This window comes from Aplidium turbinatum, chromosome 4 (assembly GCF_918807975.1).
Source record: "Aplidium turbinatum chromosome 4, kaAplTurb1.1, whole genome shotgun sequence".
Taxonomy (NCBI): Eukaryota; Metazoa; Chordata; class Ascidiacea; order Aplousobranchia; family Polyclinidae; genus Aplidium; species Aplidium turbinatum.
The window spans coordinates 33,039,587-33,093,041 of NC_137475.1; the positions used below are offsets into that span (position 1 = coordinate 33,039,587).

Consider the following 53,455-nt stretch of genomic DNA (forward strand, 5'->3'; position numbering starts at 1 on the left):
ATGGTGTTGAAAACTTTATCCCTTCCACAAACCTAAAAAATCGTTCACGTACAAGCACGAGTTGTTTTCAGTGAGCTTTAAACTAATCCTTCACACCCAACCAGGTAGCAAGAATGACACAAAACTAAATGTTCAAACCGCTCTATATATAAAAAGAAGCCGTCCACTCGCCTTTTTTCTGTACACAGCGCGACGAAGAAGGTCATGCTGAATTAGTGGTCAGACATTATGTCACTCACCGATTCATTTGAAGTTTAAGATTGCTCTATTCGTTGGTGTTTTATTTATAGATTTATTTGCATTTTTACTACAGCAATACTTGATAGGCTACAGTTTAGGTTTGTGTCTTTCTATGAAGAACTTTTTTATTCTTTTTTTTTACTACAAAATCGACATTTATATGCATGTGAGAACGGGTAGTTCCAAATTTGTTTTAACATTGCTTACTGTGTCTTTCTGAGAGTAAAACAAAACTAGCATGATGAAATTTTTTTCAATCCAGTCTTTCACAATGCCGATAATGCAAGTAGCAATAGAAAGAAGATTTTTCCACTTTTAAGAAGTGGTCTACCTGGTCTACCGTATAAAAAAACTTTCAATTACGAATGGTTGTACACATAATGGCGTAACGGCAGTTTATGAAACGATAGTTCATCAAAAAACAAGGATGTTGATCGAAACATCATTTCATGCAAGTTTTATAATGCTGGCACTAGATGTAGGAAGAAAATTCTAAACTTCGATAGCCTTTATAACGATTACACTCCTTTCCGGTGTAACGGTCCAGGAGTTACTGCGGTCTGAAAGTTACCGTAACTTCTGGACCGCGTATACGCGGTCTGGAAGTTACTGCCGGTCCAGAAGTTACTAAAACATGGTTGCCAGATTTGACGCTTGCAGCAGATTTGTATAAATGATTTTAACACTGGATACATGTTGAAGACTTATCCAGCATGGTTTACCGCAGAAACGTAATTGGGAATGAAGCAAAAATAAGATGAAAGTTAAAAGATTAGTTTTGTACCACAAATTGTTGCTGTATTGGAATAAAATTTTAATTTGTAACAAGCCATTTATGTATCATTTTAACCTGATTCATTTGTATTATAGGCTATCATTTGAAGTTGTGTCTGTGCCTTACGCGCGGTGGTAAATAAATTTGCATGGGGTGGTGGTTGACTAGAATCTAGATGACCGATTATGGCCTTTTGCTGTCATCCATTCCTGATTGTGCTAGGATGCAACCTAGCAATCTTCGATTCACAATGTAGCCTAGTGTTATGAGTGTTTTATTGACTCGTTGTATTGTATGGCGCTAATGAAACAAATAATTTGATTGATCATCGCTCCAAACGTTTCAAAGTTTGAATCGTGGCGGCATTTAATAGGCTACAGGCCTTAATACATCGTGCAAAGTTTGCACTTGAAGGCTGACTTGTTAGCCGCTTGTCTTGTAGTTGACGAACATAGTCTTTGACTATATGTTATGTATTTCATGAAAGTTAAAACCAAAGTTTTCTAGTGAATGGAGCACTGAGCATATTTTTGGTATGGTTATTCATAACTACCGTTTTGAAAAAATATAAAGTAAATTAGGCTACATGTAGGCCAACCGGTAGTCAAAACTCCATCAACCTTCAGTGAGTATCACAGTCTCGCACACGGGGAAGGCTTTAAGTTTTACGAAAGTGTTGAGCACTTTGAGATTGCAATGAATTTCCGTTGGACACCTATCGAAAATACGTGGCAGGAAACTTAAAGTCAAGAATAGTGGTTTCGTGGTGAGAATATTTATCCTTGGGCTTCATCCTTCGCATACTTGCAGAGGGTTTGATCCACTGACGAAGTGAAGTATCCGCTTGTCATTGAAGTACTTTACCTGTGTACTATTCCATCCACTGGGTTCATCTGAACACAATGATAGCCTTTCTTGCATTTCCGTTCTCTTAAACCAAATCTTTGTCACCTGGCATAGCCTAAACCAGAGGTCATTTAATCATAATCTTGGTGTATATTGAAGTGCCGCACGTTGCTTCGATTTCAAATTATACGTGAATTTCAAAGTGAAATGATTTGTTTATTGTAAAGAAAGGTGTAAGAAAACAACACAGTAAAATAAAACCAGCACGCAAAATCAAAGGATACAAAACAGAATCCAACAATAACTAAAAGAACAGGCAGAGACCATCATGAAACACATTTCGAATAGGTTTGCGACAATATTGCATCAAGCATAAAAAATAACCCTACATTACATCAATTTTCTTTGTAGCCTACAGAAGTCTGGATCTGAAACATGCAAAAACAGTTAACTGCAGAATTTTCAGTCCATTCCCAAGTTTTCCCAAACGAATTTCGAAAAAGCACACCCACTCACAACCGCAGTAACTTCTGGACTGCTTCTGCGGCGTGGCAGTCTCGAAGTTCCTGTCAGTCCAGAAGTGACAAGGGGTGCCCGGCGTTTTTGCAAACGATACAAAAGCGAAAATTGTTTTAACTAAGTTTAATGAATTCATTGCTCTCAAACTAATGCAAGATTTTCAGTTAACAGTACAAAATGCTTATAATTGTAATTCTGACCTTTTGAGAGGTTAAAAATTTAATTATTTTTCAAAACAAAATTAAATGAAATTTAAATGAAATGTTTGGCAACCCTGGTCACCTCTGGCACGCAGCAACTTTTGGACTGCTACACCGGTGATTGTTGGTTTTCGTAGAAAACAAATAAGCAAAGATTTGGCACAAATAAGTGTCTCGTGAAAGTGATTTTCAGTTTGGGGAGAAAATGGAGTATTCACTTAAAGATAATTTTAAAGTTTTGTTGAATGTGAATGATTTAAAAAATTATTGAGAGCGGATTGTGTATTTGTTGGAACAAGGTGATTGACGTCAGTCCTGATGACTGAAGATTCACTTTTGGTAATGATACTCTTGTCCAGTATCATTTGTAAGTAGGGGTTGTTGCGTCTTGTGTAGAACAAAGCGGTCTTAGCGTTTACGGTTCAAAATGTCGCTCTCGTCTCCAAATCACAAACATGATGCTTCATGACCTAATGGTAAAAAAATGCAAACTTAACAACAAACATGAATTTTATGTAACAAAAATACCAGTGATTATCAAACCTTACTATTTTCCGCACTCGGGCAAATGCATGGTTTGCTGGTTCTAAACGTCGTTATACTACACCGTATTCGTACCGTATTAGACCGTATTCTACTCAGTTTAAAAAAATAAAAGCTGCTTCTCATAGATTCGTTGTAGTATTTTAATTTTGACCGAAGGTTATGCTGCTAGTTTGCAGCATTTGGGCTATTATCAAGTGGTTTAACATTAAACCACTAAAATGGATCAGAAAGTTCTCAGCTGTTGGGTTGTGCTTTGAAACACTTAATTGACAATTGAGTGTCGGAATTGACGAAATATGAAGTGGCACAAAGTGACAGCTCAATTGAGTCTCCTTTTATTTGGTCGATATAAGTAAAACAAAGAATCAATTCTGAAGTGCTAATCCGAGAGTTTGTTGTGCTTGTTGAATAGCTCTACACCAGACAACGGCTATTGAGATATATTAAAAGGTATTACATGTGTTATGAGCTGTTAAAATATTGTCAAAGTGGAATTAGAACATATTAATACGCTGATTGAGCTCCCGAAATTGAACCAACACAAAGAAACGCATCAGATTTGCGGTGGCAATCAAAAAATCCTTAAGAACATTAACTCATAATGAAAAATCGCTTTAACATCAAAGCGATTTTTTGTTATTAAATCAATACTGATCGCTGATTAACAGTGTTTTTTTTTTAAATTGAAGGGGTCTGTTTGTGCAGCGTCAAAATGGAAAGCTAGAGCAATCTTTTAGCATTTGAAAACTATACGTTTTTCCGAAAAAATCTTTTTCATTTTTTGTAATTAAGCTGCATGTTAGGCTCTTATTAAACACATTTAGCTGCAAAAAAACAAAAAAATGGAGTGTTTTTTTGCAGTTGCATAATTTGTTTCATTTTCGAAGTAAATTAAATTAGTCCAACAGCAAGATCAGTGCAAACAACACATCGTCGCAGATAAAAAATAATCTGGGTTTTGAGGAGTCAAGTGTGGTAGCCTAGAAGATGGTCGAAATCAAATTATTAAAAGACGATAACACCAACTTACTATTTTGCTATCAATACATTACAAAATATTTGTCGGATCAACTTGAAGCGATGCGATCAACGCCACATCTATATCGTTCACTACATTGGCGAAATATTAGAAGTCTGGAAAGAAAAGCATGCTTATAAGAATGATAATTTTCATCTTAGCTTGCATAAAATGACTGCTTCAGACTACATGCACTTTTTATAAGTTTTAGAGGTCTGTAATCTAAGTAGACTAAATCTTATCAGTTTCAAAACGAGAAATGCCTTGCATAGAGCTTTAATGTAATTTAGCAAAAAATACCAGAATATTTTCTAAATTTATTATAGCATTTGAAGAAAAAAATAGAGCGTACTTAATTTTGCTTTTTTGACCTGCAAAAAGTATTTTTGCTATGTCACTGTGTGGTCGCTAATACATAGGCAGTACTGTGAAAAGCAAGAAGACACTTTGCGTTTTCGTGTTCAAAAATTTTATCTCTGTTGAACAATTATTTTACTTGAGAATTCCGGTAACTTCAGTGAGCTCTACACCAATCTGGTAGACATTAGGCCAGCAATTTTCTTATTTAAATCATCTTAAGTCAACATAGTGAGCAAATTAGCTGAAACAAAGTACACTTGAAGATGCGATTGCTTTCCAAACATGCACAGAATTTGGTAATATTAATGACTTCATTCAATTTTAAGCATACATTTCTATCATTGTTGTTCCTTTGTGAGTTGAAAAACCTTCCTCAAATGAATGGATTAAAACTTTCTCAGAGTCTCTGATTTGAAGTTGGGAGAATGTGGAATTCATTCATGAATTCCACAAACAAATCAATCAAAAGCCTTTCTGTAAATTTGAAATAATTATTTATTAATGGTTTAATATCTCCAACATTTTCTCATGACAGCGCCTTTGCGTATCACTGATTTATTGCATTTTGATGCTCAGAAGAAGTTTTTTAATATGAAAGTCCAGGAGTATGCAAAATTAGAACACTTCGATGTTGTAATATTCTGTTTCCATGCATGACAGCATTCTGAAAAATGGATACACATAAACTCAAGCTCATGCTACTTGAAAGCTGCAACATCGTAAACTACCCATTTCATTTGCTGAATGCAGGGTTGTACATCATAATATAGAACAATAGACTTTTGTTAGAACTATCTAGGTTTAGATCAAATGTATAGTGACATAATAAAAACTGTTTTACAGGGATTATTTGAAAAATTTATTTCTAAACGTTTTATTTCGTTAAAGTTAGTGCCTTTGCTTTTGTTTTGTTAAATCACGGCCGTTATATGACACGTTCAAAACGAAAGCAAAACTCACGATACTCGAAACTTAGAAAGCGCCGTAATATTTACATTGTTCGTTCTTCTTCATCCTCACACGCATTCAAACTAAAAATAATAAAATTTCGTTTGTCAAAAAAAATTTCTTTCGCAAGAGTTTGCTCTGCTGCATTTGGAATCAACTTTTTTTGAGAAGAATCTTGCGTTTCTACGAGCCGTCTTCCACTTAATATAACTATTTTGCTTAGTTTCGGTTACAAAACACTTCGTTTCGAATATGGGTAGTTTTTAAGTGCATTGCCTATTTCAGACAAATTTCTATTTTTGGTTGGTTTTCAAGTTTTTAAGTTGATTGCATTGTCACTCCTGAGACAGCAAATCATTTGTTTTTTTACACTGAAACAACGTCGGCAGACGTTGATTCAATTTAAAAAACGGCTGATTTGCTATCTGGGATCTTGCAAACATGTTCGCTGTCGTCTTTTGGATAGTTCATGCATGAATTTTCATCTGTGAAGAAAGGTTTAAACGAAGAAAAAAACCATGGAGTTACCTGTGTGTGTGCGGAAGAAACAGAATAGCCTATTTCTGGGAACACACCCACTACAGCTGAAATTTTAACTACATATTGTAACAAAAGAAATGTATAACTGAAACATGGCGGATTTTAAAAGTAGCGGTAGCCATTTTTTATGCACTTTTTGAACGCAGAAAAGCTGATAAAAAAATAAAAGAATCAAAAAACGATTTTAACTCATGTCAGTTAACTGATGTAATCAATGTTTACGCCAAAGTACAAATAGGCTACATTTTGTTGTGACAAAATGGGCAAAGTAATTGGTTTGTAAGATCTTTTATCTACGCAAAACATCTTACAATAATAAAAGTGGAATTATTTTTAAACAGTACAAGTTTTTTCACTAAATTAAACTTTCTCAAAACAGAAAATTATTTCTCCGAACTACAATGTAGTCTAACCTAATAAGAAAAATAAAAGGCATCGAATATGCAAAATCCACGAGGCAAAAACTACAGTTTCTATCAAACGTCTTCACGGGAGCTTGGCCAGAAGGAGGGTTGTGAAACCAAACACCCCACCCCTTTGTAACGCCACGTAAGTTAAATGCCTTATTATAATATGTGGGTGTCTCCTAGATTACTTGACGTTACACAAAGAAGAATTGCAAGATCATACGATTAAGCATATTTGTTGAGACTGTGTTTGGCAAGTCGCATGTTCACTGTAGATGTGTTTTAATAGCGCCAGGGTATGGACGCCATTTTCAGGTCTCAGTCAGCTTTGCCGTGACTTACCAGTAATTAAGGTGAAGTTTTTTTACTGATATATTTATGATCAGTTATATCGATTGCTTGTTTGTAAGCAGGCAAAGCAGCTTGCAGCAACACCGAAGTGTACGGCATCGTAGACAGTTAAATCTATGAAGACAGCCCGGCATTCACCTTAGCCTCAATCACAATTCGATCTCTGTTATATCAAGAATATAACTTGATCGACAGTGAATTTCCCTATGCCTAAATCTAACTTGTTCATCCAGGAGAAACTGTTGGTCGGTCGGAACCAGCGTAGGTAAGCTGATTGAGGATTTTGAAGGAGCGGCGGATGACGAATATCAAACGATAGCTTTTTGGTGGCTCATAAGACGGAGACAGTAACCACTGAAACTCTTTATGTATTTAAGTCTTTAAAGTGACGCAAGCATGAAGAAATAGATCTGTGCAACCAATTAAACAGGTTAGAGGCAGAATAGAGTCCAAGCTCTTGGCAGACATCCGATTATGATAACTTGTGCGGTTTCACTTGGTCAAGGTGGTAAGCTTCTTTGCAGTGAAGTCTTTAGAAATTACTTGGCATTGCGATGTTTTTACTTGCCACAAGTCAAACATTTGTTTGGTTACACCATGGACACTTACACGATGAGATCTTTTGCGATACTTTGTCTCATAGACCACGTTCTCCACAAGCTGATCAGCGGTGGTATTCGTTCAAACAGGAGCTGACGAGAAACGTGTGCTAAACGACAAGTGAGGTTTTGGTGATAGCTTACTTGTCCATGATTTGCGGCTTGAGTGTGAAACGTAAATTTGAACAATATTTTTCCGAAACGCAAACTTCTTCGCATCCAGCTGCTTAAAAGCTATTGGAAACGATAGAGAGTCACACTCGGAATGTGCAGCAGGCTCTACAGTCTACAACCGCTTGATACTGTAGCTGCACATGATATTGCACACAAAAATTGTGATATTACCTTTTCCATCATGCTCTGATAAGCGTGGAAGTCGCAATTGAAATGGCCAGCGCAAAGGCTAGCTCAGGTGTAGGTTACTGCAATGCACTCTAACTGTAGTTAAAAGATTTTATTCACTATTCATTTGGGAATTTGTATCTAAAACAGTGTCAATGCGTTATTTTTCACACTGTAGCGCTACCGCAAAGCTGGCTTACAAGTCTCTACTTAAATTACTCACAAATCGAAAGCATCACTTAGGCTACTAACCAGTTACATCAGGGGTGACGAACCTTTTTGCTGTCGCGGGCCACTTTGTCAATTACACATGAGTTATCGGGCCACACAACTTTTTAATCGTCAAAATTCCATGACTTCATAGATTGGAATCGACCAAAATAGGTGAATAGTGTTTTCACACCTTTACCTTATAGCTTTCCTATTTTCTAACTTTAAACCCTGAAAGTTAGTGTTTAGGGCAGTGGTTGCCAACCTTTTTTATCCGGTGGACCCTTTTAGTCGATATTCAAATCTAAACTCCCCCCCCCCCTATAAATTTAGTTTGTTAAAAACTCGATTACATTAATATTTTAATCTAAATTTTGGAAGATAAACTAAACTTGCACTAGTAATAAGCTTTTTAGCTGGTAATATTCCTTTTCAAACTAAAATAATGTAATTAAAGAAGAGCGTAGCTGAAAAGTATTTTATTCAAAGAATAGGCATTCAAAATTCTAAGAGTTAATGCATTTAACAGTCTGTTTGAATCTTGTGATTTTTTTGTTTCGACAACTCATGAATGTCGTGAAAGAGTATTGGAATAAGCACAACGAATATCAGTCTCCACGTCTAATCTGTTTCTCTGTTTTGTTTTCATTTGCAAGAGTTGAAAAACCTGATTCACATAAATAAGTGGAAGCAAACGGAAGGATACTTCGAGTAGCTTTCTCTGCCACTTTGGGATAGGAATTACACATCAATGGCCAAAATCCAGTGATTGATATCTTTCTGATTAAGTCTCTTGCGCAAGAATCCGTTTTGAGTTCTAAAATGTCATCCTGCAATTTATCGAGAAGTTTTTTCATCAACAATGTGAATGAATTTTGTATTAAATCAAGCTCATCGTCATAAAGTTTAGGAAAATATCGAATGAATTCCAGTTCTAATTCTAATGCTGTGAGATATTGCAAAATCAATTCTTTTTTCAACTCTGGAAGAACTTGTTCTTTGCCATCAACAACCAGCACCAATGATAATTCTTTAAACATGGGAACATGTTCAATTGTTCATTGTAACATTTCTCTTTCAATTATTATCAAGCTTGCTAGTGAAAGCTTCCAAAGCATCTTCAAGTGCTGAACGGTACTGGTATCTACTCCTGGAAGGGCCACCCAAACCAGGCTGGTCGAAATGTAGAGGCCAGACAAAACGTAATCCCCTCGCGACCAAGACAGCAGAGCCTTCTAGTACCGTACCTTAAGACAATCTCCTAATGACGATGACATAAATCAATCACTCTCTTCCAACCTTCCTTGAGCCATCATGGAAGCAGTAGCCTACAGTTTGTAAATTCCCATGGTATCAATATGTCAATGGCTCATGGATACAGATAACCCATGTTGATGAGCAATCTGCTTTAAACAGAGATGGCAATTGAATATATACCGTATAGGCTATTGGTGTTTTTCCCTTGCATTTTCAGATTTATTTTATTCAATGGACCAAACATATCAACCAAATAAGCAAAGAATCTAATCCATCTGTCATCATTTAGCAATGAAACAAATTCCAATTGTATTTAAAAGTTAAAAAATAATTTAAGCTCGTCTATGAGCTCAAACACTCGTTTGGTTACGTTTCCTCTTAAAAGCCTCTAGTATTTGCATGAAACAGAAGTAGGCCTAAACTTGATGGATTGCATCCCTGTCAGATTGTCAGTGCACAGTTGCTTAAATAATCGGGGGTTAATCTAATAATAATTTCCTCTTTAACGCTCTAATCTAGGCCAACTTACTAGGCTTAAAAGGTTTACAATCCTAAAACCAAATTCCCCCTAAAAATTGAAAAATTCCCCCCTAGTGGGGAATTCTCCCCCGGTTGGCAACCACTAGACTTTAGGGCAAGAAAATAGCAAAGAAAAGGTGTACCAGTGAAGGCATAAAACAGCTTTGAGATGTCTTTTGTCTTTAATGCATGAGCGATTGTCAAATTGTTTTGCGGGCCGCACAAAATTCTTTGACGGGCCGCATGCGGCCCGCGGGCCGCAGGTTCGTCACCTCTGAGTTAGATGAATGAGTCTGAACAGTGAACACTATATTGTCAAATCATGGCCTAACATAGTGATAAGGCGGCAAATAGGACTTTAATTGGATGTGCACGGATTAAGTAGACACAAGTTCCTCAGGTCGGTTGGCAAATCAGCAGTGCAGTGATTGAAATGAAGTGTTGAATAGTAAGCTACATGTAAATCAGACAGTAGCTTATGTTTCTTTATGATAACCTAGCTCCTCTGGTAAAGTCCTTTGCTAGTGACCCTCCTGCAATAGATTTGCTTCTCCTGAATGAGAAACCAGTGATAATGCCACAAGTTGTTCTTGTGTATTACCTTATTTTGATCTGTTTGAACAGCAGAACCTTGGGGATAGTTTCGTTTCGATGACTTAGCCAGAAAATAAATCCTTTTCTATATTGATTCAGTGTCTGAACAGACTAGACGTTAAACCACTGTGAAAGAGGACTGATTTACAACTAGAAAGGCAAGATGGGGTTAATTGGAAGAGCAGGAGTCGCTATCTCAGATAATAAATATGCTACTGTGCAACGTAGAGTCAGAGTCAAGTGTAACAAAATTGTTTGTGAAATATGGTAATAAATCCTAGATTTAATCAAATTGTCCAAATCAAAAAGATCAAAGTCCTTAGGGGAGTTTTCTTTTAAGTTTATTAACAGAATACAAGTTTGTTTTAATCAACACGAACAAAATACTGAGCGATTGTGTAAATTCGTTAATTGAGGCTGGTGAAAACGTTCATATAGTCGCCACGACAATGATAATGAGTTTATGAATTTCTGTCCACTTTCAGAAGCTGGTACAAACACCTTGCTGGTGATCTTTTGACTTTTCACAGAAAGAACACTGAGCCGCCACAAAGCTTGCATCAAGCTTATTCATACAAGACACAAATTCAAATTGTTAGCATTGTACAACATTGTCATGGACAATAGTAAAAAAAACAAGAAACAGAGAGATTTTAGTAGTTATAAAAATATCATTACCCGCAACAACCGTGAACACAGTTTTAGCGACGACAAAAGTAGCTATTGCACTGTGATATACGGTAGTTGCATGCAAAGGTGAACTTAGACAACTGGTCATGCAACCTGCTTTTAGAAAAATCTAACTTTTTACCTTGATTGAATGTCTGCAGACATAGAATCAACGTAAAAAGGGCAGAACTTAGTTGCTGTAACAATCAGGATATAATGAATGAACATCACTGCATACTGTAGTTTTGAACAAAATCAATGAAATTTCACTAAAACCAACACCAAGAAAAACGGGACACCCCCTCTGAAGCGCCTTGACTTGGTTGAGCGAAAACAACTGAAATAAAAATAAACGGAAGGATAAGAATTAAATAAACTAGCGTTCGTAAAGGAAAGTAAAGAAAAAGTGTAAAAAGCGTCATTCTCTACAACAAAAATCAAACATTCGAACATGGAATACAGACGCGTAATTGCCTATGGGTGCGATTATATGATGAATTTTACTTTTATTAGTCTTCAGAAAACGCATCTTTTTTTGCATTACCACTCGCAGGTAGGCCTTGCCACATAGCTCAAATCATTTGCTGAAGTATAGCATCGTAATAAAGTCGATATTGAGTCTATTGAAATAGGAACAGGCCTTGGAAACAAAACAAAGCTGAAAATATGTTCAGCTGGAACACAGCAACGTATATTTCATTTTGACCGACAATTTTCACAGACAAAAAGTTTTCCAGTAGTAACACTACTCATGACTTTACGTTGCTTTTAAAGCTTGCTGATGTTGAAATAACGCAATAACAATTGTTCGTCACTGATACACTGGGTTTATACTTTTGATTGATTCTGTTATATATCGTAAAAATGATGTTGTATAAACGTCAAATAGATCAAAAAAATTTGCCCAAATAAAAAATCCATTCTTTTTACAATATTCAACGTCTCAGGAAACTGCAAAAAGAACGGATATTTTGTTAGCTGGACAATACACGGCGATGAACGCCATTCGATAACAAAAGTGAACTGTGAGACGTTGCTTTCAAGCTATGAGCAGAAAACGTCTGCGCAAACCAAGCCGTATTTTTGCATCCGGAAAATAGTGACTTTTCATCGTAGATCTTTTTTTCTCAGTTTTTTAACCGGTAGGTTGAGAAAGCCGATGATAGTTATCAATAGCATCAGAACACACAGTGCGGGCAAACCAAACCGTAAGAATAAAGAAAGACAAACATGCGTGCGGAACAGAAGACTGAGATAGGACAAGAACCCAGTCCGAAACATTGCAGCTTCAGCATGTTTGAAATGATGTGAAAACAGCATCTTTGCTGACTGGGAACGAATTAAACAAAAAAAAAAATAAGCGAGAAACAAAACTATTTAAAGATAAATACAAAAAAAGAGCAAACTAAATCATAGCGATATTTATGAACAAAATGTTGTTTGTCCCTTCAGCGACAATTCAACGGCTTGCAATGTTGAATTCATATAACAACAAGATTCGATCTCACTCTCCTCCATACGATCACTTACCCTGGCTGTGTGATAAAAAAAAAAACGTTTTTTTACGTCTTTTTCATGTACAAGTGATCAATACGAGGTTGAATAATGCACGACATAAGATTTTCAGAACAAAACCAACGAAGAGAGAATGAAAGCATAACATATTTGTTTTCAAAAAGCAAGTGTTCAACATTTAACATTATTGCATTTCTAAGTGAAAGTGACGCAATTTCAAAGAACGAAAAACAAAATTTTAAATTTAAATCGTGATTGGTCAAAGTACGCTCGGAACGTAAAGAGAGAAATTTTTGTTTAGTTGCATCGTTCCATCCCTTACTAAGATAAAGAAGCCATTCTCGATTCCTACTTCGACCGTAATTGACAAAACGTGTTTTTTAGTGTCGACTGGGTGAGTTTGCGTTAAAAGCATAAATCATACTGAGTCACTGATCATGAAAATTTTTATTGCCCAAAAGATTAAATCGGTGTCTCCGTCACGTTTTTGATAGAAGTGGTTTCTTTAAATTTCGCGATCCATTTTTTTGTCGAGAAGGTGCAGGTTAAGTATCCGCTGAGGAGCCAACGTGCAAATTTGACTAGACAGGTTTTGCGTCGAAGAAGAGCTAAAACTATGGCTTTCACTACCGGGTTTACAAAATCTGTTTTGACAAACCGTCGTCCTGTCTACAGCATCGCGTTTATGTTTATGTTGCACTTGAGTTTTAGATTTGATGTTTTTACGTCGATACAATTTTAAAAAAGAGCAGTTTTTTCGTTGAAGTTTTTTTTACAATCCGCATGAGGTGCAAAACAGAACTTTAAAGAAGACTTTTCTAAATTTAATGATGCATTCTTTATTGAAATCTCTCTTCACTCTTCCCTTGCATCTTCTGATCCGTCTTTTTCCAGATGCGCATTTCCATTTTGCAGTCTTGTTTCAGGAGGAGTCAAATCAGATGTCTCAGAAGAGCTCATCAGCTTTCGGAAGATATTGCTGGAGACTTGTGGGATGCGGGTCATGCAAAAACGATCGGAAACAAGAGCACAGTGGTTTCCAAGACGACGATGGATGCGAGCAATCACTTTAAGAGCATGTCCTAGCTTCAAACCCATCTTGTCCACTAGGTGGTGTTCCATAAGAAGAGGAAGAGCATCTCCATCAATGCAGTTATCTCGAAAGATCTTTAACATAAAAAATAACAGTGTTGTGTTAAAAAACTCAATAATTGAAGCTCGGGATTATAAATGAACTGTCAACGGATAACAACGTATCTTTAGTGCAAAATATTACAATGCTAATTGCTGTTCATAAAAAGGCTGTTACTGATAAAATGCAGGCGTGAATGTTAGAGTCTCACCTCTTTATATTGTCCACAGCCAATTGTGATCAAAAACTCGCTCACGTCATCAATCGACCATTCTCCCATCTCGTCGATGGCCGACGTCACTTCCTGCCACTTGAGCATGTCGTATTGCTGCTGAGCGGTCCCCAACGTGTCGAAAAGGGAATCTTGAATGTAAGATGGGCTGGAGTCGGGACGGAGTGCGTCCACGGAAGATGAAGACCTTTGTGTGCTTGCTCTATTGAAGTAAGGACGAGCACGAGTAGCGTTCGGAGATGCGGATTTAGCTCGAGGCCGATTGGATTGGAAAACGTCGTCTCTGCTGTCTTTGGTTTTCTGCCTGTTCGTTGCATGGTTTTCTTGGTCCAAACCATGAAATCCACTAAAAATACGAAAAATTTCACAGCTGCTTTAATGCTATTGGAGAACACAAATAAGTTTATAAAGCATGGCGCTAGAGTTGGTAAATTCTCAATATCGAAGGCACATGGTTGCAAGTGGCAAAACTTAAACGAAAGTATGTTTGTTTGTTTGTTTGTTTGTTTATCTTTATCCTGCATTGCTGGAAAGCGGACTTGAGCGCTATGCATCAGTGTACGCCTTCCGACGTACACCTGACCCACGCTGCAGCTGACGGCAATGACTGTTTCCGGTTGTCTACTCTACTTATGACTTAGATTTGGTAAAAGAATTAAAATTAAGATTGATTTGCTTATTTTAAGTTTAGAGTAGAATTTTTTAAATTAAACTCCAATGAGTTAAAAACGGAAGCTTCTGTCTATCTTCAAAGCTTCTGAAAGGGTCACAACTGCTAGGTTAGTCTAAAAGTAAAGCCCAGATATAACGGCGTCCAATGTACCCCAATTCCCCAACGCGAAACAGGTAGATGAAGCCTTAAAGCTCTACAGCTCTGAAGGTGGCCGCTAAGCTTAAAATATCATAAAAATGATTGAATATCTCAGTTGATAAGGTTTCTATAACTTACTTCTCAATGCTTTCATTTGAAAATGGAGGAGGTGGTGCACTTGAACTTAATTGGCGCATGGTGTCTCCTTTGCGACTTATTTCGTCATCCGAGGCAGCCATGCGTGAAGTCTTCAACTTGCTTGACTCGTTGTTAGACAAAAGCGAACGTGAGTCTAAAGTTCCGGTTCCGCTACTGTAATGGCAAAAAAGTTTGATGAACGGAAGTGAGAGCTTCTTCAGTAAAAGTTGCATATTTGAATTTACCAACATAGCTTTCACTTATATTTTAAAACAGGTCTTTGATACAGTTGAGACAGGAGCGGATTCCACAAGCAGCCTTAGGAGGGACGATGTCAACAAAACACAGTAATGTTTTAGATCTACATTAATCCGATTTTGCAAATACTATACACAGTGAATAATGTTACTTTTCTGTGTTTTAGGGAGGGGGGAGGAGAGATGGCCTCAATCGCCCCCTCCTGCATCTGCTATTGATTTGGGAAACCATTGCAAGAGCTTTCCGCAAGGCACCGACGTATTTAACAATCTGATGATAAAACATTAACATTTATTTGAATTTGTAATTTTTTTTTATGCTGAACAAAAATACTAAGTTACTGGTTAGTCAGGACATACTCTTTGGTGTGACTCACTGTTGAAGGTCACTGCTTTTGCTTGAGGGTTTTTCGTCAGATTTCATCGCATCTTTCTTGTTGCGATAGGTCAGCGAAACCATTGGGATTGCGTGATTGTGCAAATCCAACATCGGTTGATTGCGACCGTGGCCCCCGTCGCTGAGAAACTGTCGCTGGCTTTCATTGGGGGTTGACCTCCGGGTCGTGGTCTTCATTGGGCGGCTCCGTCTATCAAACCGAGGCGGAACAACGCAAGATGGACCACGTCTTGAGCCTTTTGAAAGGGTTCGCCTGTCGTTGTTGTAGCCGTGCGACAAAGGTGGAGGCATCGGATAGTAATGGTGAGTGTGGGAAGAGTTGGAAGATGCTTGACGTGAATTCGGAAGCAATGGATTTTCATACCGGTTTGAATGATGATGCAGAACGGTTATGGGTGCTTTTGGTGGGCCACTGAAAGTAAAAAAACACACATAGGTAAGACTTTGCATCGTTCAGTGATCACAACTTTCGATCAACCACTTTTTTATATACAAGTATATCAAATGTAGAAGACTATTCGGTTTCGATAACCTGTTGTTGGGGCAACAGCAGAATGGTAATATCGACAAAAGTATACATCAAAATGAATACGTTCCTTGCCATTTTGGTAATTTGATCATTAACTGCATCAAAAAATTGTATTTATTTGCATAGCCTATCGCAACTAGTCAACATTCAGGGAAAGAAATTACTACGATATTTTAGCTACGATATATTACATCAGGTTACTAAGCTCGTGACACTCATAGGGAACAATTACTTTGGGTGACCGCTTTTAAAGTTTTGTGACATGTTCTAATTGTTCTAAAGCCTTAACTTAGCCTTTCAAAGTCAAGCACACCACATTACTTACACATTATGCGAGCTGTAGGAAAACCTGTGTTGGTTACAGTCGTATTGGTCGTAGCATTGGTTGTTGCTCGTTTTCCTGTAAGAAGAGGTAAGCTCTACCATCGGTTGTTCTTTATGGAATTGTGGAGAACTTCTGTCGTAGCGTCGTGGTGTTGAATCTAGATTGGTGAGTCCTCCACGGTTGGGATGGGGTGATGAAGATGAAGCTGGTCTCTGGGGATATGGAGGAGAAGTTTGACTTCCCCTAGGATACACGTTAGAAAAAGCTCTCTTCATAGCATCTATGAGCTCGTAGTCATTGTATGGGATGTTGGGGCGATAACCACGTGGATATTCTGAATATTGATTATTGGAGGACGGAGGTGGGATGCTGGAGTGATCTTTACGTCCGGAGGAAATCTGGTTACTATAACTGCGGCCGTTCCGACTTAAATCACACACTCCGTTGTAATCTTCAGAAGTGCTTTTTTTGTTTCTGAAATAAAAAATGGAAAAGTCTTCAAGCAAACTTTTCATTTTAAATTCAAGCTTGCGATTCTGAATTACCGAAAAGCTGCAAAAGTAAAACTTGCACACTATATTTTTTAAAGCCTACAGCTTACCCTTTAGAAGAAGAACTCGAGTATTGCCTTTCTTTGTCTTGGTTGTCTGCAAGATTTCGTTATCAATTTACAGGTGTATGATGTGATATCAGCATTAAACGTTTTAAACTTCCTCAATCTACATGAGGTTTATAGTGTACAGCAAGAAACACTCAAGAAAAGATAATTTAGAAAAAGAAAAAGAAGTTTAAACATCACACTTTTTAAAAAGAATAAATTTCAAGTTATTTTAACGACTTTCACAATAGAAAACAAGTTTGTTTCAAACTGAGAGCACACCAATGCCTTTAAGTGGCGAACTTGTAAAATCGTGCAAGAAATAAATCGCCTATTTGGCACAAACCCACCTTTACCTGGTGACAAAGGCTCAGGACTGTTTTTGGCGTCTCTGTGTTGACGCGAACTCGGTCTTCCGCCTGGTACCGGAAACGGTTCTTGGGTTTCTGTGGAGCATTGTCGTCAAACAAGGTAAGATCAGAAGCTAAAGCTTGGAAGTTTCATTATAAAAAAGAGAAAAGAAAAAAGAGAAAAAGGAAGAAAACAACGATTTCCTACTCTCGAACAATTGAACTTAAAGGTACGGTACAATGAGTCGTTGATCAGTTCATTGGAGAGACTATAAACAATGGGCCGTTTGTATGCATTAATGCAGGCACACATTTTTATAAGTAGTTTCAAGTTTCAACCACCTGTACAACCACAACTTTTAGATTCACAAAAATTATGCAGACCCGATATTGCCCAATGCTTTTTTCAATTACCGGTAGGCTAAATCTTTCCAACAGACATGCACATAATTTTCTGGACACATTTTTTTTTTATCACCAACAGCTGAAGCTAAAGAAACACTACAAACGATTTACCTTCGTTCGAATGTCTACGTTTCAACGGTAGATGAGAGCCTTCTTCCCGGATACTCTGCAATAAGTTCATTTTGATCAAAAAATTTTCAACTATCTGCGAAAGAACGTAGAATAGAAGGCGAACCGTTTCAACATTTCCTTAGAAAACTGCTGTAAAGCTTTCAACAATAATTTTCAAGAACAACCTATTCTAAACGCATCCTTACATTGCATTAGCTGACTGCAAGTTTCCTAGACCAAAAATGTATCTGCATCTGAATTTTGTTCAAATATTACTCGACTTAATAAACTTGCAGCAGTTCTTTTTCAGAAGCAACTTAACAAAAGACAAAATTTTTTATCCTGCCTTGTCACTGCTGTGCCCATATCCGATTGGATAAGCAAGTGGGCCGCACGCCCACAATGGTCTTACTGGTACAACTGACCATCTATAAACACCTATGTGTCAAAACTGCTTGGCCATTTCCTGATGAGTGAGATATGACTCTGCCAAACGACACATGCCGCTTTGCCGATAAACACCAATAACAATAGTTGTATCAACGTCTCCAAGCGATGCTTTGAAGCAAATGGAATGGCTATTTTTTTGTAAAGCGCTTCAGATTATTTAAATAACGTTCAGGCATTCATAGAGGTGGCGAAACAGGATGGACGTATTGCTTGCACAATGCACAGTATATCCTCTTTCGAGCATGACGCGGCTGACACATAAATATAATCTTCAAACGCCCAAAAAAAGCTTCTTTGAATTTACCGACATTGCGTATGGCTATCGTACAATTTACAAACAAAATAGCTCCACCTTAACAATAGAACAGCTCATCATGCAATAAACAGTCACAACAAAGCAATAAACAATACCGACAAAACAATTTGTCTTATTCACTTACTCCAAAGTGCTTCAGTCCGGTTTCTCTGGGTCTCTTTCTTCCATTCATGGCTCCAGTTGACGCACCGGAAGGCGCACGCACACTTAAGTTCAGAGATTCCTCCCCACTTCCGACCGTGATATCACTTCCGGAGATCGCTTTCTTGCTATGTAGCTGAGAGATGATGGAGCTGAGTCCACCTTCTCTTCTGTTTTAAAGCATAGTTTAACTTTTAGCAAAAGTTTTTTGCAAGCCAGCGTTACAGCAGTAAGAGTGCAGCATTTAGATTACTTACAAATATAAGCCAATAAATTTCATAGTAATTTGAACCTGACGTTACACTGCTTTGAGTTGGTGTATTTGCGCTTTCACAAAAGCGCAAATACAAAATGAACCCAGAATAAAAAAGAGCACAAAAGTAATTCTGTGTGCAGTTACAAAAAAAAAAGATTCTGTATAAGTACATTCGTTGTGAGTTGTAATGTGACAATTAAACACACCCTGGCTTGTGTAGAGCTATGCTTGGTGAGTCTCCCGGTCCAGCCGAGAGAGGAGGAATCGAGAACTCGGTGGATGAAGAAGTAGTTGATCCAACCGATCTTGCAGCATCCGGATAAGAGCTGGGACGGTCGTTAGCGGATCCCACGCTTCGTTTCTTTGATATCTTTTCCTGTTGAAAGCAACAATGCAGAGTCATTTTAAACTGCAACAACACTCTTTGCTAATCTGGCATCGTTTTTCGATTAAATTAAAGCATGAAACATTAAGGCGCAGAGACCAGGCTACTTAAGTCTCAATATTTTTAAATGACTTTAAGGATGGTAGCTACATCACGGGGTGCATTGATACTTTTAGCTAGATGTAACTCGGTTTTTAACAAAACTGACAGGTCAAGGCATGTTTACATTTTTTGCTATCTTTTAGGCGTGTTCTTTGAAAGTACCTTAACTTTTTTGCTCAAACTGTGTAGAAATAATTTAAACTGTGTTTTGTTTTGGGTTTCAAATGTTAAGTATTTAATTTTTAAAGCTTTTCCAGGAAACAAGCCATTTTAGACAATACCCTCCCACAAAAAGCCTGATTTAAACATCAGGGAGAGGCTGGGTATTTAAGTTTCAAGTCAAATGAGAAAGTACATTCTCCAATTTTTTGGGTTTGTTGTTGTTGTTGTTGCCAAGCAACAAATAAAAATCCTTAACTTTGATATTGCAAAGAAAAAAAAGAACTTTTTATAACTAGGTTTGGGTAAAAGGATCTTACAAATTTCGACCAACGGTAGTTTAAATATGATACATGCAGAAATTGACACAATTCAAACACGCACCCAGATGAAGAAAAGCAGCACGATTTCTGACAAAAAACACCGCAAAAATTAACAAGAATTGCCACCATTGCTGTTTTCAGATGTATTTCGTGCTGGAAAAAAAATTTTTTTCACGTTAACAGAGCCACGGCACGAATAGTGATTTCCCCCGCAAGAATACATTCGTGCCCAACCTGCTTACGAAGAAGCGAAAATACCATGCGCAGAGTAATTCGATTTTTGCAACTGACAAAACGTAAAGTTTTTGCTAAATCGCGTAAATAGAATGCTTCCTTTCCCCAACAGCGAGTTCAATGCAAAAATGAAATGGTTGGTTTTGAATTTTTATCCTCGGACTAACAAAGCCTTGATAGGTTATTCCTGGTAGTTTTGCACACTTGTAGAGACTCTTGACATAGGGCCGGTTACCGAGGTTGGCAGAGTGCAGTTTTCCGATGGCAGAGTGAAGTTTACCGAATATCTTTTCAAGTTTTCCAAATATTTGTTTCCTGAATAGCGGCAGTTGCGTGTTTCAAGGTTTTAGCGCTACACAGGGTTGGACCCAGCAAGCCGCATTAGGAGACGGTGAGCGATATAACGAAACACAATGAAAAGTAGGTCTACATTAACCAGACCTTGCAAATATACCGTGAAAAAAGTTACTTTCTCGTGTTATAAGGAGGCGATTGCTCTAATCCTCCCCTGGATCCGCCACTGGCATTACAAGCTAAAGTCAACATACTATGCGCTGTTTTAATGCCTAGACAGACGTTATACTGATGTTAAAACGGCCCTTTTTCCAGTTGGGTAAATGAATAGCAAATATTTATCAGTTTGAGTTTACATCAAAGATGCTATTTGCTGTTTTACTGTTGAAATTAGCCTTCCATAATTTTTCTTCGGTAGAGGGAAAATTTGTCAACTGTTGTAACAGAAAAGTTACATAAGCCTGCAATGCATCAAACCATTATAGCAAGTTGCAACCCAACGTGCCCGTTACGTAACTCAACAACAGCATAATGCTTCATTTTGTATATTACCTTCATTTTCATTTTGATGACCAAAACTTGAAAATGTTTTTTTTCTAAACGTTACGTAGCCTACCAAATCAAAACACAATTTTTTTTCTGAAAATCAGATACATTAAAATACATTAATGCATTAAAAGTACCAAGCAAATAAAGTGTCGATGTATCTCTATTCCAGAGATGCAATAACATCTTATTTAATACCTAACAACAATACCTTCTTCCTCGTTAATATTATACTGTCTTGTATTTAATCACCGCTAAACAGTGATTTCAATTATTGATTTAAGGGGAGTGTAATTGACTCCACAAATTTACAAGACGCTCTTTGTTGTGCAACAAATAAAGCACAAGTTTAACGGCTAATCTACACAACTATATTTTTGGTTTATATTTTTGAAGACTTTCCTAAAAAGAACTGCATGCGAACATTGCAACAACCGCGTTTGAATTTTTTTCATAAGTGACACTTCCTCATTTATCTCTTCCGCAAGCACAGGCAATGCTTGCCTTTCCACACAAGAGCGTCGTTCACTGTAAGGTTATAATTCACTACAGTAAGTCCTGTGCCTCGCATCAGCCCACCTCAATCGCGCAAAGCAATACAAACAGTACATTAAAGCTACCACTGCTTCATCGCTTCCTTCCTGTGGTTGGGCCGACGCTGTTCCTTCCTTCCACGGCTCTACTTGGCTGCAGCGTATTTTGCCATTTGTAATGGCAACTGTTGTGATTACGAGTTCTTGCCAGTGCTTCGAGCAGAAATTATATTTGAAATGCTTAATAAATCTTCAGAGCGCTTGACGTGTTTCTTAGAAGCTTTTCCTGCGCTTGTGAATAAGCATAAAAATGCATCAAACAGCTTGAAAATAAAAGGGGGGGGCCCATCCGAAACATTTTCTGATGTTCAAATATTTTTTAGATATCAAAATGCATTGAATTATTTTCTAAGTAGCTTTTTCGCTACTGTGTAGATACATGCATATGGTTACTCATGGTACCTAGTAAAATTGAGCTAATCTCGGAGTCCGGTGACTTCACACCAGCAACGTATTTCACCAAGTCCCAGTTCGACTTTACTACATTTGTTTTAATAACATAACAATATTTTCACACTATATGCAAATTAGCAGAGTTCCTTGGGCTCAAAGATATAACTAAAACCACTCATATTAGGAATGCTGGCCTGTTGTCGCATTGAGTCCCCTCATTTAGTGCTCTGTCACATGACAGGTTGATCGCTATGTTTTTTTGAAAGATTTTGTTTTAATGTCTGTGTAGCCACAGCTAGTAGGCCACACTAGTGCGCTGTCAAAAATGTGAAACGCAATGTAGGCCTAAAGGTTTATTTATTTGAAAACTGCTTCATCAAATCTCTCAGTAAATTCACGTAAGATCATAACTAATCTTGTCCTGGTTGTTAACCTTCCATGCACAGGACTTACCAAAAAGTTTGAACGGATGCTCAGCAGCAAGTACAATTGAAACTGTAAGGTAAGGCAACCTAACGCTATCGCTTTGTTTATGTTTAATACTAAACCGGCAAAAGATAAATAGACACAAGAGTAATCAAGAGCCCACTATAATAGCTTTTTAAAACGATTTTTTAATTGAAACCCGGATTGAAATAACAAAAAGGAATATTTTTTAGTTATTTCAAAACAAAATAAACCAAACAGCATAATCTGGATGCCTACTATGAAAAGTAATGTGATGGATATGATTTTGTACATGTTCTGTTCAAAAAGTTTGAAACAAGCGTCCTTTATACCTTATCGCTGTCAATCGAAACTCTGTGTTTAGGCCACCTTATAGTAGCTGTTTGCTTGTAAGCTTGAAACCAATGAGACACCCGGGCCTCCAAGAAACGTCTGAAAACCGAACCTCTCAACTTTTACGTAAATAAGAAGCAGTTTCAAACAAGGAGAAAAGGCAAAAACAAGTAAAATCATATTGTAGAATGAAAAAAAGAGATTTTCCCAAAATGCAGGAGTTGTCTCCAAAAAAAAATAGGATGCACAGTGCAGCACACACATTATAGAAAAAAAATACGCGGTGTTTTCTGTTAGTTCCAGAGCCACTAAGATTGTCCACTGGCCTGAGTCCAAAAGTACCCATCAAATTGTTCTATCAAAGCCGTTATAGGCTACTGTAAGTGTGGTTCAAAACTGGACATCTACATACCAGTCAAAAGAATAGGTCGGTTGTAGACTAGATTAGAAGTTAAAAGATGAGAGAATTAAAGATTTACATTGAGATGTGGCTTCCAGAATTCTATTAAAATTCGTTACTCATCATGAGAAGAGCTTGGTGGCTAAAACGATCACAGAGATGCGATTTTTAGTTCTCCAGTTTTACCAAAAATTTTCAATAATTTGAAACAGTAAATTGAGTTTTTCGCTGGATTGACTTTAGTAAATGCCTCCCATAAATACATTATAAGTTAATAGTATAGTGCTGTAGTGATATCCATACACAAAATCCCATGCAAAGATGTATCTTCAAATCTAAATTACTCTTTACAAAGTCAAGTAAAAGCTTGCCAAACCAAGTCATTAGGTGCGTCACTATTCTTGAGCCAAGGGCCTGTTTTTTTATTTACTTTTAATAGTTAAAAGCACTCTAAATTAATTTACCTTCAAACCAAGGATTTTTAATCTTACCACGATTTTTAAAGTGACGGTATCTACAGCTAGTAGGTGAACAGTAAGGACAAGCAAAACGCATTCTTCTGCTGGTAAGTTACAACATGCAAAACATACTAAAAATAAGCAACAGATATTATGTCAAAAATGTCATAACGATTTACTTTTTCAAAGTTACAAACATTTCCTGACCAATTTTTCATCAAAATTACGTTTAAAGATTTTATATTAATTTTTCATTTTGAAATTTACAAATGGAAATAAATGTTAACTTCAAGCTCAAAGGAGTTGATTCTCTCGAACGCCATACAGACAACAACAGAATGAAGGAATACTGTCAAGAAGAATAACTTATTTTGTCCCATGCATTCGAAATAGCTCTCATTCAAGGAGAAACGCAAGTTGAAAGAGTAAATTTTTAGAAAATTAGTCCTCACTGTTTAAACTTTTAAAGTACAAAATGTGTAAACGTTTTTCAATGCGGACTAATTAAACAATCAAAACGGGAACGCTTTTCATTCAATTTCTGTCGGCTGCACAGCTGAGTGGTGACAGCACTTCAATGTTTGGATCATAATCTTTAAAAACATCGCACAGTGTTACTCCCGAAACATTCTCTTCTGACAGTTGAAAAAACAGTACTTCGGAATTTCAATTTATTGAAGAAAAATTCATGCTTTGGTTTCAGCAACACGTTAAAATTTAAAAACAAAAAACATAAATTTTGTTCATTCAAGCGTAGATCCTTTCTACAAAGGGCTTCAAGCCAGTGGCGTAGCCAAGGGGGGGGGGGGGGGTTTTGGGGGTTACAACCCCCCCTTTGGCACGTGTGTGACGTCACGAAATTGAGAATGATGCATTCAGTCTACAAAAGATTTGCCTAATTTTAAACAAATCTGCATTAAAAGAGCGAGTTTTGCCAATACCAAACATCTCAGCCAGGAATTAGAAACAAGAAAACATAAAGACTTATCTTTATTTCCGAAAAATGCCGAAGAAAACATGATTTTATCCTTTTGCTATGCCACTGGACAGTACCATTTTTCAGGAATATTCATACCCACATTTTTGTTGAAAATGCTCTCAGAATGCACCAAATTCAATGTAATTTTCAAAATTTTCTGGGGGAAGCCCCCAGCCCCCCCGCCGCTGGCTGTCGTCTTAGGCGAAAACCCCCCCCTTTCAAAATTCCTGGCTACGCTACTGATTCAAGCGTAGACCTTTCCTTTGAGTCGACTTTACAATTATCTTTCAGTAACGAGTTTGCATAATATTTTTTATGATGAAACCTACAATTTTTAATGGAGCGCAAACACGAATTTGAGATGTTGACTCTACACATGACTCGGCGACTGGTGGAAAAAACTGCCAGCACCACCGGCGGCTATACACCAACACCGTCACTTGACAGAAAGCTGAAGGATTGCTCAGCAGCTCCATCGTACGGAAACTTTTTCTTGTATTTAGTTGTCTTTTAAAGCACCATGCAAAAAATACAATCATGACCATGAGATATCGGTTTGGGTGGTGAATAGACTTCGCACTTGGTTGATGTTCAATAGGTCACTGGTTCGACTATCAGCGGTAACATTTCTTATGTAATACACAATCTCGTATTTTTAGCGATTACAACATAAAGGAACAATAAAAAAGTGGCTAATTGAAAATTAGTAGAAAAAATCATGCACCGTTCTTCTCAATTAAAAAAAAGAGTTCACTATTAAAAGGGTGCTATAAAATGCCAAGCTTTTACAAACAAAATTTTTATGACGCTGCAAATCAGGCTTTACAAAGAAATATGTGCAGTTACGTTTTGTCGCAAACTCAAAAAGTCTTTGTGTAGGAGAATGCTTCATATTGTTGAAACTTTTATCTTGTTATTTGCTATTTTAAAAAATAAATAAATTATCATCTCACCACGATTGCCGGGCCGTGTCCTTTACAATATTCGCATTCACATGCCGGAGGATGAACTTGCAAGATGCCTTTTGTCATCAATGTCTTCAAGCTCTTCCCACAGTGCCGGATGCTGCGCTTCCAGTCTTTCGCTGTCTCCCTGCCACTGATGAACTGGAACTCATTTGGAGTAAGCCACTCATCGTTGAATAGAATTGATTGGCCTGTTGCATGAGAAAACAGAATCTAGTTGATATACTTGTTGAATCTGGAGAACTAGTCAGGAAGCAAACTTCACTTGGCTGGAGAGTGACTTCTGTTTGCAGTCGTGTAGTGCTCTTACTGTACAACACGCATAGTAAGCGATGCGGATGCCGTCTGGGAGTAAATGATGTGGAATGCGAAATTCGCTTAATTGAACCAAGACTAAACTCATGCTCAGAAATGTTGTAAAACTACTCTCTTCTTTTAAAGTGCTACTATTAAACAGATTATAGCTGTTATTGTAGTGCAGTTGTCATAGCAGTAGTCGCATAATTGACGCCGTTAATAAAACCACTTTTAGGACTAAAATAAAAACAGTTGAGCTTCCAAAACAAATATTTGATGTGAGGTCTAACTCCAAATTTAAAGCCTCACACTTTATATAGCATATCGATAGTGCTAGTTTATTTCAATGCGCAAAAGAATTATCCCAATCACGATTTACTATTAAAATGTCATTCAGAAATAAAGAATGTTGTAGTATTTCCGTTTTTACAGTATAAACTGATCTAAAAAAAAACAACAAGAAACGCATCGAAAGTGAAAATTTAACCACAGACAGAGATGGCAATGATTGAATGATGCATTGCCAGAGAAGTTATTTGAACCCGAGAAATATCCCGTCTCCTACGACCATGCAAATGCTTTAATTGGTAAAATCCAAAAATGGAGAAAATTGTTCCATAAAAGCACAATGTAAACTTCCAGCATTAGAAGCTAGGGACAAGACGGGGACTCAAGACTTTTTTTTAGTGATGTTGTGAATCAAATTCAAATACAGTAACAGACAGCAATCTAAATTGCAAACATTGTCAAACAAGGATTTTTCAGCCATTTTGTTTTTTGCGTTTGACGACACGACAAGCGGCACTTAATTCTAAACAAATCTTCAAACAGATTTTTGAAAAGCCCTGATGTTTCGCAGTGCGTTAGGGTTGCTTTTTCAAGCTATTAGGGTTTCCCTAAAGACAGAAACAGCAAAATAAACTTTTGAAAAAATCTTGCAAAAAAAAAAGTTTTTAACTTTTTACTCTCTTGTTTTTATCACGAGCGGAAGATCATCTTTGATAAGCGCCAATCAAAAATGTCGTGGTGTTTTTTTCAACGAAAGACACTTCATACGGTTTTTGCACAATTTATCGAAGCCAGGTTATATCAAACCGACTACTGTGGGAAGGAGTTGTCAACAAATTTCAATTAAGGGGAGCAGCTGACTCGAAGACTACATGTCACCTCGCTGCTTCCTGTCGTCTGTTGTATCGCATCTGTGATCGCAGTGTACTGTATGTTATCGCAATGGGCGCAAATAAAAGCATTATTAATTAATAATTAATTCAACAAATTTCATAAATATAGGAGGATAAATGTTATCACATGAAATACCGTTTCGATTAATGTTCTTGCGATTCGATGAGCTATTATTTCGATAAATTGTTGTGGTATCAGGAAGTGCACGCCACGTTCAATGTTCCTAAATCTAAGTTATATCTTTTAGTAGCCTAAGACACTCGATGACTTGCTACAAAGTAAACGCAAAAATTAATTTTCTGATATTCCCATTCATTTGAACTTGATATTTAACCACGAGTCGTAAGCCTGGATATGCCAGAAATAATAAGCAATAATAAATTGAGCTAGGTGTTTCCCAATATTCTCCATCGGAGCTTTCATGAGGTCAAACTCTTTGAAGAGCGTTTCTCTGACACACGCATTTGAAAAACAAACATGCAAAAAGCTAAATCACCAACCATCCCGTTTAAAGACAGCTGCTGTAGTAACAAGGAAAGATTAAATATAACCTACTACACGCAACAAGTCATGTGCACTGCAGATCGTAGCCTGTTGGTATGCAATTTTCATGAGATTCAAATTATGCTAAAACAGCGTTAGAAGAAGCGTTTAAACGGTTATAGGCAAATTGTTCGTAAACAATTGTTCGTACAACAATTGTTCGTAAACAGTTGTTCGTACAACAATTGTTCGTAAGCAGTTGTTCGTAAAATTAAATCCCTAAAACAATTCTTCGTAAATCATTTCTTGGTATACATCAATTCTCAATTGCATGCACGAAGAAATGCTTTATGAAGAATTGTTTTACGAACAACTGTTTACGAAAAAAACGTCGGACACCGTTTAAACGAACACAAGTGCTTTTTGCACAGAAACCAAAAGGGATAATTAACTGACACAGTAGGATGCAACTACAATGTTTGATGAGATTAGTTATCAAGTTAATGGAAAAAACTGTTCATTTCAATACTTCTAACACCAGAACGCAAACATGTTGAGTTTTATTTTCCATAACTGTTTAGTTTCTATAGATTATTTTTTTATGATTTTTAAAGGGGTGTAAAAGACTAGGCGGATTGTAGTGTTGCCACAGCAAAACAACGACATTGAACGCAAAATTTTTCCGGTGCTATTTAAGACGCCCCAACATAAAATTTTAATAACTTCAAAAAACATGCAAGCATAATTTGATACTGCGCTTGGCATTTGTTCAAAAACTATGTTTGGTTTAAGGTCTGATATTGCAAATAAATTTATGTCAACTTATAAAGTTTAACTTCTGAATATAATTAAAAATGAGAAAATTTTTGGAGTTACAAAAAAGCAGATTTAAACTTTTGGAACAGGAAGTGGACATGAAAGTTGAACCACGATAGATTTGCAAAGAGCAGTTGCAATGTCTATGGAAGAAGATTGGTTTAAGGCCTTAAGTGGTTTGAATAACAAAAGTGACAAGTTGATTCTTGTAGCCTAGTTTGATTGACTGAGCGACAAACTATTTATCTTCAGAGTGGTAGTATTTCCTGAAATTTAATTCTGGCAGTTTCATCTACTCGTAGAAGCTTTGAACTGCTGACACGGGCCCTGTCACCGAGGTTGCCTGTTTGAAGTTTCCACTCTTTATTAAAGTTTTTGCTTGTAAACTATGCCACACCACTAGTTGCTGTACCATGGATCACTAACTGTACGAAGAGCTATTTTGAAAGCACACACCAATATTTGAAGTATCGTTTCCAGATCTTATCATTTTTTGATTATGGATCCAAGAAGTTATTATTTTAGCTAATGAGGCAAGGTGGTGGTCCCAATGTCCCATACTCAGTTACTGAACTTCGGAGAATAAGATAAGATTCTCATCAAACAAGGCTTTCTGCAGTAACGAGAGTAAGGTAGCCAGTTTCTTTCTCTCGGTCGCCTTTCATTCAGCAGTTATGCCCATTCAATTTGGTACACCCTGGGTAAAGGTGAGCTGTGTTTATCAACAACCAGCTTAAGCCGGGTGTCGAACCAGGTTTGTATTGTAGGAAAGCCAACGCCTTATCCGCTGCGCCATCCCACCGTTAATGAGGCAAACGAGACTACAATTTGTTTGATAAAGCTTCTATAACAAAAAGCGATAAAGTTTACTTACACAAAGTGTTACAGTACATTTTCATTGCTATTGAAAAAAATAACATCAATCCATCGTATTAAATGGATAAAAAAATCACCTAAATTTGCTGAATGAATGGTACTACACCTTTTACAGATTATAAAGATGAATTGAATCCAAAATAACTTCCAGGAAGTGTTGATTAAACAAAATGAAAGCGGCGCCAGGATTTAATGACATTTGAAGAACTTTTATCTTAGGCAGATTCGTGAGGAAAAACATTGGAAATTTTCCAAATCTTTGAAGTGGTGTTTGTGGGGCTTAAGTCATTTTTGTTTTTACATTATCTGTTTTATTCAAAGCAGTTTACTCGCTTGTGGTTAGAAATTTGAATGTAAGCAACGTAAAGATGTTTCAAGTATTTTGTAGTTTAGAAAGACTATATGCCGACTGCAAGCTTTTGGGCCATACCTTGCATTCACTCTGGTAACATGCTCAACCGTTTTATCCGCTAGCCTATTCATGTTGTCAACAACGTACTCTTCATCAGAATCTTAATATTATGAACCGGCTAAGTGGGCTTATTGCTACACCACAAGAAGCTGCAAATTCTAATTAAAGTTCTAAAGTGCATGTCGCAATTCATGATTCTTGAAAGCCCTGTGAGCAGATAGGCACTTTAGTAGTCAAATTGTAAAGTTTACTAGGCCTATATCCTTCTATACTGTAGCCTATGTTTTCTGATAAAAATTGTATCAAGAATGCAGCAAAAGCTATTAAAACGTTATTCTGATAAAGCTTTGTTTTAATGTGTGTTTCAAGGCTGCAAAAACACTTTTTAAACCCACCACTGATACTGATAGGTCTACAGACGTAGTATGGTTAGTTCTATGAACGCGTTCTGCACATTAATAAAATTGAGTAGTGCGGAGTGGGCAGAAGATCAGAAAAGATACAATTTGTAGACTCACAAAATCTTTGCAGTAACAGTCTGTATTCTTTACAAAGATGGGCACAGCATATTCAAACGAATCATGCCGTGTCAGAGCTGACAACAGAAAACATGTGGAGAAGGAGAATTCGTAAAGGAATAGTTGATGGCAGTTGCAGAAATTTTGTCCAGAGAAAAAGCCGTTATTTTCAACTATCAGCTTTTCCAAGGGGAGTTACAAAACGAATCAAAAATATCTCTGTAAATGTGAGGGAGCTTTAAAAGACCCTGAAAGGACAAACTCAAAGAAACTAAAAAGACAATACGAGAATAGGTTTCATATTGAAGAAATACGAGCTAAAGTACGTTACGTTAAGTTTGTCTATTCTAATATTATTAAATGAGTTTCATTTCGCCTCGTTTCCGTATTATCACTTCATTCGCACACGTATACAAAAAGGTTGCTCACCCCTGAAGTAATTACTATGTACAGTTCTATGATTGTTTACGCTAATATGAGTTATTTGTACCTTTGCTTCCTTGACAAAGCTTTGTGACGTACAAGAGCCCCTTGTTTCCTCCACATTCAACTTCAACAATGGGATCAGATAGATCGTCGCCCTCAAGACAAATCTCTATACTACCCCTGGTGGAGTCGTCCGGGCGCTCAATCGTGTAACGAGTAACAAACTGGTGAAGACCAGAGCCTCCCACACTTCCTTGTCCAGATCCAGTGCTTCCGACCCGACCGGAGCTTGTAGGAGTGTCCGGAGCATCTGATAGAGCATAAACCGACATTGTCAAGAAATTTAACTAATAGACATGGTATCCGTTGTTGTGAATATTAAGTGTAAAAAGTAAGCACATTTCACAGTCGGTAAAAAGTCTTGATAAAAAAATTAGGGTTGGCAAATGAAACACTTTGGTTTCGTTTAAATGGTAGAGTGTAGATAGGCTACTGTTCACCATACTGTAGTTTTACGCATTATTAAAATTTACATTTTAAGTGATAAAACGTTGTTTTGTGTTGGAATGTTCTGAAAAACTTAAATTCTATAAAATCAGTGTAACAAAAAAATGAAACAATATTCTACATTACATGCTTTATTAGTAAACTAAACGGAGAATCTATGTACACATGACAAAATCAACTGTAAAATTGATCGCATCCAAGAAAATTCTTATCTCCATGCTCATTGAAACTACATTAAATTTTAGCAAACTAAGATAAATTTTAAACACCCTCCTCTACTTTGCCACTATTCAAAATAAAATATGTATATTATTTTATTTACCGTTTTCTGATAGACTGTTAGCTACATTCCGTTGTTGCCAAAACGTCCCAACGTTAAAAAAATTATTATTGCTAGTCTCTCTATTTTGGCAAGCATTCCAGACGTTCCTGCTGTCCATCAAAGGAGCAAATGGCACAGCGGGCTGGGGTGTTTGCTGCCTCCTCAATTGAGCAGCGTTTTCGGCATATAGATTCCACCGGCTCTTAATCCAAGACTGTGCATTTGAAGACCAAGCCGAGTTGAGAAAGTTTGTGTAGTTGTTCAGGTATGTCATGGCATTAGCAGTTGTACAATGATCTCATTTAAAAGGCAGAACAAGGCACTTATGCTTAAAATTGGCAAACTTCTTGTTCTATCCTGAATTAAATGCAAATTTTCTGCATGTCAATCCAAAGCAATGTTAAATTTTTTATGAATTGCAAGTAAATCACGAGGGGGAAATGTCATACTTCACAAAGACTCTACGTAACACTGCTAATGTACAATTTCATCGTGTTGAAACGTGCTTTAATCGTGACAGATTGGTGTAAGATTGTAAGAAAATCGACACCATTCGCCATCTTCATCTTTCGATGTCAAGTCAGCCGAGATGCACATCTTCGTTCGTCCGTAACAAAATGGCGGCACAAGAAAACGGCGTCTGTGCAGTATTCACACCCAGACATCATAGAATGCTTAATTTTGACGAAAAAATCTGGTGCATCGAGACAAAATTTAAAGATGGAATTATAGGAGTCAAAAATGGGCTGGAAAAGAGTTAAATAAAGAAAGGAGTAACAACTACTTTTGTTTTGCAAAAAAATTCCGTTTCAAAGCATTGCGCTTTAATAGATAATAATATGAAAGATGTTTCAAAAACGTTACAAAAATGTTACATGTTGAAACTCATCTAACATGTTCAAGGTCTTATAGCACTTTTATTCGCATCTTATGTCAATAAAAAATATTTTTATTTATAAATCTTGAAGCCAGTACTTTTGCTGAACTTTAATTTTCCTCGTATCAGATTTCCATGTCATCACCACCAGAATCATACCAATAGTGCTTTTGTTCTTTTTTCAAAGGTTAAAGTTTATGTTTAGTCAAGACGTTCAAAAACGCCAATTGCAAGTATTAGTTGCATGAAGATGAAGGAAAGTGTGTAGCTCTTTGAGTCATATGACAGCTGACAAGACAACCTATTTTCTCTGACTCTTTTATAAGAACTTAAAAGCAAAGCATGGCGAAAGCATGCTTGCTATTTCCATAGTAGAAGTTTACAATTCTGGAAAACGTTGAAAGCAGTAAACCACTAACTTAGAGCATAATTACTGTACTTAAGAATTAATGACGTTATGACTGGTAAGATGGTTGAAGTAAAACTTTTGTTGTTGGTAGAAAGACGAAGAAAACTGTATAAAAAAATAACCACTACCCTTACTTGACATTTCATTTGAATTGGTTGATGCTGAAATTGAAAAAAAAAGAAAAAAAGCACTTTTTAGTGTCAATACATTTACGATTTACTTTTTATAATGGTTTACAATGCAATGGCTTCAGCAAACGAAAATGCATTTGTTGGACATGCTACAAATGCCCAAATGTATTAGAGATTGAAAACATACTAACAATGGTGTTTTAAGATTATTTTTGATAAAATATAAAATTTTCAACTTTTATTTTTCAAAGACACACGCCAACAACAAAAAGGAATTAATAGCTTACACAAAGTGTACAAATAATGCATGGATCTTAATGTTTTCAATTTTAGGCTATTATTGTAAACTTTAGACGACATCTTGCTTTGTTAGTTTTTTTAACATCAACCAAATGCTTTGTGCTGTCGATCTTTCCTTTTGAAAGTGCTCTGATGTAGGATACCTCCGCTGCCGGTAAGCAAGGTTACCGCTATATGTTGAATAGATACCTATCCACTATATATCTCACGTTTCATCTGCTCATACGTTCAACTTCATCAAAGATCATGCGCATTCAGTGCATTGTCTGCCTGTCTAACGTAAAATGGCAAAATTCAGAAACACACTGATAAATTGAAGTGACCAGGATGCTACAAAATTTAAAACATGTCTATTTCTATAACCCTTCTTGACTTGGTAATACGAAGATACAGTAGGCTACACACTTAAATGCTAACGTTGATTGCTGTTCTTATCTGTTTGTTGCTGCCTATTTACGCATAGTATAACTTGCTGACTATCTACATGTCTGTAGTGAAATTTTAAAGAAAAAAAATAAAATCTAAATATAGTCCATAAAACATTACTTTTGTAGCCCACCGATAAGCCAGATGTATCCTATGCGAAAGAAAATTTCAACGCAATTATGCGCTATGTCCCCGCAGTCTACAAAAAGCTATTTATTATTAATTCAGGCCTAAGTTTCAGCAAAGATAAAAACTGAAACTAGTCCAATTGGTCAGCAAAAAACCGGTAATCTAATCTGCTCACGACCTTTGCAGGTTGATGACTTTTATCCAAATGAATCACTTCCAATGTGCAAAACAAAAAAAGTTAACCTCGTACGCTTTCGAGATGTCACGAATAGAACCCACGTTCGTCATATGCGTCTCGTCATGCTCTTCGCCCATGTCAACTGATGAATTACACGTGACATACAATGAATATCGACTTCCGGGGAGAGCAAGCGTCACGAGCGGCCATCGCAACGCTCAGCTAATGCATAGAAGCGAGCAGTTGTCCCGATATTTCCGGGTAGGGTCGACCATAGGTAGTCACAACAAACATAGCACGCGGGGTCACGTGATGGCTTAAAAAGTAATTGCATCAAACGCCTTTGCACGAAATATAATTAAAAGCAAACGCTCTTTTACATCGTCATATACAATCTCAACACGCAATGTCCTCAAATCTCGATTGTTTGATACGGTAGGCTACGAGCGATCGGGAACGTTGAATGGGTTGTAGAAAGTAAATTGTAATACCCTCGCTTTGTGATAGAGGTTGCAAAAACTGTAGCTTAGTGATTGAGGGGAATCAAAATCGCGATGAAGAATAACGTGAATTTTACGAAAGCGAATTTAAAAATAGTGTCCAAGCATTGTCCATCTTATTGAATTTTGTTCAGTCAACAAGGAAGCGTTTTAAGCTTCACGCGGTGTGTCAAAACTATATTGTTTTAGTCGTGCAAACGTCAGGCAAGGGTCAGCAACCGTTTTCGCACCACCCACCGATGGAAAGTAGCCGCTATTTCCATGGACTGCACAATAAAGAGGAACAATTGATGAAGCAAAAAATTAACCGATGCGTTATTGAACACAAGTTACAATTCTATCCAAAATTTCCACAAAGGGTATTTTGTTCTTTCATGAAGCCTGGTAACAAATGCCTTTTGGGCCAATGATTACCGACGGCTGTTGTAAGACGATTCATTGCAATAGATGTGGAACGCTGAATGTTGCAACAAGGAAGAAGAGTTCGGTCGTAGGCTTGCGTGCGATTGAGCCGCGAGCTCGCCAAGACAGATTAGTCATATTTTCCTCAGTCACGTTGTCGTGTTCATACACACGGAAAGCGTGCCTCAATCCTTTCGTCTGCTATTGTTACACATGAAATGTCAAGCGAAAACTTACTTTTCAAATTCATAAATATACAAAACATGTTGCTTGGTAATGACAGGTGATTAGATTAGACAAATTCTCCGCTTTGTGAAAGTGTCTAGTGAACAAAGTCACGTTTTTGTGAAAGCTTCTACCTTTTTAGGCCGTTTGGTCTGAGTCAAATTGGTAAAGAATATTGCGTGAAAAGAAAATTTAGGCAATGTGCTTTCCAGTGAAAAAAGCAACAGTTTTATTACACTCACTTGACTCACTGCGACGTACTACGGTGATTATTTTTAGCCGCGCCTAGTATTCAAAATTAAATTAGTCTTCTGCTACTATTTTTGTGGGCACAATGTATGTAACTAAATTTAATTTTGTTTGAATATACAAATCACGTTTTTTATTTAAATAAAAAAAAACAACATTTAATAATTCCCTTGGTCGAGTGTTGTGACTCACTTAGAGCTAGCCTAAACACTGTGTCTCTAAATAACCCTAGTTTCTTTGGCTTTGACCGCATAGAAGGAAAGGTAAACAAAATATCTCAAGGTTTCATTTTTTATTTGGGTTCAAACACATCACAGACTAAAATCTGTAACACTTGAGTTTCGTCACTATTTTTGTGCTCGCGGTAAATTACTTTCCAATGTCTCCACTTGTTAGTGAACGACTTTGGAATCAGATGGCAAAAATTTATGTGTAGATAAATACGCAGCCAATGGTATTTTTGCTGCAAATGGAAATATTTGGCACAAAATGTGGAAAAGGAGTTTAGTAGTGAAGGATTTGGGCGGGTAGCAATGATAGCTTTTCCGGCTGTGACAAACGACTGACCATGATCTAAGCACAGCCGACTGGACAAGGCATATCAGAGCGTGGTTAGGGTTTAGGAGTGCATCGTGCATTTACCGTTGTAACGTTTTTAGGCTTGTGAATATTTTATAGTTACGTTAGTTGGTTAGTTAGTGTAGGCTGGTTAGTATACGTTCAATGCAACGTTTTCGATTTTCAATCAGAAAATTTAATATTTCGGTGTCAAGTTTATTTACTTTTTTTTGTTAGGCTTAACTACCTTATTGTTACTAGTCAAATTGGATTAAATGAAAGGGTCAAAATACACGTTAAAATACTGTACATTATCTTTTTTTTTAATGCACTCATCATCGTATCTTGCGTATGCATCCCATTGCTAACACTTCCGGTGACCCAAGGAAGTATTGTCGATGTATATACAGTTAAAGACGTATATATGATTAAAGACGTCATATGTTTACCTTTGTTAGTTTGTGTTATCACTCGCAAATCTGCAAAATGTTGTGTCCGAAAAAACAAAACAAACCATAGCGTAAGAAATGGGAACTCCGAAAATATTTCTTTTCGGTGCTGCTCACACGAAACAATCTGGTAGCAATGAAAAGTACAGATAATGGACAAGGCCAAAGACTTTTGGAGTTGTAAACATGTAGGCATTGATGAATTCCAGTTCTGAGAACAACACGGTAGGCTACTTTCTATAAGATTAAATCTTCCTCACTTAGCGTCGCTTTTAACATTAACCGATCTTCATGAAAAACTATGAAAGATAGACAACCACAGTTAAATACCGTATTACTAATGAAACAGTAATTGCGACAAGTCGATGCCAATTTGTATGCAAATCAGAATACAGCGGTCTTTCCCTTGCAATTTTGAGAAAACAATGCAGAAAAACACAAGAGTAAGATCTAGTCACTTCATCAAGTAATACAGCACAAACAACCCTTTCAATACTGTTTGTTGTTTTCATAAAACTTTTTCACAAACATACAGTAGATACTGCAGAGTCATGTTTACAAAACAAGTTGGGAAAATCATTTATCGTCACTTTCTGGGTGACAAGGAAGTAATGAAGACAACGCGAAAGTTGAAGCAGCAAGTATTCTCAGTACTGTGCGATTGAAACACCAGATCGCTTTCTTCCAGAGTTAAGTTTTTCAGTTTCCAACGATAGACAAACAAGAAGTATTGCTTTCTCACAAAATGTGACAAATCTACAGTTTTAGTGAAAAGTTATTGCAAGTTTTGGCGAACGAATGCTTATTCCAGCTAGCAGAGGCGTCATTTAGTTTTGTCTGTAACGTGTTCTAACGAATCGCACGAAAGCCACGGAACAATTGCACGCGCATTTTGACACGGCAAACTGCCAAGGGAATCCTAACATCCTTGTATTGCTCTTGTGCTGGGAACGTAAGAATGTGCTCACTGCCGTTGATATACAGTAGAAACATGCCTTTGAAGATAAAGATGACAACTGTAGCTATTGATGAATCAGATTAGAAACTAGTGAAAAAGAACTATCCATTTTGGCTCTCAAATACCATACAAAGTGTAAACAAAAGATGGATTTTCCAAATGTATACTAAGTTTGTTGTTTTTTATCGCTTCTTTCGTGCCGTATTTTTAAGAACAGCACTTATAGAGAGCCCAATGGACGTAAGAATGCACTGTTGAGTACAAAAAGTTCAAAACGATCTCACAGCAACGATCTGAAAAATTAACTTTGATAACAAATATAAGTACGGAGGTCAAACAAAGGTCAAAGCCGTACAAAATTTGCTTTGCATCCTCAGAATGAAAAGTAATAAACGTGCAGCAAGTTCACAATTAGTCTTTGGCAAGTGCCTTTGTGTTGCATGTATTTTTTAAACTAAACTACTGTATATTCATAATAGTATTGTCTTCCAAAAAAAAAACAGGTTGCAAATCGAGCTGGGATTGAAAAGATCTGCGCAGAAACTGCATTGCATTCACATGCTGATCGTGTCATGTTTTATCGCGACTACATTTTAAACACGAATGTACAATTGTACAATGTACATGCCAGCTGGATGTCGAAAACCTGTCGCAAAGAGCATGTCTCGTTGGTCAAGAAATGGGTAATTTCGAAAAGGTATTGATCTTTCAAGTTCGCTTGATCAGATAATAATATAAATTTTTAGTTTATTTCAGTGAAATGCAAAACTTCCAGGATTAAAGTTTAAAAAAGGCTTTCTAAGTCCAAGGATAAACGTTCTCTTCATCAATCAATCAGCAAAGACAATCATTATTTGTGACAGCTTTGTTTTTTGTCAAGCACTGGCAAGGACACAATGTATTCTGAGCTATTTATAGGATCCATGACATAACCCGACAAAACAAAATCCGAGACCATAAGAAAATGTCACAGATTATGTCTATTCTGGTATTTCTGTAACAACATAACAGTATAGCAAAACACAACAAGAGGACCGCATTGTTCACGATCTTAAGCAGTTGACAAAGAAGAGATTCATGTCAGAAACGGCAAGGTATTAAGACCTTTGGCCTAAGAGGATGAATGACGGACTATCTGAAGCTCACATGGGATGGGATTGATGGTGGGTTGTTTTACAAAAATCGACGTTGAATGTAAGCTTGAAACCGTGAATGCAACGTACCAAATACAAGAAATAACGTTGGCTTACTTCAAAAAACCGGCTTGTCACTCCTGCGAGGAAATGAAACAACAGATGATGGAAACTTGAGTTTCAATCAGTGTCGATTCAGGAATTATCTTGAACTTATTCCGCCTACGCTTACTGTTATCGTTGCAAACTGTACCTAAAGTAAATATTTTCAATGTACGAGGAATTACTACCAAACACGAGATATAAAAAGACGGTCACCTATCATGCTCTTGACGGCATTTGATCTGCAGACAACCATGCTGGCAGAGTCATTGTGACGCAACTGCTTCGCAAACGTGTCAGGGGAAAGTTCCGTTGGAGGGCGCAGCATGTTGCTTGGTCGTGCACCAGAGATACCGAGAGACGAAATTGCCGACTCATTGTGTCTGGCACCTGCTTCTTGTCCTAGCTCGCCGCCGCTTCCATAGTATCTAAGCATAGTTATGGTCAGTTTGAGAACGAAAGCAGTTTAGGAAGTTGCTTACAAGCAAAGGCTCTGGATGGATTTAATAAAAAAAAATAGCACTTCAGCCTTTTGGTTCCATCAATGTTAACATAATTCCAAAAGTTGATTGATGATTTCGCCAATGCACTCAGCCTTACAATATATTACAAATCTTAGAGATATTTGTTTTAGATAACAACTGGGTTCAGTTCACACAAGCGATTGTACAGTAATTCAACTTCGATACGTAGTTTAGCAATCGCTTTTCAAAGTGGTTTCACTCACCCCCCGTTCAAAGTTGCAAGAATATTTTGCACGCACTTTTCAGCTAGTGGTAGTTCTCTTGAGGGTTCCCTCTTCACGTTCATGAAAGCTTGGAGCGTCAATTGGTTTAAACTAAAAAAAAACAACAACATCGTTTGTAATTTATTGCCATCGACCAAATCAGTGATTCTCAAGCGATGGGCAGTTTTTCAAAATTGGGCAACGGAAAAACATGGATTTTAGTTGTGACGGCTTTTACTTCAGGTGAAGTCGCTCGTACACCATCAGGGAGAAGAATACTCTTACAAACCATACAAGGATTTAAATTAACAGGTTACCATGTTTCGCACTTTGTCATCAAGATAGCTCTTACATAATACATAATTACAGATTGTATTGTAAAATTAGACAAAAGTTTCCAACTCGACAATTTTTCAAGGATTGGTTCCGCCTTTGTCGCCACAACTCAGCGTAGGGGCGTGACGTTTAAACAAAAATACCCAACTGAGGCTTTTATAGACCTACTCTTGCTCCAAACACGGTCTTCCGACTCCACTGTGGTGCTTTGGACTGAGCATTTGCGTCGAAGCACAAACACGACTATTGTGTTTTCCACATATACTTCAACATCAGTTTGGAATGTTAATTAAACGTAAATCAATGTTAAGTGACATTGTCTTCGATTCTAAGTTTATAAATGAGGAAGAGAATGTAAGCTACGTTAGAATTCTTGCGTATGGACTAACATAAATATTAAGATAACAGTGAGACAGAAGTTTACAATGTGTTCGTTGCGATCAATTTCTGTCAAAGACAACTTTAAGGGAAAGCCAGTGGCTAGCTAGACTACCATCAAAGCATCCAAAGGTGCTAAGAAAACCACTGAATATAAATAGACCGAAAAAAGCATTTCATCACAATGATGAGTGACTTTTTGGATGCAACAAAGAATTGGTTGAGAACAATTCCGAATAGACTGTTGAAATGGCCAATATATTTTTGATAAGTGTGAAACGATTTGATGCTGCAATTCTTGTGCTTATCCTTACAAATTTCAAATCAGAAAGAACAAACCTGTTTCTCAATTTTTTGGTGAGAAATTTGTCCTTATATCTTCTGCAATTGTAAGGTTTGAATAAAAATCACATGTTTTTCATCATAAAGATTCTTTTCGATGCTGTTGCATTATAGTTATATTGTTCAGTTTTATCTTGATGCGGCATATACTGTAAATACAGCACGTTTTCATTTTCACATGGAAAGCCAGATGCAGGAAAAATGTGAATACATGCCCTTTTCGAATGACTGAGCTGTTAATGCACTTACACCACCTAACGGACGTTTTAAATTAACATTTTTGATGTTTCGAGTTGCGTTTAGCCATCTCCACGTCAGAATTATTATTCAGTGCGGCATGGTGAGTTAGTGTTGTTGGTATTACATAACATTTTTTTCAAATCCTACACCAACGCCAATCAAAGTGAGAGCAAATGTTGCATTTCTATCGAGTCCTTTTCAACATTTAAATACCGCAACGGAGATTTTGTTAGTTCCTCTGCATGTTACTCAGCATGGTGGTTACTTTTCAGTTTTCAGCGATTGGTATCTTGCGAAAACGCCAACATTATAGTAAATATTAGCTCACGAACATTTGCTACGTACAAAAAATTACAAGAAAACGGCAGCTCGCTGCAGTGAAGCCTGGTAGTGTGGAGAAAAAACGACTTAGTCATACTATAAAGCGTAAGCAAGATACTTACTAATGCTTGGAATTGAACTCGCGAGCAGGGGTTTCATGAAAACTGCTGATATTGTAATTCAAGTGCATACAAAGTAACGTATGCACGCCAAACAAACCGATTGACTTGCCTTTCGTATGAAGACTGCTGATTAAGTCACGAATTGTTGCTTATTCTACAATATTTTATGTAGCCAGGAAACCGAGCTTGTTTCAATTTTTTCAGGATCCAAGCATCTTAAATGAACCGAAATAAATTACAAAGAGAAGAATTACATAAGTTATTCCTCTATCACAGTGTTGCAGCTTTGTGAAAACACTTACTTTATCCACCAAAAGCAAACCTACAAACTGCAACGCCTATACTTCATACGAAGTAGCAACATGATCTTGCAGTTGTTTGGAAACTTGAAATACAGCGTTCGCTGTCAAAAAACACCATTTTTAAAGATGTGAAATCTAAGAGTCTTTTCACTAGTTACTAGTGAGTAGCGGCTCTTTGTCTTGGTACTGGAGGAAACAAACACCGATTTGCAGAATCGTAAACAAGAGGTGCTTCATTTTTGTTGTGATTTCGAAGCGAAGATTGCTAAGTCAACGCGAAAACCGTATTGTCGCTTCCTCCCAAAAGCTTCTAGGTTACAGTAAGAAAAGCGGTGCATTCAAACAATGGTGACTCTTAACTGCGTGAGCGTGCGTCATAATGAAACAAACCGACAAATTCGCGCACACACGGGCACTTTGCATGGACCCAGCGGACGAAACACGAAGGCGAGTAATTAACGTCACTTCCGCAACGACACAGCGACGAGGTAAAGATGTAAAACAGGAACGCTCAGATACAGGCTTTACAAAATTTCTTCTTTTTGCAACATTTTATCAACGTTAAAAAGACACAATCAACTAAAAGTTTAAGCAACTCTTAAGCAAGCTTTTTACAAGTAAAAGTTTTCTCTTACGTTGTTACGACAATACCGTATGGGTCAGTCGTGGAAATGATGCACCTCATGCGCTAGTAGAAGTGAAGAAACCTTGGGGAAAACACCAAGAAAACAAATGAGCGTTTCTCTGTGAAACAAGCTACGTTTAACCGTTAAAACCGGTGCAGAGAAATGACAGAATCATAAAAAGAACTTTCAAATCAGCACTTTCTATACAAAAAATTCCCAAAAACAGGACTTCAATAAAACCTACGTGGTCTTTCCAAGATAGCTGTATTACCTCCATGGTTTGTAAGAAAAGAAAGATTAATAGATCACATTTAGATGGTATCAACAATTTACGCTTAGACAATTGTGAACCGGCTGTGACAGTTTTAGCTGAACCTACATAACAAGGACTTCAAATACCTGCAAGAACTTGTTTCTGACACTTTTCTATGATGAATCCTATCTGTAAAGAACAAAACTGCAGGACTTTCCATACCTTTCGTTGATTAATGAAGGATTTTTTTACCTTTCAGTGGATGACACATTTTCATTGCAACGTTCAACACAACTAAAGTACACGTTTTTTTTTTACTGACATTATAATGTTAATTTCCGTGATATATATATATTTAAGACTCAATTGTGAAAATCCGTTGTTGATACCGCATTGGCCTTGCATTGATTTGAAAGTTTAACTAATGTTCAATATGACGTGTCACATAATTACAAAGCAGAAAGTACCTGGAGTAAAAACGAGCTGTTTCCTCTGGAGAGAGGTTCGAGGACTGTATGCCTTGAGATTGCTCCACTTCATCTGCATTTTCATCTGTCTTATCCTCCAGTGGACTTTCTGCAGCATCCGCATGGCTGATATGATCTTCTCCGTGTGATGAGAAATTGTCCTCCTCTGTAATCACCAATGCCCCTTCAGGATCAGAATCAGAATGTTTTTCTTCAATTTCGTTTTGATCTGATTTCTGCTCAACAGACGATGCTTCAAAACTTTCATCCTCGCTTGCAAGAGAAATCTTCAAGTTTGTGTCTTCTGATGGTTCCAACTCTAAAGAGACATCATTAGACGCGTTGTGGTTTAAAGATGTTTCGTCTTCATTTATTTTTGCTTTGTCAGCTGTAGTTTCGGATGGTTTTGCAGTTCCAATGGCAGATGTTGATTGTTTTCTTGTCCTATGATCGGTATCTACCGATTTTCGTTTAGAAGATTTTCTTTTATCTTTTCTCATGATTGTAGACAATGCAATGTGTCAAACAGCTGCGTTAGTTCTTCCTACAGTTGAATTTCTATCCGAAAGCGTAAATGTTAAACTGAAACAACAACCTTCAAAAAGTTACAAAATGTATTGGTTTAAGCGTATAACTCAACCAAATGATGTGATAAAAAAGGATTATAGCTTGTTCTTTTTTATAAAAAGAAAACACACGTTTAAAGCACAATTAATCGGTGCAAATTGTTGACTTTAAAAATCAATATTTTTTTCGATATTTCATATTTGGTTTGTAACTCAATATTCTGCCATCACCAGGGCATACAATACTGTAGATTTGATTAGTAGTGAAAAATAAACTTTCAAGCGACAGTTTATGCTTAAGCTTACCGCTGAAAGTTTGGAAAGGTATGGAATATAAAGTAGAAGAGTTTTGGGTAAGGAATATAGAAAATACCATTTGTATAGTATGTCGTATCTATGGCTACTAATTAAACTACTTACTAAATAAAAAACTAAGCAAATGTAATTCAAGAGGTTTTGTTTAAATACTTGCACTAATCACTTGTCAGTAAAGATTTAAGTTTTTTGAACATATGTCGATAAAGCGTAAACATGATTCATATACCATGTTTTTTTTTATCATATTCATGACTTTACTTTTTTCCTTACACGTCCAGTCAACATTTACGGTGCGGAAATAAGATAGACACCAAAGAAAAGCTTGGTATTCTTTCCATAAAATGCTTTATATGTTTTACAATGGCAGATTTGTCAACGTAATAACGCGTCACAACCTTTCATTTCAAATTATTTGAAACAGTGTCTCTGATCCAGTCGGCAATAGCTCACTAGTGAGATATGGCGTTGTTTTCAAGTGGCACATGAAGGTAGAATATTTGAAAAAAATCTCAGAATCCCAATCACATCCACTGTACACATAATCGTGATTTCCGTGTTCTATTGATCGAAAGAGTTCAGAAACTGAGCAGACAATAGATAAGAAAGGAATTTTTGCAACGTTGAAAGCTTTGTCATTTGCGATTCCAGGTAGCAAAATCGCACAACAGTTGTACAGCATAGGAAAATTGAAACATCTTGTACGTCTCCGGCAGAATTCTCAAAGTAAGCTACGCAAGTCAGGCTCTGATAACACGTCCGTTTGCAAATTTTAAAAAAGGTCTTGATTACCTTTACTAACTCCGCGATTCAGATATAGGCTAAATCAGAGCGTGAAGACATATTTGAGACTTTATCCATCAGCAAATTTTGAGCAAAAGTGTGCGTTGCTTTGCCACACCTTGCTGAAAAACGCAAAACAAAGATTAATCTTTAGCATTAAGCTAACTACATGTGCTAATCAAGGACTTCAATTTTGATGCAAAAGAAAACAAAACTACTAGTCTTCATCATTTGCGCTTCAATGGCCCAGGGTATTCCCTTTCACAATCGTCGATTGGTGATATTTTTCTGACTACACTGAAAGGTTCTGAAGGAAAGAGCTAGTTTTTAGTCTTATCATTCACCTCCTTTAAGAGTGGAAGGTGGAGAACCATTGTCAGTGATATGATCTGCGGTCTGTTCTTCAATATCACATTAAAAGAACAGAAAGCTGCAATTTAGTGGTGCACGTTCAAGAGGAAAAGCCAACCACCTGAGTATGGAAAGCAACCAGTGGTTTATGCTTTCTTCAAAGTTGTCTAAGGATTGAAAAGCTGAATAGCATGTTATAAGTTGGCAGTAGGTATTTCGTTGAAGTAGATGTTGGAATAAAATTCTATACTAACAATCTGTGTTCTTTACAGCAAGTCCAGGAAAGTGGTCGAAGAGATTTTGCAGTGGTCAATGAAATTTCTGCTAACTGTGTCTGAGGTACGCAACGAAAAATGTTGAGACACACTGCTCTAACCCTTGCATTGATATGAACAACTTTTTATGCTGCATAGGGAACACTTTTGTTAGCTTTATCTGCATTTTTTAGATACCGCAAAATTCTTTCAAAGAACTTAACAAAATGTAACCTATATCACTCTTGAAACTCAAACGCATATCAACAATTCAACATGTCCCATTTTTTTCTGCCCTCCAGGCGACAAAGATTTCTTTAAAAGTTTTAGAAAATGTGAGTTTTAGGAAAATTATGTCTGACCATTAACAACAGTTTGCGAAATTTCAAATCGGGCCATTTATTTAGGTAGGCTACTATGCTAAAAGTAACGAGAAATTGAGTCCATTTTAAAAACGAAGAAATTCAAAAATTTACACCAACCCCAACTCGTAAATCCAAACACGTATGAACACCAGCAGGGACTACCACCAACAAAAATTGAAATAACCGTAAACCTACAAATAAATCACGCACTTAAAACAAGCTTTCATGCAACAATTATCTAATAGAGAACCCAATCCACATACGGACAAACAAGATGAAAAAGAGTAGTAGACGGTATATGTGGGCTACTGTGTATACTGTATATCATACACAACTTGGTAAAGTGTTTAATTCAACAATTCGTCATCGCTAAAGATGCAGCGCTAAATTTTTGCTGAGCATCTTGATTTTGAAGTTTCTGTTGCGAAAGTCGTGACCAATTTGAAAATAGCAGGAAAACAAATTGTTTCACGAAATTATTGCTTCGATTACTTTGCCTTTCGGCAAACTTCGCATTTGTGGGTAGGTTTTAATGCAGTAGTTAAATTTATTTTCTGGTGACAATTTTACATTGATCAAATGTTATAGGCCTACAGTACTATGGGAAATAACTCTTTGAAAACTCGAAGTTAAGCTGACTTGCTCTTAATCGTCGGAACCGCCGAGCAACTTAGAGCTTTGAGCACAACTGTTAATTGATTGAATCTTGCAGTTTTGCATACTTGTGGAGGTTTTGAACCAATGACGCAGGCCCTGTTACCGAGATTGACAGATTAAAGTTTTCCGATTGTTGAAGTGTTGTTGGCTGGGAATTATTCTATCTTTTTGATGCCGCTGAATGGAGAGCAGTCCTGAAATGCGTTGCTCAAGCGCATACCCGGAGAATCAAGCAGCGCCGCTTGATCTTGAAGCTTCTTTGTTCACAAAGTCACGCGCTAGCCAATTGAGCTATCTGCAAAGACTGCAATACAGTACTTAGGCTACCATGACACAGCGCGTCAATCAGAGTTTTGTAAAACACTGGAAGGAGTTTACCAAGGAGGAATATTTGATCTTACGCAAAGTTGCATGATTAGGGCTAAATTGAAAATTATAACAATTAGTTGTAAAGTTAAGTCAAATTCATAGAACACTTTTAGTCTGTGTAGTGTGTACCTGGTTTACATACGACTTCTAGTAACTTAAAACAGCGTCCAAAGCGGTAGAAAAAAAAAGAAAAGATTTTTGGTGTCACAAGTTTTGCAATGATTGTGTTTTTATGTGTTAGAGATGTATATCGTTATTTTCACCTTTTTAAAAAAATTGCTTGTATTCACAAGTTGAACCTCAACTTCACCTTACTTCAAGCTTCTTTGTAATACATTTGAATTAACTTTCAACATCAATTAGCAGCACTTGGGATATTTTGATCCGAAGACCCTCAAAAATGTCGAAAAATACTGATAAACCCATTAAAAATTCACTTTGCAGAAACGCAGTTCAGCAACAGCACGGTCACCAACATTGCAACTGCGTCTAACTTACAAAAACTAGCGCTTCCTTTACTGACACCAACGTTGCAAGATTTTATGCTGATGAACATCTGCTTACAGACTGTGAAAAAAACTCTCATACGATTTTGGGTTGAGCTACTGAGCAACAACGTAAAAACCGCAAATTCACTTTCTGAAAGTAAGATGCAAACCCCTTCAATTTAAATCGCAAGCGATGGCAACCCTAAACTTCACTTGATCACGTTTGACGAAAGTGGTAGCTCTACGATACTTCGCCCGCTTCTTCAATACGCAACTGACAATAGCCACAATGCATGTTGCTGCTAGTCACAGGCCTCGTTGTAGACATTTCGTCGTGCTGATCTCGTCAGAACTGATCATCGACGTCACTTCCGCCTAAGTTTTAAGCCATTAGCCAAGCGAGGTTCGGAAGAAGTTTCGCGCTTGCTATTTTGCAAAGCGGCGTTCGGTTTTGGATGCTGGCAAGTCTTTTGTTTTCGCTGTTTGATTTCGAAATTAAAAATTGCATCTGCCATGACGGTTGTCCATTGTCCATTGTTCGTCATGGCACTTTCCGCCAACGAGAATAGGATAATCACGTGAGTGTGGTATGTGTAGCGCGTCAACGCTGTGCGCTGGCTAATCGACAGAGAAGAATGTGTGTGCGATGACCACTACCTCAGTGTCCTGCCCACTGACTTGCAGCAATCGAGCAGGCTACACCTGATGTTGTCCGAACATCAGCAAAAACAACCAGACAGAATGTGACAAGAAAAAAGTGGCAAACTTATTTGTCATTTGTATGTTAGATTTTCACACTAAAACAAAGCAAGAGTTGATTCATGTTCACTCTATCATCTACCGTGTCAATTGATTAGTGACGTACACTTCCGGGTTACGAGTTGACTTCAGCAACACAGACTGAAGCGGCGCATACGTCAAATGTTGTGAATAACTTCTCGTTTGCACACAAAGCCATACACAGAAATTTGATAAATTTTCTTCGTAGACACAGAGATTGGATTCACTTTTTCGTACGCCACTAAATATCGTAATTCGTTTGAAAAATCGTTCATGTGGCCAGTGAAGACCTTACGTCAAACAAACAGCCATTTATAACTTAGTATAAAAGATTAATGCAATGCGTATATAGGAAAATATTGGGAAGTGAGACGCTCCATATCTTGTTTGTGATGTCTATGATACTAGATTACATTCGAAAAATGAAGAAAGATTTCATTGACCAATAGCCCAAGTTAATGTTACACCATGACGGTAAGACATAGGTTTCCGCCAGAAAATTGTTTGGTAAGTTTTGAAAAACAGCCTCATTGACCACGGCCAACCATGATGGCCAGCAATGGGCTGGCGGTAGTGCTCTCTTCAGAGTAAATGTAAATGGATCTGGAAGAACTAGAGAAAGATAGCCGACAAGGTGAGGTGATAATCTTGAAAGAAAGATCATGAGATCACGGGTGTGAAAAATGGAGTTGAATCAAGAGTAATGGCATCTGCCAGCAGTGGCATCACCAGTTGGTGACGATGACGGTAATCACAATGAAATTCACCATGCGTTTTTAACGTACGCTGTAACGTAAACTAGGCTGCAAAGATCTCAAAATCAAATTTATCTAGTAAAAATTTAACTACTACACATGTTTCATAATTATGCTATGCAACATCTAGGCTACGTTAGGCAAGTTACAGTAAACCAGTTCTACTTGCTGTGGTATGTCTTAATTCCCAGGCAATGCTGATATTTTACATCATTTCAACATCGGAAGACGTTGGAAACGATATAAATGGGCAACTGTTGTTGGCGGAGTCAGTGGCCTTGTCCTCATGACGCTTCAAGAGCAGATACATCTTTTGTGCTGGTGTCTGACGTTTTTTTCGTAAACAGTTGTTCGTAAAACAATTGTTCGTAGAATTAATTCTTCGAAAAACAATTCTTCATAAAGCATTTCTTCGTGCATGCAATTGAGAATTGATGTAAATGCTTTACGAAGAATTGTTTTAGGGATTTAATTTTACGAACAACTGCTTACGAACAATTGTTTCACGAACAACTGTTTACGAACAATTGTTTTACGAACAATTGTTTTACGAACAATTGTTTTACGAACAATTGTTTACGAACAATTTACCTATAACCTTTTGTGCTAAACTATCACATACCGGCACTTAGAGCAATATTAATCATAATCACTTTTCAGTGTGTATTTAAAAAATTAAAATCCAAAATCTTGAAATAATTTTTGTTGAATAACTAGGTTACCAGCCATCCAATGAGCAAGTATAGCTCAACGAATTAATGTAAAATCCACCACCGATAGCAAAAAATTAAGAAATAAGCTGTGAATGGGTTTTAACATCAATAACTTTTTAAATATCGGTATCACAAAAGTTTAAAAAAATATCAGTGAAACGCAACGAATGAAGTTACACTTGTAAAGTCGTAATTGGACTCTTTCAACGTGCTCCCAAAAATTGTCGTTTAAAGTTGAGAGCATATTTTTGCCTACTCGGCATCTATAGCATCTCACAATCGTAGGCTGTTTGAAACAAAAAAACTTTTTTTAACGCAAAGTTTGTTTGCTATGATTTCGTTTAAAATTTCAAATCGCGTCATTTTTGTGGGCTCGAAACGCAGGAAACCCCAAATACAGTAAGATCCATAAAACTTAAAGCATTCTTACATAGTTTTACACCATTTTCAAAACAATTTTATTGAATATTTTTATGGGGAGTCACGAGGCGGCATTGATTGCTTTGTAGGGGTCGCGGTACGAAAGAATTTGAAAACCACTGTTCTAGATTCTTCGCTTGTTTCTTGTTAACCTCAGCGTGGCCATTTATGAGCAAGATGAACGATTTCACCAGAGTGTTAGTAATGAAGCACACTAACAAAGAAATAGGCGACTGTCGCTGAATGCTGTATCGTGATGGTCCAAGCCATTTCTACAAACGAAAATTATAACTTATCCAAAGCGATTTGACGTGTTTATTGTAATTTCCTTACCCATCAAAAAGTGAATGTTTGTATACATTGAATCTGGGGTGGTAAAAGGATAGACCCTCGGCCCCAGAAGCTCAGACGACGACGAGTGGCTAGATGGCTAGAGGTAAAGTGCTCAAAGGGTTTGATAATTAGAACTGTAATTAAATGTAAAACAACCAGCATACCCCACAAGTTGCTTAATCGTATTCTATACATATAAATTCCACCCTTATGTAAGCGAATTGTTGCCAATATGCGATTGGATATTGTTTATTTTGTGTTATTTTTTCACCTTTTTTCGGGTAAAGGTGAAGTGTTTTTGTGTCAAAACGTCAGTAAAGTACACAGTAAGTATTAGAATGCCAGAAAATGAGAGTTTATAGAGTATTTAAATTAAATTGATGCAAAGTTTCGCTTAATCATAAATATTACTAACTTTTCAAATCCAGGTGCCGGTATGCATATTGATAACCTAATGTGCTAGAGAAAAAGCCAGAGCGGGTTCAGAATCAGCGCAATAACCATTTAGAAAAGTTGGCTTGTATCTCTAATCAATAACTGTAGTCAAAATTTGTTGACTGGTATTGTGATGTGGACAAAGAGTAATGTGTAAATTTAAAGCTCTCTGAAAAAATTAAACATCCAGCCAAATGGGCCGCTAATTTTTTCATTCCGTGAGGAATTCGCAGAACACTTTGCTGTTGGTTAACTTATAGGTGACTTTTGTGTGCAAGTTCTGGGCACTGAAGGGACACAAACCACCCAGCACCTCTGCCTTTCAGTGATATTTTTTTCTTTTAACAATAACAATAAACTAACAGTAAGCTTATCATCTTCTCGTCAAAAACAACTAGTGTGTGAACCGAATATACTCTTTTATTACAGTACTCTTTCATTTTAACAGTATTATAATTAGGCTACTGTAAACGCCGTCCATCGTACCCTCTCTAAAGCGAAATGTGAAGCCAGTAAGTGTAGCCTGGGCGTCGGCCGGTAAAGGTGCTTTGTTTCATCAACTGGCTTAGTCTGCGCTGTAAATTTAGTTTCCTCAATTTCCTGCAAAGTCTCACACGTCTGTTTGAAGGCTACATTGCGATTGCCGATCGTAGATGAGAAAACGTAAACAAAATACGCAACGTGAAGCTCAGTGCAATCAGCAGGGCAAGATTTGCTTCATTCACTGCAGAGCTTGCCACCAACAAAATTTAGATATGACTCAATTGTAGTCAATGTACGCTTTATGGCTGCATTTCATACTTACCGTACGAATCTTAAGCCTGTCTACTGACAATCTCCGTACGAGTCGGTAGCTTATGTTAACCTGTAAGTGGATTTTCGCTAGGTAGACCTTTTCACCTTCATTTCATTTGCAAACTCCAGGCAAACGATCTCGCCGTTGCATTCGGAAAACCTAACGGCAGCAATCGACGCGCCGGAAATATCGTCCCTCGCTCTTACGCATTTTCTCTCCTTCTCTTTTTGTTGAGCGAAAATAAAAATGGATGACGGGCAGACAAGGCGGGCAAAGCCAGCAGGAAGCGCCTCATCGCCCGCAAGATCTATTTACACAGAAGCTGGAAATTTTGTCTCAGATTCAGTCCTACAGAATGCTGCAAATTGCTTAGAAATAGGAAATAAAGTTGTTAATGAAGGAGTGTTATAATTTAAGATCACCCACGAACGCTGCTTCAGCTTTAAATGATTTAAATGCTTGAAGTAACTCGGCTTTCCTGTGTGCTAAATTACATTCACGTTCAGGCAAGTTCAAAAATATACAATCACAATTGTTAGAAACGATTTTTTGGTTGAAACGCAACGAAATTCTTCACAAAAACTATTTCAAAGCCAATTATTTTTGTTTCAAAATGACCCAAAACAAGAACTTTGCGTTGTAACAAAACAAAATATTTCGAAACACACAACATTAGTTTCCACTTTTTGTCAATCATTAAAGAAATTTAAACACTTTTTGAAATGAAACTTTCGTTTCATCACGCACTGGGAACAAAATACAAAGAAATCTCGAAACGTAAAAAGCAGCGAAAATGAGAAGTGCGCTGTGTTCTTGGCAAATTTAGTAATGTTTGCTGACAAGCATTTGAAAAATAAATATTTCAAAACAAACTGTTTGACTGTTTTTCATTTATCGTCCGCTGGATAATCACCCATACATCAAGTGAGGATCTGTAAGGCTAAAATGTTCACACCTTCAATCAATTTATTTCTTTGACCAGTTAAGCTTGTGGGAAGTATGGTTGATGCATCATTGAACAAGCAAGCTTCTTTGCACTATCTCAAAGCCAATTTTTTTTTATGAAGTTGAAAATAACAAACATTGGCTTCTGGATGAATAATTGTAAGAAGTGTACTGATGGCTTTTGATTTGAAAAGTTTGCCTGGGTTGTTGAGAGGAGCATAGAGGCAAAACTAGTACAGACTCTATCGCTAATATGATTACAGAAAGTTTCCTTATCTCTCATTCCTTTCCAACACAAACCGAATTTTACTTCATAAAGTAGCAAAAGATGACAACAAAATTGCAAGTATGAAGTATTATAGCCCATTTCAATAAGATGACTTACCGGTACTGGGCATTAAAGCCATACATCCCACTTCTTCCATTAAACATCATTGATTCCATTCTTCGTGTGATCACCAGCTCAATGGTGGCAGCCTTGACAAGTTCTTGGATTATAGTTTCCAAGACAATCAATTTACGTTTTTTATTTCTTCAAAAATCGCCTATTAATCTGTCAACATTACATATATATCAGCTATAAGTTACAGTAAGTTCATAAAAACACTTAAAATATGATCGTGATCACGTTGTTAGACTTGATGAAGCTGTCCTGGCAATTATTTGACACTGAGAAAGTTATCAAACTATGACATCTGCTCTAGAGGCCACTTTAAAAAAAGCAAACCTATTTCAACGACACCAGCATTAACTTTGGCGACGTCAGAACAAAACCTTCAACTGTCGAAATTGTTTTTTGCAATGAACGTGCCGCTGAAAGCCGAAGCCCGCAGACACGGAGGACCAACGAGCGCCGGGAGCACGCGTAATTTTGTTCCAACGAACACAGTCTGTCACTTATTGTTGGTTTAAAGTACAGTTACGTTCAATCGACGTAATACGAGAAATGTCTGTGAAAGCCAGTCAATAGATTGGTTGAGTATCAACGAAAACTATCACGAAAAATCAGTAATTTTGAGCCTAAAGCATGAAGAGGTTTTGATCTGGAAAAGCTTTTCTTTTCGCCCTAGTCTTTGCAGTGGAAGTGTTCGATATTAATTTATTCCATAAAAGCGAACCGGAATTTGTTTTAAAAAAATATAGTTCTAAAGGTGGTTTGGTTTCGCTCTGAAGAATTGTCCAAGTATTTTTGGTTCAGACATCTCTAGTCGTGGACGTGGACACCCTGATGAACAGATGAACACCGGTAAAGTGAATGAACTGCAACCTTGTCATCGATACGTTGAGGCAATTACACAGTCAAATAAAAAAAAAGTATAATAAAACTGTTTAGTTGGTATGTTTTTATTGATGTGAAAGCTTATTACTCTTCTGCGAGTGCTCACCTACGCCATGAAAGTTTCATGTTGTTGGACAGTGGCCACTGCCGAATCATATACCCCATTTGGTGTCATTTACGCAGATCACGCAGGAACGCCACATACACGTTGCATTTTTAAGTAGAGCTGTGGAGACTTTTCAGTTTACAACTGGCCACCGAATCTGGCTTCAGCGTTGCCAGATTTTTGAAGGTTGCCAGATTTTTCAAAATTTTTTGACGTTTTAAACTTTTTTCAATTTATTTCACTTGAAATTGT

The 53,455-nt window shown here is 37.1% G+C and overlaps 1 protein-coding gene across 1 annotated transcript; it reads right to left on the minus strand.

The window, feature by feature from the left end:
- Positions 1-10,599: 10,599 nt before the first annotated feature.
- Positions 10,600-52,262, minus strand: LOC145769081 (uncharacterized). Its single transcript, XM_082580678.1, has 16 exons — positions 52,204-52,262; positions 39,107-39,217; positions 38,605-38,807; positions 33,214-33,240; positions 30,589-30,834; positions 25,503-25,705; positions 19,110-19,279; positions 18,631-18,817; positions 17,741-17,795; positions 17,225-17,320; positions 16,878-16,923; positions 16,277-16,750; positions 15,403-15,834; positions 14,769-14,942; positions 13,799-14,165; positions 10,600-13,622 (listed from the first exon to the last, which is right to left on the minus strand). The coding sequence occupies exons 1-16, from the start codon at positions 52,260-52,262 to the stop codon at positions 13,311-13,313; spliced, it is 3,162 nt and encodes a 1,053-aa protein (XP_082436804.1). The 3' UTR covers positions 10,600-13,310.
- Positions 52,263-53,455: the final 1,193 nt, after the last annotated feature.

Bases quoted from the DNA above. Each gene is read 5' to 3' on its own strand.
- LOC145769081 (XM_082580678.1), bottom strand. From the start codon at position 52,262: ATGGAATCAATGATGTTTAATGGAAGAAGTGGGATGTATGGCTTTAAT. The intron at 18,818-19,109 runs GTGTGTTTAATT...GCTTTAAAACAG, and splicing joins ATAGCTCTACACAAGCCAGG to AAGAGAAGGTGGACTCAGCT. The intron at 14,166-14,768 runs GTAAGTTATAGA...TCGTATTTTTAG, and splicing joins TCAAATGAAAGCATTGAGAA to TGGATTTCATGGTTTGGACC.